At 44.5% G+C, this 71,839-nt stretch overlaps 1 protein-coding gene across 1 annotated transcript; it reads left to right on the top strand.

Annotated features, from left to right (window-relative positions):
- Window positions 1-14,418: 14,418 nt before the first annotated feature.
- Window positions 14,419-44,704, top strand: LOC128822379 (serine/threonine-protein kinase PAK 3-like). The gene is given in 13 exon segments (XM_054004076.1): window positions 14,419-14,431; window positions 28,926-29,243; window positions 29,246-29,350; window positions 30,272-30,309; window positions 31,653-31,784; window positions 34,362-34,493; window positions 34,772-35,107; window positions 38,057-38,169; window positions 38,798-38,915; window positions 39,766-39,865; window positions 40,314-40,510; window positions 43,067-43,204; window positions 44,561-44,704. Coding segments are annotated over 13 exon segments (1,827 nt in total). The 3' UTR covers window positions 44,648-44,704.
- The last annotated feature ends 27,135 nt before the right edge of the window (window positions 44,705-71,839 follow it).

The raw sequence follows: 71,839 nt of genomic DNA, 5'->3' as shown, positions 1-71,839 counted from the left end.
AGGGAGTAGGAGCCTGACCAGAGGGGAATAGGACCCTAGGCCAGGGGGTCTGGCCAAGGGGAAATTCCTCCTAGCATGGCGACGGGCCGGGGAGGGCAAAAGGCCGCCGGCTAGGAGAAGTCCCTCTATCCATTAGGGGTAGGAGGGAGGGTTTAGAACCTGTCAGTTAGGGATATTATTTTGTTTTAGTTTATATAAGTTGTCTGGTCTATGTGTGATTTACTTTTAACTGGAATTTTGTGGTCGATATTATCAAGTTCGTTTATTTTGTCTGTTGTTACCGATAGTGTTATTTATTGGATTATTATATTGTGTTGTTTTATTTGTTTTAACACAAAAATACCAATTTGGTATTTTGCAGTATTGTTTGTGGTATTCTGTGTAATCTTTTTGCTTTAAGTGATTGAGGTGTACATTGCTTGGAGTAGAGAGTTTTTTGGCGTTTTGTCAGCTTATATCTTTGGGTTAGGATTTCTGTTCGTGTCAGAGGGTATCTTGTGAGGTTGTGTTGAAGAGCCGACATTTTGTTGTTCTAGTACACAGATTTTAAGTCATTGATAGTGTGTGCCTGTGAGTGTGGGTGGATCAGAGGAGCCATTTTAGTTGCTTTTGAGGTACTCCCCTCGAGAAGGGGAGTGGTTGTTTTACAGGGTGCGTGTGTGTGAGTGTGGGTGGCTCAGAGGAGCCATTTTAGTTGCTTTTGGGGTACTCCCCTTGAGAAGGGGAGTGGTTTGGGAGTGAGTGATAGACATCTGAAAAGACTTCCGGCTGATCAGCCATTTTGGTTTGTTTTGAGTCTTGGTTCCCACGGTATCTAATTTTCCCACGGGTCATTATTTTCGTTCCCACGGTATTCAATTTTCCCACGGGGTCTCCTATTGATTTATGTTTAAATTCTAGTTGTTCTTTTTATTGTAAATCCTTTTGGATTGTCATTCTCCTTTAAAGTTTACACAGTGACTTATTGCGAAGTTGTCTATTTAGTTAAATTGATACAAGTTGTTTATAGTTATGGGTCAGTGTGCAAGTAAGCGTACCCATAAGGGAAAAGCTAAGAAAATGAAATTGAAAGACATACCACAAGACAGTCCATTGGGGGAAATGTTAGAGAATTGGGACCATGATAAAAATTTAAAGGAATTGGATAAGATAAAAATGATACATTATTGTATTGAAATATGGCCACAAAAGAACATTCAAGAAGGACCTGTTAATTGGCCTTGGTATGGGTCAAGAGGAAAATGGTTATGTCTAGCTTTAAATAAATGTGTTAATTCAAGAGAAGTACTAGATGAGGAAGAAATCAAATATGCAGCCTGTTGGCTGGAAAATGAAATTTGGGATAAAAAGGTTCGAATGTATAGGGTGGGTAAAGAAATAAAAGAGGGAAAAGAAGAATTTAAGCAAAAATGGGATCCATTGGATTATCTTCCTCCTCCAGTACCCCCTCCTATCCAACCCGAACCCATTCCGGCCCCTCCAGCATCCCTCCCTGTTCAGCCTATTTCCCCTCCTACCTCTTCAGGGCCCCTCCCTGCTCAACCTGTCCCCCACTCTACTCCATCAGCATCCCTTCCTGCCCAACCCGCACCTTGTCATACTCTTCTGACTTCACCGACAGTCCCCACTCCAGCAGTTTCTCCCATGCCTCTCTCCATCCCTGCCGCCCTCCCTCTGCCTCCCACACAAAATCTTACACAAACTCAACAGAGTAGCTCGGAGGGGGGTAGCAACTCACAACTGTGAGTGCGAAAGAGTTGTAAGACCAAAAGAGAGGATTGCAATCTCAGGTAGTCATCATTATAATACTAGATCACAAGTTGAGAGGAGCTTCCAAAAGGGGGAAGCAGGAGAAAGGTTATTACGTTTGAGAGAGGTTCCGATGGGAGGTGTCCAGGGGGGAATCGGTTTTGTAAATGCACCTTTGACGGGCTCAGAGGTGAGAAGTTTTAAGAAAGAACTTAAACCCCTATTGGAAGATCCTATAGGAGTTGCTGATCAAGTTGATCATTTTTTAGGTTCAAGTACATATACTTGGGAGGAAATGAATTCTATTTTAGGTATTCTCTTTTCTTCAGAGGAAATGCATTTCATTCAGGTTGCAGGCATAAAAGCATGGGAGAAAGAGAATAGGGCCGGGCCGCGGGGTGAAGAGAAGATGCCTCTCACTCCACCTGATTGGAATCCAAATATGGAAGAGGGCCGTAGAAATATGAATTGTTATAGGTCTTTGGTTATTAAAGGCATCCGGGGAGCGGTCCCCCGGACTAGTAATGCAAAGTTGGCCTTTGATAGCCAGCAGGAGAAAGATGAAACCCCAAATGCCTGGTTAGATAGGCTAAGGCGAAATTTCCAATTATATTCCAGTGTGGATCCAGAGAGCACAGAAGGGAAAGTGTTGGTAAAGGTGCAATTTGTAACTAGAGCATGGCCAGATATTAGAAGGAAGTTAGAGAAGATAGAAGAATGGCAGGAAAAAGGCATGAATGAATTGTTAAGGGAGGCACAGAGAGTTTATTTGAGGAGGGAGGAAGAAAAGATGAAATCGAAGGCTAGAATTATGGTTGCAATAGCTAGGGAGAGTCAGGACAGAGAAAGGGAAGAGCCAAAGGGAAGGGAAAAATCAAGGAAGGAGGAGATTCGAGGGCAGGATGCAGACTCCTGGGAGGGGAAATGTTTTTATTGTGGTGAAAAAGGTCATTTTAGGAAGGAGTGTAAGAAATGGAGAAAAGACAGGAGGCTGTACAAAGAAACGGAGATTGGAGAAAATGATGATTAGGGGTGTCAGGGGCTCTATCCCCTGGGGAAGATGGGTGAGCATAAGTTGGAGCCCTTGATAAATTTGGAAATAGGTCCCCAGGGGGAAGAATTTGAATTTTTAGTTGACACTGGGGCTGATAGGTCATGTGTTTCACGGTTCCCAAAAGGTTGTAAATTGAGTCAAAGAGTGTGTAAAGTGAGAGGTGCTAGTAATGAGCCTTTTGAAGTATCGGTAATAGAGCAAGTTGTGGTTCAAGGAAATTCAAGAGAAGGATATGTAGATTTGTTATATATGCCTAAATTGGAATGTAATTTATTAGGTAGAGACCTACAGGTGCAATTAGGGGTAGGGGTAATCCCTAAAGAGGGAAAGATGGTAGCAGAGATGCTGGTTCTCAAGTTGGAGGATGAAAGTGAAATCAATAGCGGAGTCTGGGCAGAGGGGGGAGGCCACAGCCTACTCGATATACCCCCTATAGAAGTAAAAATGAAACCAGGAACTTCACCAATTCGAGTAAAGCAATATCCTATTTCGGCCGAAGGGAAACAAGGACTAGCTCCAGTTATAAAAGAATTGATTAAAGATGGAATACTAGAACCATGCATGTCTCCCCATAACACGCCGATATTACCGGTAAAGAAATCAGATGGTACTTACCGATTAGTCCAAGATCTAAGGGAGGTGAACAAACAGACAATTTCACGGTACCCTGTAGTAACCGATCCGTATACACTTCTAAGTAAGGTACCACCGAAACATGCATGGTTCAGTGTGATAGATTTGAAAGATGCCTTCTGGGCTTGTCCTCTAGCTGAAGAAAGTAGAAGTTGGTTTGCCTTTGAGTGGCAGGATGAGGAAACAGGAAGGAAACAACAACTCCAATGGACCCGGCTACCCCAAGGTTTTACAGAATCCCCAAATTTGTTTGGCCAGGCTTTGGAAGAATTGTTAAGGCAGTTTCAACCGGTGGGAGATACCCAAATTCTGCAATATGTTGATGATTTGTTGGTGTCAGGGGAACAGAGGGAACAGGTTCAAGCAACAACAGTGAAATTATTAAACTTTTTTGGGGAAAAGGGTTTAAAAGTGTCAAAAAAGAAACTCCAATTTGTAGAACAGGAAGTGAAATATTTAGGTCATCTGATTGGGAAAGGATACAAGAAATTAGAAGCTGAGCGAATTCAAGGGATCCTCTCCCTACCTGCACCGAAAACAAAAAGGGATGTAAGGAAATTGTTGGGGTTAATTGGATATTGTAAATTGTGGATTGATGGGCATACTAAACTGGTCAAGTTCCTATATGATAAATTAGTTGAAGAAGAACCTCTAGATTGGAATGAGCAAGATGAGCAGAAGTTACAGGAGTTGAAAGAAAAGTTAGTGACAGCACCAGTTTTAAGTTTACCTGATTTAGACAGACCCTTTGAGTTGTTTATAAATGTAGAAGAAGGTATTGCATATGGAGTATTGGTCCAAAAGTGGTGCGGAGATAGAAAACCAGTAGCTTATGTGTCTAAGCTATTAGACCCGGTAGTGAGAGGATGGCCTACATGTTTACAATCAGTGGCTGCTACTGTAGCTTTGGTAGAGGAGGGATACAAACTAACATTTGGGAGCAAAATCAAAGTGTATACACCTCATGATTTGAAAACTATATTGAGTAAGAGAGCAAGTCAGTGGATTACAGACAGCAGGCTGTTAAAATATGAATTGATGCTCACCAATATTGAGAATTTAGAATTAGCCACAACGAATGTTCAAAATCCAGCCCAATTTTTGTATGGAGAGCCACAAGAAAATTTAGAACATTGTTGTATAGAAGTCATAGATTTGCAGACCAAAGTAAGGGAAGATTTGCAAGAGCAGCCGTTACCAGAAGGAGAAGTGTTGTTTGTGGATGGTTCTTCCAGGGTAAAGGAGGGGAAGAGAATGTTAGGATATGCAGTAATAGATGGTAAGAGTATGGAAATTATAGAAAAAGGGAGGCTTCCAGCAAAATGGTCTGCACAGTGTTGTGAGGTTTATGCTTTACTAAAAGGGCTGCAGTGGTTAAAGTACAAGAAAGGAACTGTTTACACTGACTCCAAATATGCCTATGGTGTAGTACATACGTTTGGTAAGATCTGGGGAGAAAGGGGGTTTATAAACTCTAAAGGCAAGACCCTAGTCCATGAAAAGCTAATCAAGGAAACATTGAAAGCTCTCAAAGACCCTTTGGAAATTGCAGTGGTACATATAAAAGGTCACCAGAAAGGAACTTCTAAAGAGGTGCAGGGCAACAATTTAGCAGACAGAGCAGCTAAAGAGGCTGCCTTAGAAAAAGAAGAGAAAATCCTGCAGTTAGTCAATCTGGGGGACAGAGATAATAAAGAAAACCCAATTTTTAGTGAGCAAGAACAAAAAGAGTTGCTAAAACATGGGGGAATAAAAGATGAAAAAGGGAAGTGGATAATGCCAGATGGGAGACAGGTGTTAAACAAAGCGCTAGCCAGGAAAATTTTGGAGAATTTGCATGCTTCAACCCACTGGGGAACACAGGCCTTGTGCGATCATTTTCTGCGAACTTATGTATGCATTGGTATATTTGAAGTAGCTAAGATAATCACAAGAGATTGTATGATTTGTCAGAGAGTAAATAGAAAAGTAATGAGAAAAGCCCCACTGGGTGGAAGAGAATTGGCCCAGAGACCTTTCCAAAATGTCCAAGTCGATTTTACTGAACTTCCCCCAGTCCAAAAGTTTAAGTATTTATTAGTGATAATAGATCATCTGACTCATTGGGTTGAAGCATTTCCAACTACAAGAGCTACAGCAGGAGTGGTTAGTAAGATCTTACTGGAACAAGTCATACCGAGATATGGTATTGTAAATATTATTGATTCAGACAGAGGGCCACATTTCACAGCCAAGGTCCTACATCAGATAACAGAGGCTTTAGGAATAGTATGGAGACTTCATACCCCGTGGAGACCTCAAAGCTCAGGAAGAGTGGAGAGAATGAACCAAACCTTAACAAATTGGTGGAGGAAACAAAAATGAACTGGTTAAAATGTCTTCCATTAGCACTAATGAGAATAAGGACAAAACCAAGAGCCGATATTGGCATTTCTCCTTATGAAATGATGTTCGGGTTGCCATTCCTAACTGTCTCAGACGACACAGGGACTTACGAAGAGGGAGAACAGAGCACAAAGAAGTATGTACAAGTGTGGTAGATAGGGACAGGCGAACGGAAGATCTCGGGATGTGACGGAAAGCAAGACCCTTCCCCCCTTCTTCCTGCTATAGTTAATCAATTACCCCTAAAGCATGCAGCCCCTCCTAACTCAGTAGTTTTCCACTCCTTACTAACCCCAACCAGACCCACCATCCCCTTCTGACGTAGTGAAGCCCCCTTGACTATTTAACCCCATGAGATAAGATAATAAACGCCATTTGACCATCCACCACATTGGTGTCTGTGCATGTCTGTGGCCCGAGTGACCTGGGGGAGGCCGGGTTGCCGTGCTGTGTCTTGAACCAGGTCGCCAGCCTTCTCATCAGAAGGCGACATATGGTGCCGAAACCCTCGGGTAGCGGGAATCTCCTGGACAAGAGACAGCGGCCAGAACGGCCAAGCCGATTCTAGGCGGGGGAGACGTCCCCGGACCAGCGAACCACATGGAGGCCATCGCGAAGGTCGTAAGTTCGATTTATAAGCAGTGGGGAATTAAGTGTAAGCCCAAGGATTTTTACCTCACTATTGCGAGACTCCTCGAGCTCGGGACGATTGAACGTCCCGTGGATATACTACACCCGGAGGTGTGGGGGAAATGTACAGCCGCGTTAGCCGAGGATACAAAGACCTCAGGCAGCGGAAAAAGCCTCAAGGCTTGAGGAAAAGTCGAGCGGGCTCTGCGCGAAGCGTTAGAGGAACAAGAAACATGGAGCGCGGCGAGCGCATGTTTATTAGCTACACCCAAACTGGGGGTAGGAGCGGCAACGCAAACCGCCCCCGACAGCGAGGTACCCGGGAGCGGGGACCCGGGGGGATCGGGCGCGTTCCCCCCCTCCCCGAGCCCGAGCCCAACCCCCCCCGCGGGACTTCCCGAATAACCCGCGGACCCCCCGTACGTCCCTTCACCGCGGATCGGCGACTCAGCGCCGGGGGCGCGACAGCGCGCGCAGTCCGTTTGGGAGGAACTGGCTAGGGAAGCCAGAGACGCTGAGGGACGAGCGGCGCCGCCGCCGCCGCCATACCCCGCCGAACATGGCACCAGCGACCGAGAGGATGGGCGGGGCGCGCATGCTCCCTGCGGGAAGACCCCCAATACCCGGATTCTCGCTAGTGCGCAGCCGCGAGGAAAGGAGGAGGAGGGGGGCGGCGGAGAGTGCATGCCCAATCAGGAGCCATGCTCAACGCCGCTACCATCTAAGGGAGAGACCTCCCCCTGTGGGCGGCAGGGCAAGCCCAGGGGGTGGGAACGGCACCACCCCCGAAGGGAGGGGGAGGGACGGGGCTGGAGCCGCACGAAAAGGCACCGGGACCCGGAAACGCGCTGGCACTCGACTTCCGGCTCTGAGTCGAGCTCCATCAGCTCCGACAGCTCGGGAGAGCTGACGGACGCTAATGGGGATTCAGAAACGGAAAAAGCGGAGCTAACGCGGTTTGAAACAAAACCAAATAAAGCCTTGAGCCACATCGAAAGGCAATCACAATGCGAACCAGCCCAGTTTACCGACTGGGCTAGAATAAAGATAGCTTGTGCAAAATGGGCTCCTTCCGGGGCAGTAAAAGCCTTCCCGGTGAGGATCACCGGACCCGAGGGAAACCAACAACGAGTATATAATCCGGTAAACCCCAAAGACGTACAGGCAATTGTCAAAGCAATCTCAGAGAAAGGGATCAACTCGGCTATGGTCTCCACCCTCGTGGACGGCCTTTTTGGTAATGACGACTTGCTCCCCTTTGATATCAAACAGATAAGTCGCATGATACTCGGTGGTGCGGGAATGATCGTGTTTAAACAGGAATGGGAAGACAATTGTACGAGGGCTCTAACCCAGGCTTCTGGGGTGGGGCAGCCACTGCATGGTTCGAGCCTATCCAGGCTGCTGGGGAAGCATGACGAGATGGTTACACCTCAGCAGCAAGCCGCACTGATGCGGGCTGAGGAAGTCAGGGCCACCACTCGAGCTGCTAGGGAGGCTATTCGGGCTGCCTCTCTGGTCGTGGCCAAGCCGTCACCGTGGTCCACTATAAGACAGGCAGAGAGCGAAAGCTTCACACAGTTCGTAGACCGCCTGCAGGCAGCAGTAGACTCCTCTACCCTGCCTGCAGAGGCAAAGGGTCCCGTGGTGGCAGACTGCTTGCGCCAGCAATGTAACTCCGTCACCAAAGACATTCTGCGCTCCCTGCCAGCCGGGGCCAGCCTAGCCAACATGATCAGGCACGTCGTAAGAGAAGAACACCTAACACCCATCCAGGCAGCCGTTCACACCCTAACCAGTGCCATGGCGTGCTTCAAGTGCGGTCAGGCAGGCCACATCGCCATGAGCTGTCCCCAGCCGGCACCGCAGTCCGCGGCTGTGCCCCCATCTCAGGCACGCCCGAGAGGGCCCTGCTGGAGCTGTGGGAAGAAGGGGCACTTCGCTAAGGACTGCAGGTCCCGGCCTCAGGGAAACGGGAAAGGGAGGGGGCACACTGGCCGCACTCAGCCTCCTCCCGCTGCGAATGCGAAGCGGCTCATTTATGTCAACCCCCAGTGGGGAGGGGGGCCCTCATACCCCATGCCCCCACAGGAGGCAGCCAGCCTTGCACCCCCACCAGCGACACAATCGCAGAGCTTTGCAGCGCCGCCAGTGGCACCGTCGTGTCCACCGCTGCCACAAGCCACGCTTGTGCCACAGGGCCAGCAGGGGACGCCCCAGAGCGGGACCCCTGGGTGGCCTTGGCCATGAAAATAGGGAAGGAACCCCTGAAGATGTGGGGGACATGCCGCCTTTACAGCAGTCAGGATCCCCACATCATAGGGCTTCAGTTCTGGGCGGACACGGGATCCGACTGCACGGTTTTCCCCCAAGCGCTTTGGCCTCAGCATTGGCAATGCAAAGAGGTCCCCCCAGTGAACGGAGTGGGAGGGCCATCCCGGGTGTGGAAAAGCACCCAGCTGGTGGCCATAACACTCCACACGAAAAAGGGGCCGGAACGGACAGTGGCAATCTACCCCTACATTCTACAAAGCTCTCCACCCCTGATAGGAAGGGATGTCCTCGCCATGTTAGGAGCCAGAATTACAAATTTATCCTGAGGGCCACTGCCGTACACCCACCACTGCCAATCAGACTGACCTGGAAATCGTCAGACCCCATATGGGTCGAGCAGTGGCCCCTGTCAAAGCCTCGAATGGCAGCCTTGCTGGAATTGGTCAGCCGCGAGCTGCAGAAGGGTCACATAGAACCCTCTACCAGCCCGTGGAACACCCCCGTATTTGTAATCCCCAAAAGGTCCGGAGAGGGTCATCGCCTCATCCACGACCTGAGGGAGGTGAACAGGGCAATCCAACCCATGGGTCCAGTCCAGACACTGCTGCCCACGAACTCAGCCATCCCCAAAGGGCAGCCATGCGCAGTGCTGGACATCAAGGACTGCTTCTTTTCAATACCCCTGCACGCTGAGGACAAGGAACGGTTCGCCTTTTCCATCGTGTTCCCGAACGGCGAGCGACCTAACCTCCGCTTCCAATGGAAGGTGTTACCGCAAGGTCTCGTGGACAGCCCGACCATATGCCAAATCACCGTGGACAGAGCACTGGCGCCAGTCCGACAGTCCTACCCCGCTGCGACCATCGTTCAATACATGGACGACATCCTCGTTGCTGCACCGTCGACGAGCCAGGTGGATCACCTGGTGACCGCGATCACGGAAACTCTCCAGGCCAATGGCTTTGAGATTGCGAACACGAAGATCAAGAGAGGACCCTGCGTGACCTTCCTGGGAGTGGGGATCATGGACTCCTACGTGACGCCTCCCAAGGTGAAGGTCCGCCGAGACATCAAGACGCTCCATGACGTGCAGCGCCTTGTGGGTTCTCTGCAGTGGCTCCGCAACGTCATCCTGGTTCCACCCGAGGTCATGGAACCCCTATATGACCTCCTGAAAGGAAAGCACCCCTGGGACCCCAAGGAACTGACGCCACAAGCAGCGAGCTCCCTCGACTTCATCGAGCACCAGATGTCTACTGGCACGCTTGCCAGGTGGGACCCAGATGCGCCACTCGATCTGTACGTCCACTTCACACAAAAGGGAGGAGTGGGAGCACTAGCCCAAGGACCTTCCGAAAAGTCCCGGCCGATCCAATGGGTGGTTCTCGGAAGACCAACTCGTGCGTTTTCCCCGGGAGTTGAATGCATCGCCAACCTCATCATGAAAGGTAGGAGACTCGCTCTGAGACACCTGGGAACCGAGCCGACAAGAATCCACCTCCCCTTTCGCAAGCGGCCAACCACGGAGTCGACCTCAATATCGGAGCACCTGGCCCTTGCCCTCACCGGCTTCGGAGGAGAAATCTCCTACGCCACCAGGCCACCTTGGACTCAGCTGCTGACCATTGTCGATATAGACATGCTGCCAAAGGTCATGGACCGACCGCAGCTGGGACCGACGGTCTTCACAGACGCTTCCTCCACGACTTCTACTGCAGCGGCAGTGTGGCAGGAAGGAGAGCAATGGCATTGCGTCAAAACAAGTGACCCCACACTGTCAGTGCAACAACTGGAAGCAGCAGCAGTGGTCTTGGCATGCAGACTCTTCCAAGACGAACACCTCAACATCGTAACAGACTCTATATTCGTGGCAAAGCTTTGCCTGGCCATGTCAGGACCAGGCGTGTCAACGTCAGCAGCGGCCTCAATGCTGGAGGAGGCGCTCTCCTCGCGACGGGGCACCGTGTCTGTCATCCATGTCAACAGCCACAACCCAGTCAAGGGCTTCTTCCAGACCGGCAACGACAAGGCGGACGCCGCAGCAAAGGGAGTGTGGACGCTGCAGGAAGCTCGGCAGCTGCACGAGTCGCTCCACATCGGAGCCAAAGCACTGGCGAAGAGATGCGGGATCTCGACCGTGGACGCAAAACATGTAGTGGCCACTTGCCCTCACTGCCAGAAGTCACCCCTGTGGACCAGCGGGGTCAACCCAAGAGGTCTCAAGGCCTCGGAAATCTGGCAGTCGGACTTCACCTTATGTCAACTGCTAAAGCCCCGAGCATGGATTGCAGTGACAGTGGACACTTACAGCGGAGCGATCGTAGCCACACAGCACCCCAAAGCTAACTCTAAGGCCACGATGCAGCACTGGCTGACAGCAATGGCATGGCTTGGTATCCCCAAGCAGATCAAAACTGACAATGGTTCCAATTTCATTTCCAAACCAGTGCAAGAATTCGCCTCGAAATGGGGCATCACCTTAGTACAAGGTATCCCATATAACAGTACCGGGCAAGCCATAGTTGAGCGAGCAAACCAGACCCTGAAAGCTAAGCTAGAAGTATTGGCAAAGGCAGAGGGCTTTACCAATTCCGTTCCCCCAGGAGACCAAGCGCGTATACTGGCAACAGCTTTGCTAGCACTGAATCAGTTCCCTAGAGGAGATGAGGCAGACAGTCCGGTCCGAAAGCACTGGGCCACTCGAGCCCTAGAGGAGGGCCCACAGGTTGTAATCAAAAACGAACTGGGTGAATGGGAACGGGGCTGGAGACTGGTACTCACGGGACGGGGGTATGCGGCGGTTAAAAAAGAGGGCAAGATCAAGTGGTGCCCACTTAAGTCAATCAAGCCAGACCTTCAGAATGAGACTAACGAGAACTGCGAGTTTCTCTTTACAGGACATGCTCGTGGGTCATCCCCGTAACGCGTACATCCCGGTTCCAGAGAAAAGCGACGAACCACCAAAACGCCAGACAGCACCCAAGAATCCTACACCGTTCTAATTGTTCCTAGGGTCCTGTACCACTCAGACGAGGAGGTGTACCACATCTTCGAGGAGCTCAAAGAAAGAGAGACAGGGAAACCTAACAGAGCTGGTTCGAGTCCTGGTTCAATCAATCACCATGGCTCACCACTCTAATTTCCACCCTAGTAGGTCCGCTAGCGATACTGCTTTTAACCTTCACATTCGGACCTTGCCTGCTAAACAGGCTGGTCTCATTTGTTCAAGCTCGCCTAGAACGGACCAACATCCTGTTCATAGGCCGACAACAAATGCTGTGAACCAAAAACCGAGGACACTGCCAGTCGCAGAGGTTCTCTAAACTTCCCTTGCGAAGATTACTCAGGTTTACCAAAAACCCCTTTTCCCTTATCACCTTACAACTTTATACCTCACCTTAGTGCCTATGTTTATAACTACCTCACTCATTAGTAAAAAAGGGGGGGGGAGATGTGGTAGATAGGGACAGGCGAACGGAAGATCTCGGGATGTGACGGAAAGCAAGACCCTTCCCCCCTTCTTCCTGCTATAGTTAATCAATTACCCCTAAAGCATGCAGCCCCTCCTAACTCAGTAGTTTTCCACTCCTTATTAACCCCAACCAGACCCACCATCCCCTTCTGACGTAGTGAAGCCCCCTTGACTATTTAACCCCATGAGATAAGATAATAAACGCCATTTGACCATCCACCACATTGGTGTCTGTGCATGTCTGTGGCCCGAGTGACCTGGGGGAGGCCGGGTTGCCGTGCTGTGTCTTGAACCAGGTCGCCAGCCTTCTCATCAGAAGGCGACAACAAGTGATCGCGAATACCTTAGAGGAATTAAGGAAAAATGGAGATCTTCCCCAAAGTACCCCAATTGACTTTAAAATTCATTCGTTTCAGCCAGGAGACTGGGTTTTAATAAAGGTGTGGAAAGAACAGCCATTATCTCCCATGTGGGAGGGTCCCTTCCAGGTTCTCTTAACTACTGAAACTGCAGTAAGGACGCAAGAAAGAGGATGGACACATGTCACAAGAGTCAAAGGTCTGGTACAAGCTCCCACCGAGTGGACAGTGATCAATACATCTGACACAAAACTGACTTTAAAGAGAAAACCTCAAGAGAAGTGAAATAAGAAGGAGAGCAGGGTTTTAATCTATTATAAACTGTTCAGATGTTATTTATTAATTGTTACCTATTATTTAAATAATTATTCTAACTTGTTATTAGTGTTAAAAGTTAAAATTGTTTGTATTGAAGTATTTATTATAACTCGCGTCAAATTTCTGGTATTTTTTTATTGCAGATCCCAAAGAATAGAGCATCCTCCCACTCATTTAGTAATCAGGCCCTAAAAAGAAACACTCAAGTCAATACAAGGAGGGAAGTAAGTCACTGCAGGAGGAGGTAACGGTAAGATCATATTACAAGGGGCAAGACCGGGTCAGGATACACTCTTGCCACAAGGCAGATACACCATAGGCCTTCCCAAAGTGGGGTGAAAATATGGAGGTTGGGAGAGTGCCCTGTACCGGACCCTTGTTGCTGTTAGCACTGCTAACAATGATAAACATCCAGGGAAGTCAGACAGACCCCTGTGATAGATGTTACTATCCACTTTATGCAGGAGACTCTTGGAGTGCCGTCCTAAGAATTCATACAAATCCGAGTCCCAACTGTATTGACTTTTTACAATTAACAACATGTGTAGAGGACGGTACAACCTATTGGCTCTCCGAAAACATAGGAAATCATAAACAAAAACTGTTGGGAGAATGCCCTACAAGGGAAAAATGGATATGTTTGGAGAAAAAGCCGGAGAAAAAGGAGAAAGCAAAAGAGGTTCACGAGCCTGACTTTATAAAAGAAAAGGAAGTGAAAGGGGTAATAAGAAAAGGAGCAGGACTCAAGATTCTAGGTGGGAAAAATCTGTTTTTAGACCTAGTTGAAAAGATCAGCCATGAATTTAATATAACTAATTGTTAGATTTGCAGAGACACTAGAACAGCAGAAATCTGGCCGTGGGAAGGAATTGCACTGAGTCCAAAAGAGATCTTAAGGTTAATGAAGAATAAGATGAGAATCCAAAGGTCATCACCTGTGCAAGATAAAAGGAATGACGAAGAAGTATGGAATTTAAAATCTGAGGTAATCGGGGAAGAATGTCTGTGGAGGAAGGGATCTTCTAAGTTCATTTCATATGTGGGTGAGTTATCCTGTAAACGATATCTAGTTACCAACGATACCCACCAATGGTGGATTCCTGGGGCTCCTCACCTCTATTGGTCTAGAAAACAATAACAGGGATGTTCTTATATTCAAAAGGAAAAGTTATATGAATGTATTACCACAGATCCCAACCCTTTCCATGATGATCCCCAAATGTACAAGTTTTGGAGTAAAAATGGGGTCACTTCTGTAGAACATCATAAATTCTGGAGAGCTCCAAATGAGTTATTTTGGCTTTGTGGTAGAATGGCATATGTAATGTTGCCTAAAGATTGGACAGGAAGTTGTACACTAGGTATTATAAAACCTTCTTTCTTTTTACTGCCCAGAGACGAAAGTCAACATCTAGGAATTCCCTTATATGATGAATTAAAATGTAAAAGAAGAGACTTAATTGGTGGTTCTCAAAAGTGGGGGGAAGAAGAGTGGCCTCCAGAAAGAATAATCGAGACATATGGCCCTGCCACTTGGGCCCAAGATGGGTCGTGGGGGTACCGAACTCCCATTTATATGTTACATAGAATTATTAGATTACAGGCAGTGTTGGAAATCATAACCAATGAAACGGCCATGGTCTTAGATCTAATCTCTACCCAAAACCGCCAAATGAGAACGGCTATCTACCAAAATCGATTAGCATTAGATTATTTATTGGCAGAAGAAGGTGGGGTCTGTGGTAAATTTAATTCATCAGAGTGTTGTATTGAAATTGATGATTATGGAGATCTTATCAAAAACATTACAACCAGGATTAGGAAATTGGCACATGTCCCAGTCCAGAGATGGAGCCCTCTAACAAAATTAAATTGGTGGGATAACCTCTTAGGGGGAGAATGGTGGAAGAAGGTTTTATTGATTGTAGGAGGTGCCTTAATAAGTCTTATTCTACTTCCTTGTTTAATACCTTGTTTAATTCGGTTGATAACTAACTGTAATAAAAAGGTCTTTGTTCATTAAAACGAACATTGAAAGAAAATAAGAATTTAAACTGAATAGAGAATTTCAGACTGTGAGAAGAGAAAGAGGAAAAAAAAAAAGGGGGGGGGTGGTTTGATAAACAACAAGTATTCTGCTTAAGAATTGTGCAAATGCAGCTAGCACAGAAGACTGTGTAACTAACTATATACAAGCTAACTTTTAGGCCAAGGACAACCGGCAAAGAAGATAAGGAGCCTTCATCCCTATGACCACCAAGGGCAGAGAGAAAAAGGACCCCCTAGCAACCAATTGCACCGGTGCAGAGTACATCGAGAGAAAATACGTCAACTGAAAAAAAGGGGGGACTATAAAAACAAAAAGGTCAAAGGGGGAAGGCGCGCGGTGGCAGAGTGGAGACTCCCCGGCCGCCCAGCGCTGTTTTTTTTGCTTAATACCGCTTGCTTAATAAATTCTTGTTAATTGATTTATCTATAATTAGCCTCCCCAATTGAATTTGTCCATAACAAATTTGGTGCCGTGACTCGGATAAGGGCAAATGGGCAGGAATTCCTAATCAGGGAGGCGCCCCGCTGCTTTTTCAGCGGCCCTGGTGCAGGCTTTGCCTTCTCGGGCCCTTACCGACGAACCTAAATTTGGTATTAAGCAAAAGGGATACTGGTAACCCCATAATCTTTGTGCACGAAGCCCGGGCGAAGACGCAGGACAGTGTGAGTATAAAAGTGGGATCCACTCGGTTGGGGTTGGGATCCCAGGACATAACCTATGAGACGTCCCTTTAGGACGAGGCAAGTGTGGACCTCTAAGTAGTGCGGTTTCCAGACCCCGAGAGGGGCTGGGCCACGAACAGGGGACCGCGAGTGTGTGTGTGTGTGAAGGTGTCCTGGAAGATGGGACAGAGGAAAAGCAAGCCCTCTGATTCCATGGGGACGGGGACCCCAGTAAAGTTTCCCCAGATACCACCTGACAGTCCGTTAGGTTTAATAATAAAATCTTGGGATGAATACCCTTCAAGAAAAGGGAAGGATAGGGCAAAAATGATACATTATTGTATGGAAGTATGGGGAGGGAAACAAATCCGTGGTGATAATTTATTTTGGCCAGTGTTTGGAAGCTTCGAGGACTGGATTTGCCAGGCATTAAACATTTATGTAAATTCTAAAGAACCTTTTGATATGGAAGAGAGCAAGTACGCTGCTCTCTGGATAGTGGGGGAAACAAGAGCAAAACTTTTTGCCTTAAGCACCCAGAGAGAAAAAGAAAAAAAGAAAAATAAAATGGTTAGGACGGCTCCGGAGATCTTTTCAGCTGTACTCTGGAGTAAATCCTGACACTCCAGAAGGACAGATGTTGTTAAAGACCCAGTTCGTGGCCAGAGCCTGGCCTGATATTAGGAGAAAATTGGAAAAGATTGAGGATTGGCATGGTAGAGGCCTGGATGAATTGTTGCGGGAAGCTCAGAAAGTGTATGTGCGGAGAGAGGAGGAAGGACATAGGAAACAAGCAAGAGTGATGATGGCTGTGGTACGTGAAGGGCAGAGGGGAACACTTAGTCAGTTCCAGGGAAGTAAGCCGAAGGGCCAGAAGGTAGAAAAAGGGAGAAGAGAAAAGGAGAGTGGACAAGGAAGCTGCTTTTATTGTGGTAAGAGAGGGCATTTTCGGCGGGAATGCAGAAAAAGGTTGGCAGATGAAAAGCAATTCAAGGAAGACTGAGGAAGTCAGGGGCTCTATTTGCTGGGGACCCAGGAAAAAACAGAGCCCCTGGTAAAACTAAAAATTGGTCCCCAGCAGCAAGAATATGAGTTTCTTGTAGACTCAGGAGCTGAGAGATCAACGGTTCAAACCCTTCCCTCAGGGTGTAAATTATCAAGAGAAACAATACAGGTAGCTGGGGCAAAAGGGGAAGCCTTTAAAGTGCCTGTAATCAAAGACGTGATTTTTGAAACCAGCTCCAAAATAGGTATAGGATCACTGTTGTTAGTTCCAGAGGCTGACTATAACTTACTGGGACGAGATTTGATGATTGAATTAGGAATTGGAATTGACATAAATGACAAGAAGCTAAATATTAAATTATGTCCTCTTCGGGTAGAGGACGAACAGAAAATTAACCCTGAAGTGTGGTATACCCCAGAAAAAGCAGGCCGATTGGACATAAAACCTTTTGAGATAACATTAAGAAATCCTGAAGTCCCAGTTTGAGTTAAGCAGTACCCAATTCCAAATGAAGGAAGGAAAGGGGTCAAACCTGAAATTGAAAGATTAAAAGCACAAGGGTTATTAGAACCCTGCATGTCTCCTTTTAATACTCCTATCCTTCCTGTTAAAAAACCCGATGGGAAATACCGTTTGGTACATGACGTACGAGAAATTAACAAAAAGACTGTAGAAAGATTCCCTGTAGTAACTAACCCTCATACTTTATTAAGTAAATTAGGCCCCGAAAATCAGTGGTATAGTGTTATAGATTTAAAGGATGCATTTTGGGCATGTCCCCTTAAAGAAAGTTGTAGGGACTATTTTGCCTTTGAATGGGAAGACCCAGACACCCACAGGGTACTCCCACAAGGGTTTACAGAGTCCCCTAATTTATTTGGCCAGGCACTGGAGCAGCTGCTTACAGATTTTCAGTTGAGAGAAGGGGCTGTCCTGATTCAGAATGTAGATGACTTGTTAGTAGCTGGGAAAGAAGAGGAAATTGTCAGGGAAGAGAGTATAAGATTACTCAATTTTCTAAGCCTGAAAGGACTCAAAGTGTCAAAATCCAAATTACAATTTGTGGAAAAAGAGGTGAAATATCTCGGACATAGACTGAGACAAGGAACGAAGAAACTAGACCCAGAAAGGGTCAAGGGAATCTTGGCTATGCCAGGGCCAAGGACAAAGCGGGAGGTTAGACAGCTGTTAGGATTGTTTGGGTACTGTAGACAATGGATAGAGGGATTTAGCGGGAAAGTAAAATTCCTATATGAGAAACTAACAAAAGAAGGCTTGCTTAAGTGGACTCGGGAAGATGAGGAAAGACTACAGGACCTCAAGGCAGAATTAGTAAATGCACCGGTTCTCAGTCTTCCTGATTTAAAAAGGCCCTTTTATCTTTTTGTAAACATTAAGGATGGTACAGCATATGGAGTATTAGCTCAAGATTGGGCAGGGAGTAAAAAACCAGTGGCCTATTTATCAAAACTGTTAGACCCAGTATCTAGAGGTTGGCCCACTTGTTTACAAACAATAGTTGCAGCAGCAATGTTAGTAGAGGAAACAATAAAAATAACTTTTGGAGGGGAATTACATGTACTATCTCCCCACAACATTAGAGGAGTGTTACAGCAAAAAGCAGAGAAATGGATTACAGATGCTAGGCTCCTAAAATATGAAGGAATTCTGATTTCCTCACCGAAATTAAGCTTAGAAACCACTTCCCTCCAAAACCCTACTCAATTTCTGTATGGAGAACCTAGCGAAAACCTGACACATGATTGCCTAAAAGTTATTGAAGAACAGACAAAAATAAGGCCTGATTTGGAGGAAGAAGAATTAGAAGACGGTGAGAGATTGTTTGTGGATGGGTCGTCTCGAGTAATAGAAGGAAAAAGAAAATCAGGTTATGCTGTAATTGATGGGAAAACTTTGGAGGTAATAGAATCAGGGCCATTAAGCTCAGGGTGGTCGGCACAGGCTTGTGAGTTATATGCAGTATTACGGGCCTTAGAGCTGTTAAAAGGAAAGGCTGGAACTATTTATACAGACTCAAAATATGCTTATGGGGTAATACATACATTTGGAAAGATATGGGAAGAAAGGGGCTTGATTACTTCACAGGGAAAGGGATTAATTCATGAGGATTTAATTAGGAGAATACTGCAAGCTTTAAGGTTGCCTGAAGGTATCGCTGTAGTTTATGTAAAAGACCACCAGAGCGGGATATGTAACCAAGTAAGGGGAAACAATGTCGCTGATCAAGAGGCAAAGAATGCGGCTCTTAGAGTGTTAAAGGAAACTGTAATTACCAAAAGGGGTAGGGAAGACTGCCCCGATTGTGGAGTTGATTTAGAGAGTGAACCTTGTCACGATTGTCGGAAAAAATTTGGGATGTGTGGAATAAATTGTGTTTGCAAGAATCCCAACAAGAAGTATTGTATACTACACGGACCAATCCAGATATTGGTGTTCACTGAAAAGGAGCAGGAAAAACTAAAAGAAATGGGGATTATAGAAAAGGGAAATAGAAAAGAATTACCAGATGGCCGTGAGGTACTCCCAAAATCAGTGGCTCGAAAAATCCTGGAAGCAATTCACACAAAAACACACTGGGGTACCCAAGCATTAATAGATCAATTTGCAATTAAATATACTTGTATGGGGATGCACACTTTAGCTAAACAAATAACACAACAATGCCTAACCTGTCAACGGGTCAACAAGAGGCAATGGAGACAAAGGGAAATGGGGGGACGGGAATTGGCACATAGACCGTTTTCCCACATTCAAATAGATTTTACTGATTTGCCAAAAGTAGGAAGGTATAAACACTTATTGGTGATAATAGATCACTTGACTCACTTTGTAGAGGCATTCCCTACCTCCAGGGCAACTACACAAACAGTAGTAAAAACACTATTAGAAGAGATAATCCCCCGTTATGGACTAGTAGAAGTAATAGACTCAGACAGAGGGCCACACTTTACCTCCAAAATAATTAAAGAAGTAGTTACAGCTCTAGGAACGAAGTGGCAATATCATACTCCCTGGCATCCACAAAGCTCAGGTAAAGTGGAAAGGGTAAATGGGGAAATTAAGAAACAACTAACTAAATTGATGTATGAAACACAGTTATCCTGGGTAAAATGTCTACCTTTAGCCTTGTTAAATATACGAACTCAGCCCAGAACAGATATTGGAATTTCTCCATTTGAAATGCTGTATGGGATGCCTTATGACATGAATTCTCCGATAGACCACCCTGAAATAAGTAATCAACAACTTAACCAATATGTCATGCAACTTATAAAGGCTCGGGAAGGGCTTAGAAGAGCTGGGTTACTAGTGCAACGACCTCCTTTAGACCTAGCAATCCATAATATAAAACCAGGTGATAAGGTGTTAATAAAAACCTGGAAAGAAACCTCACTAATCCCAAACTGGGAAGGCCCCTATGTTGTTTTACTTACTACAGAAACTGCAGTCAGAACCGCCGAGAAGGGATGGACACATGCGAGCCGAATAAAGGGACCGATTACTGCTGCTGCTGCCGAAGACCCCTGGAGAAGAACCAGCCAACCCGGAGATCTTAAGGTCACATTTAAACGAACTTAATGGACTCAGTAAAAATTGTACAAACCAGCTGGTATAGTGAGATATTGGATTATGGATATCCTATAACTGATGATTTTAGAGTCTATTGTACAAATAAGGATTGTGATTGTTACCCTTTTGTATGCTATATTTGTAAAATCTGCCAGGAACGGTGGTGGGTCCATAGTTATAGAGGTACCCCTCCTAGGGGTATTTGTAAAGGGTGTTATCAATTAGAAAGAGAACTGACAAAGTCAGTCCTAAAGATTGGAGAAGAGAACGGGACCCTACCAAGGGAATCCCAAGAGTGGTGGGAGGTGTTTACTAAGGGGGCTAGGCCTGAAAATTGTTGTTACCACTCTAATGAACCAATTCCCCTAATTGTTCAAATTATAAAAGGGAATTGCCGGAAGACTTTACCTGGAATTCAGTGTAATTCACCGCAAGTGAAGGATAAGAATTGGGAATCATTCAAAAAGAGGCAGCAAAAACAGAGTGAGGGTCCTCCTGAAGAATATCCTTGCTGCCGAGAAGATGGTACACCTCGCGGCTCGAAGCAACCGGGTCGGCGAGCGAGGCAGAGGGATAAGAAGCAGTGGAGGAAAGAGCCCTCAAACTGGGACAATTCAAAGGTATTTCAAGAACTGCCTCAAGGGTACTGATCTCCCAAGGGTAAAGGTGAGCCCGGCAATAACATGTCAAACCAAACAGTGGGAAGGGGGAAATAATGATAATCAAGTTCTGGGGCGGTTTGGACTCCACCCTTGCTGGCAAATTCTGTACATATTAGTTATATGTTGTACCTGGCCTGTACAAGGGGACTATGCACACCAGCCATTTAATTGGACTCTGACCAAAATAGACCAAGGGAAAGTTGTTAAGCAAAATGCCACCACTGTAGCTCCTACTTTTTTAGTTACTAATGAGGACTTGGTGAACTCTGTGTGGGGATGGAGTAAACCTGACTTCCACGCTATCTATTGGTGTCCTAGCTCCAATCCTGGGAGGGGATATTGTAATTACCCTGGGGAATATCTGTGTGGATATTGGGGCTGTGAAACCATAGCAACTGCCTGGGCTGTCACCCATCCAGATAAATTTTTACAGGTCTCATGGTATCCTAAAGGATGCAAAGTTCCATGGTATGGCACTCAAGGAGAAATTCTGTATATGGGGAATTGTAGGTCCTTGAAAAATACAGGTGCTCAACCCCCTGGACCCAGGATGGCTGGTAGGAAAAACTTGGGGAGTAAGGTGTTGGGAACCAGGTAAGGATCGTGGAGGGTACATTCAAATAAAAAAGGAAATCCTACCACATGATCCTCTACCCATAGGCCCTAACTCTGTAATTGCTGAGGAGAAGTTAACCGAGACAGCTATAGGGACCAGTGACACCACAATGCCTGGAAACGGGACCCTCATACTCCCGACCCCGGATCCCCAGCAAAGTACCCTTTGGAAACTTATGCAGGCAGCGTACCAAGTCCTCAATGTAACACGACCTAACATTACTGAACAATGCTGGCTGTGCTTTGATATTAAACCTCCTTTCTATGAGGCAGTAGGGCTCAATGAGAAACCCAAGCGAGTTAATGGGAGCAATCCGCCACAATGTAACTGGAAAGACCCCCAAACCCAAGGGATAACGTTAGCAGCAGTAACTGGAAAGGGACGATGCATAGGGAGAGTACCGTGGCAAAAGAAACATTTGTGTAAAACAGTCAGTAAAGCACAGCATAAGGGTAACCTGGCAAAATGGTTGATTCCAGCCAAAAATACTAAATGGATATGCTCCAGAGGGGGGCTTACACCCTGTATTGCTCTTGACCTATTCAACGAAGTCTCTGAGTTTTGCATACAAGTGGTAATAGTCCCTAAAATCATTTATCATCCTGAGGAATATGTGTTTAATGCTCAAGTCACTTCTGAACATCACTTATCAAAAAGGGAACCCTTCACAGCCTTGACAGTGGCTACCCTAATGATTGTAGGTGGAACAGGTGTTGGCACCGGGGTGGCATCATTAGTAAAACAGAATCAAGAATTTAATTCCTTGAGGATTGCTGTAGATGAAGACTTAGCCCGCATTGAACAGTCGATCTCAGCCCTTGAAAAGTCTGTAAGATCCCTGTCAGAGGTAGTATTACAAAATCGTAGAGGATTGGACTTAATATTCTTGCAACAAGGAGGATTATGTGCTGCCCTTAGGGAGGAATGCTGTGTGTATGCAAACCACACGGGAATTGTGAGAGATACAATGACTAAACTAAGGGAAGGCCTCGAACGGAGAAAGAGGGAGAGAGAGTCACAGCAAAGCTGGTATGAGACTTGGTTCAACAGCTCCCCTTGGCTTACCACACTACTATCAACCCTTGCAGGTCCTGTGATATTGTTGTTACTAGGTTTAACTTTCGGACCTTGCATTTTTAATAAAATCATAGACATTGTAAAAGGAAGACTAGAAGCAGCTCATCTAATGCTTATTAGGGAGAGGTACGAAGCATTGCCCAGGGACTCAGAAGTAGATGAAACCCTGGTCTTAAGCCACCAAGAGTTAAAGCGTTTTAATGAACAAATTGGTAAAGAGAAAGAGGAGGGATTGTAATAAAAAGGTCTTTGTTCATTAAAACGAACATTGAAAGAAAATAAGAATTTAAACTGAATAGAGAATTTCAGACTGTGAGAAGAGAAAGAGGAAAAAAAAAAAAGGGGGGGGTGGTTTGATAAACAACAAGTATTCTGCTTAAGAATTGTGCAAATGCAGCTAGCACAGAAGACTGTGTAACTAACTATATACAAGCTAACTTTTAGGCCAAGGACAACCGGCAAAGAAGATAAGGAGCCTTCATCCCTATGACCACCAAGGGCAGAGAGAAAAAGGACCCCCTAGCAACCAATTGCACCGGTGCAGAGTACATCGAGAGAAAATACGTCAACTGAAAAAAAGGGGGGACTATAAAAACAAAAAGGTCAAAGGGGGAAGGCGCGCGGTGGCAGAGTGGAGACTCCCCGGCCGCCCAGCGCTGTTTTTTTTTGCTTAATACCGCTTGCTTAATAAATTCTTGTTAATTGATTTATCTATAATTAGCCTCCCCAATTGAAATTGTCCATAACACTAACATTGTGCAGAATTCCCTAGAAAGCTTAAGCAGAGAGAAGATCGAGAAGATCATGATCATACAAGAAAATAAACTGGGAGAGAACTCTGAAACTGCCAAGAAGACCTATGAAAAGTACCAGAAATTAAGAAAAAATTATCAAGTTTATGATACTCCTGTTTAAATTAAAGGTTTGATGCGGGCTAAAGCCCGATCAAAGATTTGGAGGGGGGAGTTGTTACAAATAAACTTGTTTTAATAGGTGGGAGTGGTGATGGGTAAATTGTGTCGGGTGGGTTGTAGGTAATTGTTAATTAATGTAACCAATTGTCAATGTAATGAATTGTTAAATTGTTAATGTAGTAAGTGGTTGTGAGTTACTGTTAGTTACGAAGTTTAATATGTACCACTAGTTAAGTGTTTGTGCACAGTTGCCAATCGGGGGGGGGGGGAGGCCAGGTGCATCGGAGAACGACATCATCAGTCCAACCTGCTATTGGAGAAACAGATCAACCAATGGTGCCTCGAAGTTCAGGAATGATTGGCCAGAAATGCACCATCTTATAAACCAATCAAGGACCAGAAAAGGAGCCAATCAACGAGAGGATCAAGAACGCACCAATCGACAGCCTCCAGAGACTTTAACAACCCTGGGTGCTGGCCACCCCGGGTCTTTCCGCAGACTTTGTTGCCAAGGAAACACCCTGTGCCTGTGCACAGTTACTGTTGCACATTGTTACTTTCTGGCTTGCCGCTGAGGTCCTGGGCTTATCCTGGGACCTCGTCCCCAGCTGTCTGTGATTTTAATAAACAGGCCCAAATTTTTTTAACATATTCTGGCTTTGAATTTGCCTGTTCGTAACAGCGGGAGGCAGTGACAGCTTGTCAGCTCCCGTCTGCAGGAGCCGGTGCCTCACACAGCTCTGGGAGGAAGCGCCTGCAGTCCTGCAGTTCTGCACTGAGCCAGAGCAAAGGTGGGAAATGCAAAGTGTTTTGCAGGAATACTCAGGGCCAGCAGGCCAGCCTGCTTTGTGCTGTCTGGCGCACCGCAAGCGCTGTGCAACGCAGCTCTGAGCTGCTGGGAGAGAGGGAATTGGGGACGTGCCTGAGGGTTTTGCTTGAGTAGTCAACTGATTGGGAAGAGAGCAGAATAATTGCAGTTGGCAATCTGTGTTTTCTTCATTAATTTCTGAAAGAAAGTCACAATGTGTTGTGGGTATTGTCAAAGAAAAGCCTTATAAAAAAATCAGGCTTTGCTCTGCTAAAAATGACCAGCTGGCCTGTTATGTCTTCTACATACAGCTAGCTAACTTCCCATGTGAAAAATCATAAAAATGACTGCAGTTATTACAGTTTGCATCTGGAATAAACAAGAAATCTGTCCTATGAGAGTCCACAAAGGAAAAAATGTAAACACCTGAGTAAAAGAGAGAGTCTTAGCACTTCCACACAAAAACACCTTCTCAGCAATGAATTGTGTGGCAAGAAAACAAGCAGGCAATTGGAGTTGAACATCAGGTCTGTGAAAATGGTATAAAAATGAGTTATGTGAATAAAGAGTGGGCTTTCCCTGCACGAAGAAACTGAGTCCCATCTACTTGATTGACACAGCAATGTGGCTTCACTCAGCAAGAGCAGTCGCAGGGTGTATTGATGAAAGGCTTGTGTTTGATTCCCAGAATGGGAAGGAGAGTGTGCAAGTGGCTGTTTTAGCCTTGAGAATAAAGAGAGCGGTCCTGCTAAGAAGGTAGCTGGAATGCATTCAAAGGGAAGGAAGTGTTTTTAGGAGGCTTTTGACCAGCAATGGAGAATTTGAGGAATGGAATATTTCCCAAACGCCTGAGTCAGGAACTGGAGTCGTGTCCAAGGCCCTGCCATATTTGATCCATTTTTGAGCAGGTGGACAAGACAATGAAGAAAAGTGTATTGTTTAATGGATGGTGTTATGGACAAATTCAACTGGGGAGGCCAGTTATAGATAAATCAATTAAGAAGATGTCATGGTTGGACACTGGCGCAATGCCAGCGTCCCCATGAAAATGCACCTTCCTTAAATAAATGCTGTGAGATGTTATCAGGAACAGAGCAGGCCCAAGCTTAATAACAAAGAAAAAAACTTTATTAAACTACTACTAATACAGAAAACACATAAACTAAATCCAGGATGAAGACCTTTTAAACCACCCCTCCTCCTCCCAATTCCAAAAACACCCAGCCATGAAACATCACCCGGGATTCTTGATCAAATTACCACCCTTCAGGTAATCTATACTTAAACTATCAAGGGAGAGAGAAGTCTCTCTTGCGCCACAGACCCCCCAGGAAACACAGCTGCCCCCCTGTGTTTCCCTGTCACACATGGCAACCGCCCGGAAAAAAAAAATCTGCCAGTGTGACACTCTCCATTCCATGTCACAGTGCTCTCACCACCGTGCATGGACAGACTGCTCATAGGGCTCCTTTAAGGATGCTTTGCCACAGACCCAAAGATACAACAGTTCAGCTTCTCATCTTGGGACTACAGTCCCCCCCATTTTCCCCTGGGGCCGAGGGGTCCAAAAACAGGACTCATCTTCTTCCCGAAGACAGAGGGCATCACCATTCCCTCTTCAGCTTTCTTCGTTTCTCGCCATTCTTGTGCTGTTCGAAGCTGAAACAGGTCTCCCTGGGTCACCACTGCATCCCCCTAAAATGCAGTCTCTATTGCAGGAGATTTTGGTTCAGTCTATGGCTAACAAGAAAAGTCCAGCCAAAAGCTACTTCATCATCTCCTCCCACTTAAATATTTCTTCTTCTAACATCTCAAGTCCCGGACTATCTCTCTTCCACTACAAATCAAGGAGGAGTAATACTTTTAAAAAGCCCTCATTTCCTGGAAAGGGTTAAACGTTCAGACTCCTTGGACGGCTGATATCTCGGTCCAGCGTTCCGTCTCCCATGCTGGGCATCATCCCCCCCCTTTCTCCTTCTCCTCTGCCGGCAAATTTCCAGGTGCCGCCAGGCTCTCTGTCACTTTCCCTCTTGGGGGGGGAGGGCAAAGGCATCTCCACTTTTCTCCACCCTTCCGTCCACAGGAGCTGGCTCGGTTCCAGACCCTCAGCCCCTCGGCCTACCTGGACAAGGCCGCGTGGCTTCCCCTCCCCCACCCAGCCCATGGCTGGGCAGGGGAGAGCCTGCACTCTCTGACCACCGGAACCAAAAGAGACAGTTCCCCTGGGAGTTCTTGCTTTTAACCCCCTGTGTTCTCAGAGGCGTGTCCATACTTTCAGTGGTCACTCCAGGTGCCAATATCCAAACCTGACCACTGATTGGTTTGACCCAACTTCCTGGAAAAAATTCACTTCCATGTCAAACCACGAAAGAAGAATTTATTAAGCAAGTGGTAATGAGCAAAAGACAGTGCTGGGTGGACCGAGAGTCTCTGCTCTACCACGGCGTGCCCTCCCCCCTTGCCCTTTTTTGTTTTTATAGTCCATTTTTTTTTTCTTCTTTCCAGTTGACGTATTTTCTCTCAATGCACTCTGCGCCTGTGCAATTGGTTGCTAGGGGGTCTTTTTTTTCTGCCCTTGGTGGTCGTAGGGATGAAGGCTCCTCATCTTCCTTGCAGATTGTCCTTGGCCTAAAAGTTAACTTGCATATAATTAGTTACACAGTCTTCTATGCTACTTGCATCTGCACAATTCTTAAGCAGGATACTTGCTGTTCCCTCGGGCCCCCCCCTCCTTCTCCTCCCACACCTTGAAATTCCCTACTCAGTTCAAATTCTTATCTCCTTCAATGCTCGTTTTGATGAAGACCTTTTTATTTATTACAGGTGGGAACATGATCCTTGAAGGAGAAGCAATGTATTGGTCAATGGGTGGGCAGTTAAGGTTTGAAAGGGGAACAATGCATAAGGGAGCTGTTGTTGGCATGGGGTCGGTATCGGGAGCCACCGCGGCTTCATCTCACGCGCCGGCCATGTGTGAGCTGATGCTGTAACTGGGAAAATTCCGCTCCTGCGCTGGAGATACAAGGCCTGGTTCTGGGCTGGAGGGGTGAGAAGGACGAGATGCACACCCTTTTGATCCAGGGGAGATCCTGGAAGTGCACTGCCTACCTGCCCCCCCCACACCAAGCACCACGCTCCATCTCCCTCTCCTGCTCAGCGGATTTTTGGGAATCCAGGGGTTGGTATGTATTATTTGCCACTGGAACTAATGGAATAAATTTGCTTTGCAAGCCCAGTTGTGTCTTAGATTATTTTGTGCATGAGTCTCCTCCTGAACCTGTGGCAATGACCACCAGGGACCTACAGGATACTCCTACTCTGCTGTCAATCAATTCTGAGAAATGATTTAAATACGTCAAAGAATTTGGAGTAATGTTTAGCCTGTGAGTTTCAGCAAAGTATTGACTCTGTCTTAGTTCCATGGATACAAACTAGTAAGTGAGATTGCTGGGTGTGCAGGTGTTAGGGAAGTGATTCCCTATGCACCGAGTACTGAAATAAACAAATGCCTCCTTTCTAAGCCTGAGCTGGCAGCAGGGATCAGGCCCTGCTTGGTAACTTTCATTTTGGCAACTTCTGTGAGCAGGTAAGAAAGGTCAAAATGAAACCTTTTCCAGCTATTCCCCTCTGCTTCATCTTTTTAGGCGCCAGAACTCTGTGCCACAGGTGGCCTGGCTGTGTGCAGAGCAATGCAGCCCCCACAAACCCCTTGATTTCCCCACAAGCTGCCATGCCTTGTTCCCAGGTGTGCCCAGCTCTGCCAGGAGAAAGAGCCCGCAGCGCAGTGGGCACCGTGCCCTGCCCAGCCAGGGCTCTCTGGCACAGAGCAGCAGCAGCAGCTCCAGTGCCTTTCAACCCACTCCTGCCTTGGCTTCTCCTGGGACACAGAAGCCTCTGGAAATCAGCATCGCCAGTCGCATTCCAGCTTGGAGCAGCTCCTGCGGGCAGGCAGATGCTGCCAGTTTGACTGCTTCCAAAGGGGAATAAAGGCAGAGATGTACATGCTCAGGAGCCCTGGGCATATCCAGGAAACGTGTAAATATGTGGGAGATTTGTGAGGAATTATTTCAGCTGTTATGCCAACAGTGCCTTCTCTCCTGGTTCTGTGTGTTCTAGATGAGTAATGTAACAGTTGGCTCTCCCAATTAAGAGGTAGATAGTATGTGGATGTTACAATGTATAGTGATGTTATTGTAATATATCCTCCCATAGCCTTATTTGCCCTCCCCCTTGTAACAGCCTTGGTAGTCAGGGCTTTTGGGGAGGGCCGGCTTGTGACCAGGAGGCGCGGTGTAACAACACCTGACCTCCAATCAAGATGTAAGAAAGTAATCTCCACCAGTGGACAGCAGAGAAAGAGCTGACTGATAAAACTTTGGAGGGGCTAAGGGTATAAAAGGCAGAGCATCTGTTTTGTAGATGAGCTGCTCGTAATGGTCATAGAGACTCCCAGTGCTGCAATTTTTCCTTATTCAGTCCTCTGTTAAGGTTTATTAAACCTTTAACATTTTAAAAGTGAGGGTCATTTCTCAGATGTGCAGTGCTTTGGGCTATTCTCTTGGTCAGCTTTCCTTTGCTTGGGTCCCATCTCGGTGCTTCGTTGGGGTACAGGCTGTAGGTACTTGGTGCGCTCTTGGAGTTACTCTTGGATCCCTTGAACAGCAGGGTTTGGCCCACAAAGGGAATTTGTGCTACTTTGTGACAGAGGAGAACTCCCCAGGCTATTTAGCCTTTGCTGTACAGATGGTTGGTTATTGCTTTGCATCAATTCACAGGCCAATATAGAGGGTTTGCATTGTGATGTCAGGGCATGGTTGCCATGCGGTCATGGTGACATCAGAAGGTTGCTGTGGTGCACAAAAGGCCTCAGCGTCAGAGCAGCCCTAGGCCTTGCTCAGTGCAGGATGCTCAGTGCATCCTCCTGGTTAAGGCACGTGTCAGTGGGCAGCTGCACACTGACAAGAGCCTTGTTTTTTCTCGTGTTGGAGTGAATCTGCGCAGCAGTGCTACAATGATTGAGCAATTTGCTGCTGCATTTGTCACTGTTTACGGCGTTTCTTATTCCGCCTATTACCTGACTAACCTGGCACGTAAGTAGAGGTTTTCCCTGGGTGTAACCAAACCTGGCTTTTGTATGTCTTCCTGCTCTTAGTGACTGAGTTATTTTGAAACAGAAGGAGCATTAGGGTGCCACTGGTTTGGGAAAGCTCCTGTCAAGAGGTTCAACTAAAAAGGGGGTGTCTGTAGGCACAGGGGCAGCATTTGCAAGGGAACCTGCAGGGGTTCTGTTCCCTCCACGGGAGAGTCTGAGGCAGCAGAGTCTGTCATTTCCTCAGATTGCTGGGACAAGCAAGATAGCTTTGAAAATGTAAACTGGAGAACTCCTTGGAAGGCCTTCTAAAAACTCTGCAGTTGTTCCCAGAATTCAGGGAAAGCTTCTTTCTTTCTACATTTTGTCATGAAAGGATTTGAGTGCCTAACTTGACCCTTGACTGAGTGCTAAAATAGTGATTCCCTTTGCAATGAAATGCTAACTCCAAAGCAGTGAGTATCTGCTCCTGAACCCTGGAGCTGCTGCTGTGCTGCGTCACAATAGAGCTGCCACAGCTCAGTGGAATTTTGGGGAAGCTTTTCTGGGCAACTGTTTCCAGCAAGTTAATGAGAATTAGTGCATACAACTGATTAAAAAAAAAAAAAAAAAAAAGGTACTGGAAGGAGAGGATTTTAAAAGATGTGTTATGCGTTTGGTAGAACAGGAGCATTGAGTGTGAAAGAACAATTTACATTTTCTTGATCATGTTTATATTAATTTACTGGCTAAACAGGCCAAAGTGTAAGCACGACCAAGAATATGGTCCTGATCTCTTGCTGGTTGTGTGAATGAAATGTGTCTCCTGGAGGGATGTTATGAAGCAGAAAATACTCTCTGTTTGCGATTCTTGTTCTGTGGGATTCACCAGCCCAGGCAGTTTTCTGACAGCATCTGCTTCATTTTCTCTTGCCCACTACAGGTCACGTGAAGCATGTATTCAGTGGTGCTGATGCTAAGGTGAGTGAGCAAGGAACATTTCATGTTGGTGGTGTTTAAGTATTGTAGAGAATGCTGTGAGCTTAGCCAGAACAAGTAGACTGTACAGGGCCAGCCATGCAGGCCAAAAGAAAAACCAATTTCATTCCTTCAACAACAAACACTTAGGCAAATCTGGGTATTTCCTAATTTCCATCTCAGAGCCTTGAAGACTTAAAACTAAGATTTGCAGAGAGAATATTGCTTGTTAAAACCAAACACGGAAGAATACTTAATAAACAGCAATTTCCTATAAAGTTCAATTAGTGCATTTTAATAAAGCCATAGTGACTTACACTTTCATTCCACTCAAACATCAGGACACTTCCTAAGAAGATGTGGTTGTACAACAAGAAGGACAATTTAAAATTGTGAATACAGTATTTGAAGTCAAAGGGGCAAGTTTGTGGTGGGGGAGCTGCGTGGGCCCAAAGGACCCAGGGGTGCCGGTCAAGAGCAGCTGAAGGTGGGCCAGCGCGTGGCCAGGGAGCCAAGAAGGCCAAGGGCGTCCTGGCCTGTGTCAGCAAGAGTGGGGCAGCAGGAGCAGGGCAGGGAGCGTCCCCCTGGGCTGGGCAGCGCTGCAGGCACAGCTGGGAGTGCTGTGCCCAGTTGTGGGCCCCTGTGAAGCAGAAAGTCCTTGAGGGGCTGGAGCGTGTGCAGAGGAGGACACGGGAGCTGGGGAAGGCTGTGGAGCGCAAGGCCAAGGAGGAGGTGCTGAGGGAGCTTTAGCCTGGACAACGGGAGGCTCGTCAGGGCCCTTCAGGCACACTTCCATAGATCCATAGAGGACAGCGCTCACCCCAAGGCCTGCTTCCCTGCCAAACATCCCCGCTCTGCATGCAAGGGCTTTAGCCATCTGAGGAGGTGACACTTCCAATTTGTGGTTTCTTGGCTTGCTAGGAGGAGAAGCCCTGCTGATTTTCTCTCTTCCCAGCAAGCAAAGATGCTTCTGCACAAGCTTTCCTGCCCTTTTCCTGCACCGAATGGGATTCTGATCCACTTTTAGTTTTTCATGTCTGCCGCAGCAATAGCAAAGGCCTTGCTGGCTATTTCCTACTTTTCCATTTCACAGCTTTCAAGAGCTAAAAGCTCCCTTGTGCAGAGGCACTGTGCCTTGCAGATAGCAGCCATGGAGGACTATCAAATTCCTAGGCAAACAGAGTTCTGTTGAATTAGCCCATTTTAATCTGGCCGGAGTGCCTTAGAATGCCATTGCTAAGAACGCTGATGATTTCTCCTTCCAAGAGGTGGTTGTAGATGCCAGGAGAAAGGAGGTTCTAAACGATAGGTAACGGCCTGTCCCTCATGTTTCTCTCTTGCCACAGATGACAGAAGCAGCAGCAGTCTCTGCCCCGGCTCCCTCTGCTCCTGGAGAAGAAGCCAAAGAGGAGCAAAATGAGCAAGACGACCACAAGCCTGCAGCTGTGGTCACAGCAGAGCCTGATGCTTCCGAGAGAGTAAGTGCCAGTTGTGGGTGGTGCTGTCTTTAGTGCAAGGCAGAGCTGCAAGTTTCTGAGCAGCCAGCACTTGCTGTTGCTGGCTGAGGATGCTGAGTGCTGGAATCCCGCAGGACACGGCCATTTCCTGCAGGCAGGGACAGCTAGAAATTGGCCTTTGGCCTGTCACCTTGAGGCACCCAAGAGCTGGGGCCTGTAGCTCAGCTTCTGCCTGCTTGGCTCAGTGAAGCTCTGTCTCTGGGCTTCTGCAGGGCCGTGGCCAAGGGCACAGGTGCTCGTGCTGGAGGTCACAGGGCTTTCTTTGGTTGTTTTCCCTTTTTGGAAAAGTGTGTTTGGCTTGTGGAAGTGTTCTGCAGTTTTCTGCAGCAGTCCTTCACTTGTACAGTCTCTTATGACCCGGTGGTCTTTTGGCTTTTGATAAGCTGCAAGGAGATGATTGCATTGTCCATGAAGCTGGGGTAGGCCATTCTTGTGAGGTGTGGCCAAAGAAAGCAAGTGCCTCGTTGGGAAGGCTTCTTGTCAGGCAAAAACAGAAATGGCAAGTTTCTGTGGAGAATTTTGGGATGAAGCCTGCAGCTTTGGGAATGGCATTAGTGGCTCAGGTGGGGGTGAAGCTGCAAGTCCTTGACTGCTGTCTTGTGTTGCTGAGAAGAGGAAGGACATCTTGGAATTGTGGCTGCTGTATTTGAAGTCAAAGGGGCAACTTTGTGGTGGTGGGGGAGCGGCGTGGGCCCAAAGGACCCAGGGGTGCCGGTCAAGAGCAGCTGAAGGTGGGCCAGCGCGTGGCCAGGGAGCCAAGAAGGCCAAGGGTGTCCTGGCCTGTGTCAGCAAGAGTGGGGCAGCAGGAGCAGGGCAGTGAGCATCCCCCTGGGCTGGGCAGCGCTGCGGCCACAGCTGGGAGTGCTGTGCCCAGTTGTGGGCCCCTGTGAGCAGAAAGTCCTTGAGGGGCTGGAGCGTGTGCAGAGGAGGACACGGGAGCTGGGGAAGGCTGTGGAGTGCAAGGCCAAGGAGGAGGTGCTGAGGGAGCTTTAGCCTGGACAACGGGAGGCTCGTCAGGGCCCTTCAGGCACACTTCCATAAATCCCTGCATAATAGTGTTCAATACAAATGCTTTTTTTTCTGGAAATATCTTCTCACAGCATTCAAGTGCTTTTGACACTTGTTTTGGTCACTCTTTCATCTTTTGGTTTCTTCCTTTGTTAGTTGGACATGTCCTGTTCAGTTTCTCATTTTTTAGGAAGGGAAAGCTATTTTCCTCCATGTTTCCCGTCCTTTTCCAGCTCTTGTCGATATTCTGCTAGCTTTTTCTTTTGTAAGGTGACATTTCTGGAGGATGCAGTATTTTTGCATGAGATCACTTTGTTTGGGACAGCGAGCTTGGTGCAGAAGGAGCTGTTCTGGTGCCAGGCCAGTCAATAGGGCCTTGCACTTCGCGTTCATATTGACAGTACCTCTGCCTTTTTGCAGCCCAGGGAATCAGTAAATGTGGTGTTTGGGAATTGAGCAGGAAATCATTGCTCTTGCGTTCCAGCTGGTCCTCAGAGATCAGAGGAGCTGGAAGGAGCTGGGCTTTATTTCTGCTTATAGCCCCTTTAGCACTCTCAGTGTTGTCAAGTCCAAGAGAAGCACTTGGCCGAGCACAAATGCTGCAAGAATGCCATTCCCAGTGCAATGCTCTGGATCTGGTTGCATTCCATAAGGACCTAAATGCTCCAGATTCCCCGGGAGTGTGGTTTATTGAAGCAATAGGAGAGCAATCTCAGGAGTGCTGCTGATCAGGGCAATGGCTACCAAGTGTGTGTAGCAACAGAAACGATAGGAAAGAGAGATTATAAGAGTGAGTTCTATCTATCTATCTATCTATCTATCTATCTATCTATCTATCTATCTATCTAATCTATCTATCATTTGCATAATTGAATCTTCTTGGCTCTGGTCCAAAGTAGTTGGAGGTGCAAAGTTCACTTAAAGCATCCCTTTCAGGAGAGGATTAGAGACACGTTCTGTTGACCGATTCTGAGCAGGCAGAGCTGTTTTCCCCTCCAGATATGGTGGGGTTTTTTTTCCCCTCAGAGCTGTTTTCCACCTCCAGCCTCTTCTTCCTGAAGCCCCCAGTTAATTTTTTAATTTTCTGCCTGTCCCAGAGAGGTGGAAGTATTCCATGTTTTAGGTGGTGAAGAGAACATGAACTCCAGAAGTGTCTCTCATAAAGGGTGAGCTCACCCAGGAAGCCACCTGCAGAGGCAGGATGGAGCTGTGGGACTGGGCTGGGTGTCAGTCACTACTGAAAGACAAACAGGACATGGCAGGAGCAGAGGGAGGCCCTCACCAGACCCCTGAGAAATGCCACACCTTCCCTGTCAGCTGCCTGAGAGGCTGTTGGAGCTTCAGCCCCAGATGGCCCCTGATTGTAGTGCCAGGGTCACTTTGGAATCTGTGCCTCCCCACGGGCAGAGAATGACCCAGGAGAGCAGCAGCACAGTGCTCTGGGAACGTGTGAGCCCATCAGTCCTTGAGTCTTAGCCCACAAATGTCCTATGGAAAGTTGAAACCCATCTTCTCTTGCTTTCTGTGCAGATCCTTCCAGAGAAAGAGCAGGAGCAGATTGTGTTATCAGAGATGCCATGCCGGACTCAGGGAGAGCTGAGAGCCCGAGAGCAGGAAGAGCAGCTCAGGCAGCAGGTGGAAGAGCCACAGGAGAATGGCCAGGTAAGCCTGACTCGCCAGGTGTCAGAGGGAAAGGGCAGGAAGAGGGGCATAAAACAGAGCTCTTGGGAGTGAGGAGGCCAGGAGTCCCAGAGGCACTGAAAGCACAGAGCCTTGGAATCTGCAGGGATCAGCACTGGGACAAGAGGGTTCCATTGGAAGCAGGTGTGGGTAGGGAAGGAGAAAGAAGTGGCTGAATAAATGTGATTTTGAGGCTGCAAGAGGAAAAAGCTGAGCCTTATGGCAGCTCCCAGTCACTTGCTCTGCATTTGTGTGTACAGAATATCAAGGCAGAGCCACAAGCAGAGCTGCCCGAAGCTCAGAGTGCCATCACAGAAGTGAAGAAGAGGAACCAGGAAGAGACGAGAAGAATTCAAAAGGAGATGAATCTCCATCAGCAGAGGGGTGATCAACAAAACCAGGTGACTGAAAGAGTGGCAGTCACTCCACTTGTGAAAGATCCTCTCTCTTGTATTTTACAGAACTTGAAGGAACAGCTGGACACAGACTTTCAGAAAGCTCACGCTAAGATCATGGCAAGGGAGAAGAGGCAGGAGGAAGAAATGAAAATCATCAGAGAAAAACTTAATCCCCTCCCTCAGGCTCTACAAAAGCAAGTGAGTGAAAGAGGGATAGCCACGGCAGTCACCAAACTGGTGGTTTCTGCCCTTCTGGCCTTCCCAGTGCAGAGCAGCAGGGAGCGGGGTGATGCCTCTGAGTGCCATCCTGCTCTAGTGTGTATCACAGTCACTCAGAAGGACATTTCCTGGTGTGCTGAATCTCAACTGCTGCCCTGGACAGTGGGACTTGTCCTTTGGCCTTTTGGCCAGCAGTCATCCAAATTGATTCCTGCTGGCCTGTTCCTGCTCTCCTTGTTTCTTGAGGTGTTTTTACAGGGGAATATGGTGACCCAGATGGAGGATTGAAACAAGCTGTCTGTATCCCTTGTAAATCTGTTCTTTCCTCACAGTCAGTGACTCCTGACTGACAGGGACAAGCTGTAGTCTCTGACTGCTTTGTTCTGTTTGACTCGAGGTGCAAGTGTTGACATCTCACCGGGCAGCCGGCAAAGACTTCCGGCAAATGAGTGGCACTGAAGAGCCCCGAGGCTGGCGTGAGGCACAGGAAGTGTCCCCACCAAAGGTGCTACAGGTTGGGCATGACCTGAAGATGGTGCAGGAAAAGAGGACACAGTGGGGGGAGGCCGAACACTTGAACAAGGAGCTGCAAGTGTATCTGAAGCCCTTGGAGGGGGAAAGGAATCCTTGAGTGGAAGTAGAATGGTCATTGTGGCAGTGATCCTTCAGAAAATCCATGAAAATGGACCATGAATCTGGCCATCCACTCGAGTAGAACTAGCCTTTGGTTTTGACCCATCCAGTCTGAGAAGTGGACATCAGAAAAAACCCACTTAAGAGCCCTGCATGTTGCTGACAGCACCTTCCTAAGGGCTTGCATTTGAAATGGAATCTCAGGCTAATCTCTGCCAGCCACCTTTCTGACATAAACTCATTTCTTGTCCCAGATCTATAAGGGCTTTGTCACCAAACCTGCTGCTGCAGCAGCATGGTCTAAAGGAGCCTTTGCTCCCCAACCTGAGAAGTGGAGCCGGGGCGGTTTGTTCATCTCCAGTGCTGACCCAGCTGCTGCTCAGCAACAGGAGATCAAGGATGACTCCCTGGAGCTACGGAGTACGTCTGCTGTATTTCTTGTCTGAGGGACAGTCTATTGTGTGCAGGTGCCAGCATAGCTGTACCAAATGTTTTTCCTGAGTTTGGTGTCCCAGGGACATTTAGAGACATTTCCCCACAGGAACTGCTGTAGAAAAGCAGTCTCTGTGCTGGCCACCTGTGCCGCAGAGCTGTCTGCCTGGTTGTTGTTGTTACCCAGCCGAACACAAAGGGTTCAAAGCTCCAGGCTCTGGGTCTGCCATTTGAATCTCCTGGAAGCTGGGATCTCTGCTTTAAAGTGAGCATCTTGCATTTTGTTTCCCTCAGGGAAAATAGTGAACATGGAAAATCCCGTGATGAAATACACGGAACTGGAATATATTGGCAGAGGGTGAGTCCAACCACAGTCACTTCTACATAACCATGGGCCAGGTGTTTTTCTGGTGGAATATCTATGCAGTGTGAAGTCAGAACAGCTGCAAACAGACATCTATCCCCATGTTCAGACACTGGGGATAGATTGTCCCATCTCTCAGTGCTGCTCCGAATTCGTGAGTGTGCCCAGAAGGCATTGGCAGAGACACCTCCATGCTGCCAAGTTCTTGCCTGCAGCAAGGAACAGGACCTGGTAGATCTCCTTGTCTCTCAAGTGTGGGACAGTTCTGTGTTAATTTCCTGAGCATTTTTGTATATCTCCAAATCATACAGCCACACTAATAAAAGGGGAAGAAACGTGCTTGCCTGAAAGAGCAACCTACTCCCTGATAGCTGTCAGATAACAGTTCTCAGGAACATTTCTTTCCAAAAGATTGCTGAAGGAAATACTCCATGGTCAGGATAAAAACTGCACAGTTTAGAACCTGAAACCCAAGATGAAAGAAGGAGCTCTCCTTAGGAGCTGAGGCAGTAAACAGCAACACTTCAGGGACAGGCCCAGTGCCCATGCACTTAAAAGGAAAATGCATCATCTGCCTTTGGGCAGAGCCCGCCTGCATCCGGCAGGTTTTAGGCATTTGCAGCTGAGATCTCCTCTGTGGACTGGCTTTCACTGCAAGATCTAAATGTCTTCTCCTTTCTTTGCTGCTTTTTTGTTTCTAGGACTTTTGGAGATGTTTGCAGAGCACTTGACAATGCCACGGGAGAGCAGGTAAATGTCAACATCTCCCGCAGGTCCTCTGGTGTGAGCAGCTGTGGCTGGAGTTTGAGTAGAGCTGTGCTGAAAAGGCACAAGAAGCACAGACTGCTACCAGCCTGCAAAATACATTTGGGACAGTCTTTGTCCTTCTCAGCTGCCAGAAGGAAGGCAAGGAGGGCAGCAGTTCCTTTCACAGAAGGATGTGCTCATTCGCTCTCCATTGCTAAAACAAAGGTGGTGCCTTTGAGCATCTCACTGCTCTTTGGGGCTACGGCTTCAGAGTCCTGAATTCTCATTTCTGCGTACCAGCAAATGCATCTGAAAGTTACTGGTAGTTCCTTAGCCACCTGCAGTGCTGCACTGGAGAACTGCACGTAGGGAGAGATCTGCACGGCGTCCCTAAAAGCCCTAAGTCCTGCCCATAGCCCGAGATGTATCCACAGAGTATTAAGGCATGGATAACTTCTTCTGAATCCCAGACAAAGCAGCAGGGAGTGTGCTCAGAGCTTTGTGGGTGATAGTTGAGACACCACAGTTACCAAGTGGACAAGGCAAAACCTCAGTGGCCACGTGTCCTGTAAGTGGCCTCCAAGGGAGCAGAGAAATGGGCTGTTGCAATGTCAGTTCCTAATTACTGCAATGCCCAGTCACAAGGCAGTTTGGCACAGCTCGGCTGTGGCATTGCAAAAGCACTCGCTCCATGTGCCTTGCGGTCTTGTGCTGCCAACTTCTCAAGTTACTGATTTTCAATGTCATTTTAGGTGGCCATAAAGAAAATAAATCTCCAAGAACTGAGGAAGAAGGAACTAAGAGTCAATGAACTCATGCTCATGAAGCCAAATATGAATTCCAATCTGGTCAACTATTTAGACAGGTGAGTTGTTGTGAATGTTTGTTTACATATTGCAAACATGCATGGTAAAATTCCACTTTCTTCACTGGCAGAAAATAGAGCTGTAATTATTGGTTAATTATTATTGCTCTGCTCATCTCCAGTGGATGGGAAGAGAGTGCATCTTGTCTGCATGAGTCTTCCCCGGTACACAGAGTTCTAAAATGATTCAAAAACCTGCATCACTCATATCTTACTGAATCAATAGCCTGTAAATTCACAGCCACCACATTGTTTTGGGGCTTGATTTTTTTCAAGAGTCCTCTTACGTCCAGATAAACTAACATGGATTTCCCTTGGATTGTGTCCCCTCTTTTCCATTGCTTTGCGTGCCAGGAAGACTAGGTGTTTATTTCCAGAAACACGCAGTTTGACAGGTTTTTGATCTGTTCCTAACCTGCAGTTTTTACTTGCTGGCTATTGAAGACATCTCCTTTTTTCACAGCTGTGCCTTTCTTCTTGAGACAGATTGCAAACAATGCACAGCCTAGAGGGAATGTCTATTCCTTTTATTCTATCCTTGTCACAAAGGGACTTGGAAACAATAGTCAATCAAGAAAACAACCTAGCCATGCATGTCTATCTCCATGCTCTTGTTTCCTTCTTTCAGCTACCTTGTGGATGGGCAGCGCTGGCTGGTCATGGAGTACATGGACGGAGGCACTCTGAGCGATGTCATCAGCGAGACCTACCTGTCTGAAGACGAGATGGCAGCCATCAGTCGGGAGGTCAGCAATCCCACCTGTGCTGCCCAGGGCTTGGGCAGGATTGTCTGGGAAACAGGGCTCCGACCTGGAGTGATTTCATGTGCCAAGCTTTGTTTCTGTGTTGCTGGTATGCTATGGGCAAGTAAAAGCCTCTCAAGTGAAATGCCTGCCAGTGCCCCTGCACTCACAGTACTCAGTTCTTGTACTCATATCTCCTACTGTTGTATTCTCGCTCTGTCTCTTGTATTTGTATTTGCTGTTCTCCACCTTGCTTCCCTAAACTTTCATCTCGAGCCTGTCTGCACTGCATTCCTTGCCTGTAGAAGCAAATGTGCTTGTGGCAGCATTTGAAATGATCAGCAAAGAAAAAAGAGAGACTCATTTCTCTCAGTCCTCAACTGAAAAGGACACTAGTGCAGCCAAAATGCTCTTTGCTTCAGGAAGGTGACTGTTGTGATTCTTCCAAGTCTGTGCTGAGGCCAGCAACAAAACCTTTGTCATGCAGCCTCCCACCCCAAAGTGATCCACTTCACACCAAAGGGAGGGACTTTTTCTTTCTTGGCAAAACCCCTCACTTGTCCTCTGCATGGAGAAAGCACATCCACAGCAGCAGCAGCCATGCTGGCTGGTTTGCAGGGGACAGTCTACAACAACAGCAGCTGCTGTTGCTCTTTCAAAAGCTGACATGCCTTTCCTTAGAAAGGTCCTGCTCTGCAAGTGGTGGAGCAGCAAGCTCTTCCTCGCAATGGCACTCTGTTCTGCCATTACTCACCATTCCCCTGCAGAGGGAATCTTTTAGAGCTGTTTCCTTTCTTGTATAATGAAATCACATCATTAATTTTTGCCCTCCTGTTTCTGTTTTCTCTCTCAGTGCCTGCAAGGCCTGGATTTTCTTCACTCGAACCATGTGATCCACCGAGATGTGAAGAGCAGCAACATCCTTCTCAGAACCGACGGCTCTGTCAAGCTGGGTCAGTGTATTCTTGGTCAGGTGCAGCATTCCAGGGACGTGGGCTGTGGGGCTGCTTTGAGTGATTTCCAGGTTCGAAAAATTGGTGTTGGTGGCAGTGCAGGGCCCCCCACTGTGAGCTGATGACACAGTTGCAACGTGCACAGAGGTATAAGGAACCACGAGAAGTCAAGAGTGGCGTTGCTCTGTGTGTGTCCCTTCCAGAGGGAGGGAGCTACAATGTAAAGCTTCAGGGGAATGCAGGCCACTGCTGTGAGCAGCCTTAAAAAAAACCTGGGATATTTTGGAAGTAGCCAATTCCATTCTTCCTTGGCTAAAGCCCCAAGGAAACCAAGCGTGGACAGTTCTCCAGGAGACTCATCAGCACATTCTTAGACTGAGAGTGGGGAATTCTTTTGCTTGATTTCCTAACTTGAGCTGGCTTTCATGGTTTGTTGTTTTCTCCACAGCTGACTCTGGCCCCTTTGCTCAGCTCACCCCTGAGCAGAGTCGATGGAGCTCAGTGGCCAGCACTTCTGGGTGGATGGCGCCTGAAGTGGTGACAGGTCAACCATGTGGCCCCAAAGTGGACATATGGTCTTTTGGAATCATGGGCATCGAAATGGCGGAAGGAGAAGTTCCTTACTGGAATGAAACTCCTGTTTCGGTAAGGTGCAAATACTCACTGATCCTGCTTGTCTTTCTCACCTGTCCCATGGTCAGTGTGCCATTGGACAAAATCCCATTGCCATCTGCTGGCACCACTTCCACCAAGGTCCCCTTCTGAAAATGTCCCTGCAGCACATCAGCATCTGCTGTTGATTTGGTTGCATCAGAAGGGAAGTGGCAGTTCAGAAACCTAACCAGTTCAGAAACCTGCCATTTTGGCCTCCAGGCATGCCTGACATTTCTCATTTGCTTTTTGATCCCAGCTTCTGTTGCTGAAGGACAAGAAATTTTCAGTGGAGAGTTTAGACATGTGATAAATAGCCTGAGAAATGGAGGTTAGACCTTCCCAGTTTCAATTTTATAGAAAAAGAAAAAGAAAAAAAGAAATAGAAAAAAAAAAAGAAAGAAAAAGAAAAAGAAAAAGAAAAAGAAAAAGAAAAAGAAAAAGAAAAAGAAAAAGAAAAAGAAAAAGAAAAAGAAAAAGAAAAAGAAAAAGAAAAAGAAAAAGAAAGAGAAACAACCACCAAAGCTATGCCCAAGTAGTTTTGTGTAGGAGCGACGGTGGGTAGGACAGTCAGGGTGGACAGAAACGAGAGATCTTTGAAGCCAGGTCTTGGAACTTTTGGTTTATTGCAAAGGGCGTGGCTGCAGGGGCCCTGTTTGGAGCTGCCAGCCACAGCTCGGAGCAGGCCCAAAAGAGGAGCCCAAAAGAGAGACCTGAAAGAGCGAGGAAGTTCTCGTTACAACCCAATAAATCTTCTTCTATGCTGAATATTCTAATTGTCACTAACCACTCTAGTACAAGGTACAGATCCTATAGCATTTACTTACAGCCTATAGGAATCATTACATTACCATACTGTGTTACATTTTAAACCCTAAAAACTACTCTTTGCACCCCTTCTGCCAAGCTAGTAGGGCCTGCTCTGACCTTTGGACCTGTCTGCAAGCAGAGGGTATTGTTTAATCAAAAGGGGATTACCTTCAGCCAGCCATACCATTGTTTTCCAGTTGCTCAGTAACTAAGGCTAGTAACTATCTCAAAGCTTACTTTCATTTCAATCTCGCTTATAGTTTCCATATTCTAAAAATCTTTTGACAGGCAATCATATTTAGAAGGTTTTCCTGTTTCATCTTCCCCAACAGTTTTGCTTTCTTGTTCTTTTTTTAACCACAGCACATCCATTTTCTCCAAACTATACCATCTTTTCCCAATCCTGTGGGTCTTCAAAACTTTCAGGCTTTCAAATCATCTGTACATTGTTCAGTCTTGCGTGTGGGTGGCCTGGATAAGTTTAGGATGTGTTTTTCTCCGACTGCAGTTAGAATTGTACACTAAACTCTTGGCTGTTTCTGGGTACTTTAACAAGTTGATGAGCTTGCAGCCAGGTGCCCGGGGCTGGGATCCAACGTGGGCGGTTGACGCCGGTGCTGTGTTCCTTTACCACAGGAGCAGGGCCACCCCTGGCTTGCACAGCTCTAAGGACAGTGAGGACTCCAGCTCCCCACCATGTCCAGTGGCTGAGCACAGCTGCAGAGAAACAGGATAAAACCCTCTTTCTAACATCTGATGGTGTGGGAAAAGGAAAGAAAGCTGCCATAATTATTTATACTCAAGGGGAGTGTGTTTGCTGTTTCAGGCTTGGAAATTTTCCTCTGGCTTGAAGAGGATAATAACAAAGTCTTTTTGGTCACCATCTATTTCAGTGCCACCAGCACAGAGCTGTTAGTATTGTGATGGGCATTTTTATGGAGACCAGGCCACAGCCTGGTGCCATGGAGAGCCAGCCAAAACCTCCCATTTCTTACCCGACACTTTCTGCGATGGGGACACAATTAATGCATTGATTGAGTATCCAAATGAGCAGAGGGTGACCATAGGGATGGCACTTCTTCTGATTTGACCTTGAAAAGTTTTCCTTTTGCCACATAAAGAAGCTGAAACTTGCAGCTGAGAGACAGAGCTGCAGGTGGCTCCTGTGTGCCCAAGCAGGCATTTTCATCCCAGTACATTTGTGCAGGCATCTTAAACTGTCTGTGTTGAATATGAGATTGCAAATGTTTGTTTCCTTACCCGAGGAATACCTGGCAGATTTCCTTTCTTGCCTTCCACGTACCGCTGTTTTCTAGAAGAGGACAAGAAGCTCGATGAGTTTTGGTTTATGACCACTGTGCTTAAAGGGACCAACAAGCACTGCAGAGATGACTTTCATGTACTAATCCTTGGAAATAGCAAAGTTAGTGTAGCAGAGTCCTTCTTCTCAAAAGATGTCAAGCTGGTGCAAATCCTCTGAAAAGGAAACATGCTTTGCTGATGTAGTTCCCACTAACTAGGTCAGTCAATGAAATCAGCTGCCAAGGCAAGATCTGCTGAATGTTGGAAAAGCTGTGGCTGCATCGGGGTTTGGGTTTTTGGTTGGTTAAGGAAAGTCATCTCTGGGTCTCTGCCAGGGCAGAAACTGCCCTGCACAATGGAGCTTAAACAATGGGATCTGAGAGAGCAGTTACAGATGGGAAAGAAGCAGCTGGAGCCTTATGTTTCCTTTTCCTGCAGGCTCAACTCCTGATAGCCACAGGAGGGAGACCAAAGCTGCGGCAGCCCAACCGATTCTCGCCTTGCCTGCGTGGCTTCCTGAGCTGCTGCCTGCTAAGAAACGAGGCACAGCGCTGGTCAGCCAAGGAGCTCCTGCAGGTAAAATGCAAAGGGGCTGCAGGTGAAAGAGTGTCTGAGGGATGGGCTCCTCCTCCAGTGAGGTCCAAGGCATCAGATGAGCCCCCGTTCCTCCTCACCTCCACTCTTGGTGCTGTTCAAATGAAAACAGTGAAGAATCCTAGACTGGGCTGGGCTGGCAGGGCCCTGTGAAGATCATCTGGTCCAAGTGTCCTGCAATGAGCAGGGACATCTTCAAAGAGATCAGATTGCTCAGAGCCCTTTCCCACCTGACCTGGAATACCTGCAGGTATGGGGCACCTACAAGCTCTTGGGACAATCTGTGCTGGTGTTGCACCATGCTCTGAGTAAACAAGTTCTTCCTTAGACCTACACTTGATCCCCATTTTGTTTAAAAATATTTGCCCACATTCTATTGTAATTGGCCATGTTAAAAAAGATGTCCCCCATTTTCTTCAAAGCCACTCTGAAGTCTTGGAAAGTGGCAATAAGGTCTCCCTGGGGCCTGTTCTTCACAAAGCTGAATAACTCCACCTCTCTCCGCATTTCCTGAGAAGACAGGTGCTCTGTTTTCTGGCTGTTTCTGTCACCCTGTTTTGTAATTTGGTGGGGTGTTCCATTTTATCGAATGGCAAAAGAACTGAAGTAGAGCAATGCAGGGTACACAGCCATGAAATGGTGGTGGAGGAACCCAAGGAAGCCAGTCCTGGCAGAGCAGTCTGGAGAGATTTGGCTGTGGGCAGGAGGGGCTGTGGGGGGCTCACTGTGAGCCTCTGAGGGGCCCTGGTTTCTGCCCCCCACCCCACCCTTAGAGGTTTCTGGCACGCAGACAGGGGCAGCTGAGAGGGACTTGTCCCAGCCCCATCTGCTGCCTGGCACGCTCAGGCAGAGGGGAACTGGCCCAGGCTTACTGCCAGGCTGTGTGGCAGAGAGGGAACTGCAGCAGCCAGCGCCACTCGGCTGGCCCTGCTGGGAAGGAAGGTGCCATCCAGCACAGGAGGGGCAGGGCATGGAAAGGTAGACACTGCTCTGTCTCCCTGTGGAAATTAGCATGGTGCCTGTCTCTCAAAGACAGGGACCTATGTGGGTCATTGGAGTTTCCTGAAAGGAAGAAACCCCAGGGACAGAAAGCACCATTTCTAGAGCACTGGCAGGGCAAAAATCCCAGCTAGATGAAGACAACACAATAAAGAGATGAATGGGATTCTGGGCCAGGTTTGCCTGTGATGGCAAGGTCCTGCACATAAAAGATGGAGGTGCAGATGGTCCCATTGGTCCTCTTTCTGCATCTTTCTAGGAGCCAGAGGAATCCTCTGAAATACTGAGCTTGGAAAGTCACGGTTCATTGGTTTTTGTTGTTTTTTTTTCTTTGGGCAGCATCCATTTGTAACACTTGCTGAGCCTGCGTCCTGCCTGGTGCCACTGATTGTTTCAGTGAAGAAGAGGAAGGAGACAAGAATGTGATAATCACATCAGGACCATTACCATTGACTTAGAGTAGGATTGTAGGTTAGGGTTAGGGTTAGGGTTATGATTAGGGTTAGGGTTAGGGTTAGGGTTAGGGTTAGGGTTATGATTAGGGTTATGATTAGGGTTATGATTAGGGTTAGGTTTAGGGTTAGGATTAGGGTTAGGGTTAGGGTTATGATTAGGGTTAGGTTTAGGGTTACGATTAGAGTTAGGGTTAGGGTTAGGGTTAGGGTTAGGGTTAGGGTTAGGGTTAGGATTAGGGTTATGATTAGGGTTATGATTAGGGTTATGATTAGGGTTAGGGTTATGATTAGGGTTAGGGTTAGGGTTAGGGTTAGGGTTAGGGTTAGGGTTATGATTAGGGTTATGATTAGGGTTAGGGTTAGGGTTATGATTAGGGTTAGGTTTAGGGTTACGATTAGAGTTAGGGTTAGGGTTAGGGTAAAGTTAGGGTAGGATTGTCTAATCGGACTTGGAACAGTAGGATTGGAAATGAATAAAGTTTCTGAAACCACACCTCACCTTGAAGTCCCTTCTTCCTCACTCTGTGAATAACCTCGAGATTTCCATATGAATTGTCAGTTGTTTCCAAAAGGTGGAAAGTGACACTTATGGAGTCTTTGGCACAGTGTGAAAGTGGGGAAGGCTCTTCTTCATTCATCTTCTCCAGACCACGCTGCCTTTGGAATACGGCCCACTGGTCTGTTTTTGCCCAGCTGTGGTACTTCTATTTGAGGCAGAAAGGGCAATGGCATCTGCAGGAAAAACCAAAGGGGGAGTGGGGAAGCCAAACCATCCTGTGCTGATGCAGGCCTTCAGCTGTGACTCCAGAGCACTTGGGCGCTTGCCACTTGGATTTGTATCCCTAAGTGCAATGTCTCTGGCTGGAGGAGAGCCTTGCTCAGCTGAGAAAGCAGCAAGATCAGAGAGGGTGCTCTGAAAGGTCTCCTGCGGTTCAGAGCTGTCAGCGACTGTGAGGTGAGAGCGGGCCCGGCCTTGCCCGGGCTGGAGCCGCAGCAGAGCCCCGGCAGAGCCCGGAGCAGCCTGAGCCTCGGCAGAGGCAGGCTGCCAGGAGGCCCTTGTAGCTGCAGGAGGCAGCAGCCCGGCCCTGCGTGCCTCTTCCTGGTGTCATGAATGAGGTGCCATATGTCAAGTTCAATAAACTGCAAGATTTAAACTTTAGCAGCAATTTTAATTGAGGTATAAAAAAATATAAAATAATAATAAAATCAAATATAATGAAGTAGTTTCAAAGAGAAATTTGGCAGTGGTTCTGATAAAGCATAAGCAAAACCAACCGGGGGACAGGGAGGACCTCTCACCCTGCCGCACGTACAAAAGGCAAAAGAATCCAAGCACAACTTTTATACTGTATGCTAATACATATTCATCAATAGTTCCTGTAAATCTCCTCCCAGTTTTGATTCTTGAAGTCTAAGTCACCATATTACACAGCGCATGTTCCCGTTGTTGCTGGGGGGTCTTCTGGACTCTTCAGGGGTCTTCTTGGATGAAGGCCGATGGTCTTCCTGGCTGTCCTCTGAATAACCTGGCAGGTTGCGCATGCACATGGAGCTTGGTGTTACATAAGTAAGCATTATGTTCGTGTTTTGGGTTCTCTATCTGGAATTATATCAACTGCTTTGTCTTCAAGGCTGTTCTTGCCTAAGAAGAAGTTGCCTAGACTTTTATTTGTCTCAATGTCGATTCCACTCTTGGAGGTTTTCCCAACTTTGTCCTTCCCAAGGCCGTTTGTGCTAAAATATCTCAATACTCTATCCTGGATCTTATGAACATCTGCGAACATCTGTTTTGTGATGCTAATGACATATCCCTTTCCCCTATTACTTTTTAACAAATATTTTCTAAAATATCAATATAGTTACAATTATTAGCACAAATCATCTTCATTTATCACATCTCCATCTGGCTGTGTTTGAAGGTAGACGGTCAAAGCAAACTCCCTTGGTTCCTCCCTGAGCCCTGCCCAAGAGGAGGATGAAACCAGATGTGCCTGCACTAGAAGTTATGGTAGCTTGTTTATTCAACAGTATAAAATCTGGGCCCTCTCACAGCAAAGTTGGCAGCCTGGCCTGAGGGTGGGCGAACCACATAGGAATTCCCCGTTACTGGGAGTGCTTCTCCAATCCTTTGGTGTGACAGGGCATCCCCAGCTGACGTGTGTGTCAGGACAATGGTCAAGTATTAGGGTAACTGGTGATGTGTCTTTCTTCATCCCTACAGGCAATCTTTTGTAGCAATAATCGGGTGCATTGCTTAGCTTATCCTTCTGTACTTCTTTGCTGCTTTGCCCTACAGGAAATGACACTTCTTCCTTAAGTTGGTGTGGGTGTCTTTGGTGCTGACCCTGCCAGCAAGCCATTCCCTTCAGAATTGGACTCGGTGGATCCCTTCCAACACAGAACGCTCTGTGATTCTGTGATCACTTCTACAAAGTTTGCTCAGAATGACTTTCAGCTAAAACACTTGAAACTATTTGCTGAAATCAGAGTTGGTAGATAGTTCTTGATGGTAAACAATGGAGGGAGAGAACAGCTTCATGTGGTTTTTTTGGGGTGTTGCTCCAATTTTGTGGGTTCCTCCCTCCATTTTGGGATATCGCACCTCCGTTTTGGGGGTCTCCACCCAACGATTTTGGCTTCCACTCCTTCCACTTTGGGGCCCCCCTTTAATTGTGTGCACCCTATCCCCATGTTCCACACATGCCCAGCGTCCCCAGTGTGCACTGAATGGCCAGCAAGGGACTGGGGAATGCTGGGACCCACAGTGATGTCAGCCATCCCTCCTGGTTACACACAGGACTCCTCGGCCCTTTTTGGGCTGCCCTGGAGTGCCAAGGCCACGGTGAGGAAATGTCTTTGCTGCCATGCTGTGCAGGATCTTGCTTGGCTCATTATGGCCTCATGTCCCCTGTGAAAAGAAGTGACAGCACCAGCACCAATCTGTGTTATCTCTAACTGGAAACAGCTATTCTGAAACAGTCTACAACAGCATTTCAGTTTACATAACACATTATGTTTCTTACTCCATCATGTCACATGATTAATTTGGGTGAACTAAGTTTTTTCCTAACCTATTTCTGTGTTTGAAAAAAAAAGACCTTGATATTAAGGACATATGAGTTTCCCTCATAGCATCAGGTATTACTCCTTTCCTATTAATGAAGTCTTTGAAGATATCCAGTTCATGCCACAAAACATCTTGATCTTCCTTGTTGCTGTCAGGGATTAATGAATATATAAATCCAGCAAAGTTATCACACTTGTTGCACAGTGCCTTTAAAGTACATTAACTGATGGCAACAGTTCTAATTGTTAATATTTATTGTACCTTGATTACGTAAGTCATTACAAGGTAAAGAGTTCCTCTGGCATTTTATTAACTGAAACTGCTTGCAAGTTAAGCATGCATACACTCACTGGTCTCATATGGTCTCAGTCTCTGCAGATTTCCAAATTACATCGCTCACATTAGTTCTTGCTGGATGACCAGGGCACTGTAGTATGGAGCCAACACACTTCCATACTCTTCCAAGGCATTTAAAGCAGAAAATATTGCACCTATCCTTTCAGATGCTGTCTGCTAAGCCTCACAGTTGGCCAGTTCTCACAATTTTTAAACTAAGCCTCACAGTTGGCCAGTTCTCACAATTTTTAAATTAATCTCCCACTTCTAGTCTAATCTAGATAACACTTTATCTTTTGTTCTCATCTTAGATGCATGCTTCACACACTAGCTTTCTTTCTGGATCAGAAATTCACCCATTCCTTATCTTCTCCCTGCTCATTGTGAACAATTTTTGGTTTGGTTGAATTGAATTTTTCCTGCTATCTTTTCCTTCTGGGCATCAGCTGTAGTTAACTTTTTTTGCATTTGTACCAGTCCCAAGAAAACCTGGTGCAGTGGTTTCTGACTTTCCCTGATAACAAAGCAAAGAATGTGAATTGCAGATGGCAAAACCCCCACATTTAAAAGACAAACTATGCTGTGCAGCAGAAAGTACAATTCCACTTGAAGCATCCCTGGTGTGAGGGGTATGTGGTGCCTAGAAAGTTGTGAAGAGAACAAGGAAGGAGGGCAAGGAGTGAGAGTTCTGTACTGCTGTGAGTAGCAAAATAGATTTGATATTTCTCAAAAGAAATTTTAAAAAAGTTTGTATATTTTCTGTTTAAGACTGGGGGCTTTAACTGTCAATCCGTTGGGTATTTCTCTTCTTATGCAAGTTAAATAAATCTTTCGTTTTTCAATATAATTTATAATGAACAATATAAATTTTTCCATAATGCCCTGATTTCTAAATTCAAATAAGCATATACAAGACAGTCAATGCCAACGTTAATAACAATGCTGTAGCACTACTAGCTGCACTTAATCTCCAACATTGATATACCCAAAATCAGACATCTCTGAAAGATGAGCAGGAGACACCTGATTTCCAGAGATGCCGGACTTTTCAGAGTTTTCACCAAATCAACAGGACACCTAAGTTCTTGTGATCTCTGAAAGTCAAGTCTACCTCAAATCAGATGTTGAACAATAGAAAAAGAAAAGCACTGTAAACCTCTCCAAATTTACCTAGAAGTGGTTTTGCAGTAGAAAACAGCTGAAGTCACTGCATAAAAAGATGCCAAATGACCAAAATCAACTGACCAAAAAAATGGAAGAACTTCCTTCTAGATAACATTCAGCCCTAGCATTTTCAATTAACCTCTTTCAAAACCCACTAACAAAACAGTAAGTTAATTTGCAAGCAGAAGTTTTAATTTAGTAACATTCCTTTGAGCAAGGTAGCCAGGGTGTGCAATGCAGAACTTTCTCAGCATCCAGAGCCCAACTGTCCAGAATACCATCTCTTTCAATTTCCTAAATACTACATCCAGCCCTTTTCACACACTTGCTAAAAAGTTCCCTGTTGCTCCATGAGGTTCTGGTTAATAGACATGTCAGGGTTATCCGAGTGACACTGTCACCCAGCACAGATGGGTTCTCTTGGGGATATTGGCAGAGTGAGGATAGCACTAAACCATAGGTACAATTCAAACTTTGTTTTCTTCACAGGATGTTATGATTGATACAGAAGAGAATTTATTATTAAATGGCACAGGATTTCTACAAGCAGAGTCAACATAGTACAATCTGTAACTAGCACGGTAGGGAATTTATAATACAATTTAACTTATAATTTCTCATCACCTGAATCTCTGCAGCTCAGGTCAGATCCCAATCCATGGTTTGCTGTATCAGTATTACAATGACAATCTCGAGGGGCTGGGGAGCCAGAAGTTGCAGGGGCTGCCTGGGAAGTCAGAGCAGGGCCTGGCAGCCAGGACCACCCAGCCATGGCAGCCAGATCAGCCCAGGGTATCAGACACTTCCCTGGGACAACAAAGGGCAGGCTGGGACACGGGACCAGGGTGGAGCTGGCTTGGCCACCAGGCACTCACATAACGTGACTCTGCACACGTATACCAAGCTACTAAGATGCAGGTATGCTCAGATCTGAATCTGTGCCTAGCCTATATAAAGCATGCCCAGGTAATATAAGGGCTAAATAGAAGTAATTTCCTATGTAAACCTACTTTTTCTTTTTTTTTTCTTTTCTTTTTTTTTTTAGGGAAATGAAATTAAAAATATAATTTATTTTCTATAATGCAACTTACAAACCACATATTTTTTGATGTTGCTGTAAGATAGATGGGAGAGTTAGGTATTCTAATTGCTGCCACTGCTTAGGTATTCAGACTGAAGATCTTTATGTACACTATGATCAAAAGCAATGCCTGATGGTGTCAAAGGAGAGATTATACCGTGTTTCAGTTGGCTTCAGATAAAGACCATCTTTGTTTACTGACCTTCATTGTAAAAAGATTTTTAAGATTTTAAGTAACAGACATATAATGTGAGTTCAAATTAATGTTATATAGAACATCACTGTGTACAGCAAACTGCATCTGCTGCCAACAGAGTAATGGTTTAGCTAGGAAATTGCTAGGTTAAATTCTCATCAAAATCTTGTGTCTGAAGTCAGTGTATTACCCTCTTCACATTAGTTTGTTTAGATCCACTTCTCATCACAGATCTATGATTTAAAGCTCCATCTAGAAATATAAGTCTTGTGCAGCCTTTGCTGTGGAATTCTTAGCAAGTAGAGCTGTTTGAAAACTCTTACAACAGTATATTCAAAATATTTTTTTTTAATCGAGGAATAAAAATACATTAGAGAGAATATTAGTTTTTAGATAGAATATTAATGCCTCTTTTGAGAAGCTTCTTAATAATTTTTCACCTTTATAAATGCTCAACCACCTTGTAAAACTGTTCTGAAAAGTGTACTTTTTTGTGATGATGATGATTAATAGAAATGAGAACAATTTGCCCCTTTTTCCAAAAATATCCTAAACTGCTCTCCTATGCAGACAGGTTCCTATTCCTGGATCTTACATAAGGATCCACATTTTGGATACAGAAAGTTAGAAGTTCATTTCCTCATTTCTTGTATATACATGTAAACAAAGATATTGAATAGTCCCACTATTTTTTTGCCAAAGTATGTTATTTGAAGCTGTATTTCTGTTAACAAAATACCACTTTGGTCAAAAAAAGTGGGGGCACATGTCAAGATAAATGGTCTTTTTGTAGACTGTGACTAGGAAGTAACCTCAAAACCTTTTGCTGCAAGCTACTGATGACTGCGATAGGTAAATCTGTTCTGTGCTCCAGAAAATTTCTGCAACATAGGTTTTATTTTCATCAAAATATTTCAGTGAAACAGTATTCTAGTAGGAAATTGCATTCTGGATAAATTAATCTCCCTAGGGAGCACATCAGTTCCCGTTTCAGCAAAGACACAAGCACATGAATGACGGGGATGAAATCCTTCTGCCTTCAGTCTACTCCTAAGCTCACAAGACATGGGATCCCTGCAGTTTTCATGCTGCCTTGATAACATGTTGTAGACACAGAAAGATCTGCTAGCACAGGATCATTCAACTCTCCCTCCTGTCCTCTGTCATTTGCTCACCCTGGAAACTAGAGTTTCTCAATTTAGGAGTGAGGAGTAGTGGAGAAAGCTGTGGGAAGACCTGGGGCATATCTGACCCTGTTGGGAATCACGCTCTTCCCAGCCTTCGTCCTGGAGTCGTTGCTGAACTCTCTGGATGCCTTGAGGGCACTGAAGGGTTGCGGCTCAGTTCAGTTCAGCAGTGATGTGGGAAATGGATTTGTAGAGACAAAGACCAAGTTCTGCACTGTGGCAAGTGAGCACCTGAGAGAGGTTGTTTTACAAGGACAGAACTGATCAAAAGGCTTTTTCCTTGATGTCTCAAAAATCAACAAAAACTGAAGTAAGGGAAGTGGAAAAGACAGAGAAGTAAGGAATGATGTGTCAGTAGATGATAGGAGAGGTTCCAGAAATGGGGCAGAGGCAATCACCCGCATCAGCAGCCAAAGGTCTGGGGAACTATCAATGGATCAGTGTATCCAGGAGTGTGCAGTAGAGCAAGAAATGCCCATTTTCACTGCAGTTAATTTATTAAACAAATATCTCTCAATAGAATTTGACATCAGTCTTACTTCCCTAAATGTGTATAAATACATAACTTACTTCATGGCAACATTAATGATCACAGCAGCCAACAGCTGTCTGCTTACAAATTTACTATAATGCTTAAACCCCTACATACTGGAATTCCTTTTTTTTTTTTTTCAAATAATCAAGGAACTGAAAAGAGAACTAAATCTTGTGCTCTTTCATTAACTTGGTCTTGAAGAATTGGCTCACCAGTGATCCTTGCATCATATTTCAACAGCTAAGAAGTCTTACAGCACTTAAAATCTTTAAAAAATCCCAAACAAACAAAAACCAGAAAGACTAATTATTTTGCAGCCAAACCTGACAAAATCTAACACAGTACAGAATTGATAATACTGTTTCACTAACTTCCTTTGCAGTTCTTTTTCTGGTAGAACTGGCATCTTTTGTGGAACATAAGAGTGTTTACAAGAGAGAAAATGTTCTGCAAACTGAAAAGAAGTCAGCAGAAGTGCCTCTAGGGAGGGTAAAATAAGAATACCTAATTGTATTTAAACGTGCAGATGTATTTTTGCATAAAACTGTGCTGCTTCTTAATTCCTCTTATAAAAAATACATGGGTATTTGGACATACGTTAATACGAGGAAATCATTCTTATTCCAGGGGTTATTTGTTTTGAGTCAACATTAGCCAGAAGGTATTTCTGAGGCCAATCATGAAAACGGAATTTTTAAATCCTTACAGATTGTTATTTTTAATATGAAAAACCACAGCTAGTGATTTTTATTAAGAGAATACGTATAAAGAATAAAACCTCCATGTCTAAGAGCCTGGGTAAGCACAATGCTTTGCTTATTCATATTCTGAGTGCAGACTGCAACTCAGTATTTAGCAGGGCTGCAGCAGGCAGTGCATGCCTGACCACACTCTCCTCTTTTTTCACCCTTCTAATAGCATTGGACAGTCAAAAAAGCAGTGAAAGAAGAAGGGCATGTATTAAGGAATTTGTTATGCAGGATGCACTCAGGCTTGACGCCAGTCTCAGCCATGTAGATGAGACTTAACCCAACAGTTAGTTATCTCTGTGCCCTGCTGTATTTACAGGATTGCAAACTGAGAGCAGAATTGAACCTGAGGAATCATTTTTCAGAATCATGGGGCTTTTTGTCTATAGAAAGGCAAGATGATGCTGTTAAGAGGCAAAAACTGTTAAGAGATCTGGGTTCATAATTAAAGATTTCTGATGTGACTCTTTCAAATTAGTTATGAACTCTCATTTTTTACTCTTGATACCAAGGATGATAAGAGGAATGCTCATCTTATTCAGCTGAAGTGTTTAATTTTCCATAATAACTGTGATGTGCTTTGCGGTGGCAGTACTGAATGTCACAAAAACAGCTATGAGGACCTAGCATTATGTACTTTGATTGAAGATACACAGTCAGATAGCTGAACTGAAAACTGAAAAAAAATTTAAAAATAACCTTAGAACAGATCAATTGTTCCGCTCCAGTGTGATCTCTCAGTGCAGAATTATGCTGAAGTTAGTCTTGTAAAAGCTTTGGTAGAGGTGGCTTAAGAGCTGTTTTTCAGTCAGCTGCATCAGACAGTGAGTGTTTATCTTCTATTTATTTAATTGCTCACTTCAGTTCACAACTGAGGATGTTTGTTCAAACGGAGGAGTAGTTTGTTCTTCTTCCAAGTACTCTCCTTCTGACCGATGATGTTTCCAAAGCAGCAGCCTTCAATCCCGAGCCCTGCGTCAAGCCCAAGAGGATTGGGTTTAGTTTCTACCTCGTGTCCTCAGCGTGGAGTCAAAGGACAGCAGGAAAAGACGATCCAAAACCAAGGGCAAGTAACACTTTACAGAGTGAGGAGGCCGAGGGCCGAGATGACCCTCACCACAGCTACGTTTAATACCATGAATTAAAGCACGTAATTTATGACCGGACAGGGCACCAGTGCCACGTTTTGGCCACAGCCATACACATACCTCGGTACTAGGCAGGCTTGGCCCTACCGTCGGGAAAAGAGCCAATTTCCTTCCCTTCGGGCCGACGGGGCTGTGGGTGACTCCACGCAGGCCCCGCCCGCCGCCAGCGCCGCCCCTCGGGCCGAGCAGCTGCGGCCCCCGATCCGTGTGGGGCCGTGTGGGGCCGTGTCGGGGCCATGTCGCGACACAGGCGGGTTCTGCGGCGGCAGCCCGGCGGGGCTGCGGGGGACTGGGCTGCCGGCGCCGCGGGGCGCGCCCGGGCCGAGGCCCTCAGGGAGGTCGGCGTGGACGAGGTGGTGGAAATGGCGGTGCAGCTCGCCCTGGAGCGGTTCCGGAGCGGGGACGAGGCGGGTGCGCGGCACAGCCCGGCCCGGGGGCAGCCTGCGGCTGTTGGGAGGGCGCTGGCAGCGGGTCAGGGAGGGGATCCTGCCCCTCTGCCCGGCCCTAGTGAGGCACGGCTGGGGTGCTGTGTCCGGCTCTGGGCTCCCCAGCACAGAGACAGGGAGCCACTGCAGGGGTCCGGCAGAGACCACCGAGATGAGATGAGAGGTCTGGAGCATCTCTTATCAGGAGAGGTGTGGGAGTTGGTCCTGTTAAGCCTAGAGGAGACCGAGAGGGGATCTCACTAATGCATACGAAGATCTTCAAGATGAGTCCCAGGAAGGCGGTGCAGACTTTTTGGTGGCAGGACAAGGAGCCATGGCCATAACTTAAAACACAAGAAGTTCCACCTGAACATGAGGGAGAACTTCTTTCCTTTGAGAGTGGCAGAGCACTGAAACTGCTGCCCAGGGAAAGTGCTGAGTTTGCCCCTCTGGAGACATCCCAAACCCTAGATGTGTTCCTCTGTCAGCTGCTCCAGGTGACCCTGCAGGGGGTTGCACTGGCTGGTCTCCCTTCCAATCCTAGCAATTCTGTGGTTCTGTAACACTGAGTTGTCAAGATTAGTGCCTGTTGCATTGTTACTGTTTTCTCATTATTATTTATCATTCTTCTAGAGATGGAATTTCCTTCTAGCTTCACTAGTACTGAAAGAGCATTTGTTCACCGGCTCTGTCAGTCTCTTGGACTGGTATCTAAAAGCAAAGGGTGAGTCAGGGTACAATTTTCAGTTTTTTGGTGCAGACCAATAGAATTTCAAGACTAATGATAACCTGACTGATGTTTTCAACATACTCAACTGTGTTGCAAGGAATAGTATTAGAGAAAAAAGTGTAAAAGAGAAATGAGCATCTGTGTTCATTGCTGTATGCATGCTTGGAAAAGCTTGTGACATGCCTTTTGGGACAGCTTGCTTTTATACTTTGTGGATTTAATGGCTCCATTAAAAAAGCTTCTCACTGTGATTTCTGGTTTTTTTTTTCCCAAAGATTTTGCATAGCATCTCCTACCTTGACAGATCAAAGTCAACCTAGAGTAGGTTCCTTTTTCCTAAAGTATGTTTTCTTCTCCCGCCGACAGAAAAGGAGCCAATCGCTACCTGACTGTAAGGAAGAAGGATGTATCAGAGGCACACGCAGGCATGACTTGTGGCTTGGCTCTCCGTACGAAACATGCTGTTCGGAGTCTGATTCAGCGCTTTCCCGTCACAAATAAGGAAGGCACGGAACTCCTGCCAAGGACAGAGCGAGGAAATGCCTGTGCTGTTGAATCTGGTACGTTGGGCGTGTGTTCTGCTTTGGACTTGTCCATCGCCACCACTTGGAAAAACCACCTGCAGCCCAAAGACAAAAGAAACCTCTTTCTGTTCTGTCCCCTCTCGTGTCCTAACAGACACCTTCTTGCAAACGCATTAATTTTCCTTACTTTTAAGGTCTTTTGGAACTGGTGCTGTGAGGAACTTGGGAAGTCATATCATGCACATGGTGATGTCCACCTTGTGTTGTGTTACTTTAGAATCTTTGAGGCAGTTCCAGCCAAACCTTTTTGGAAGCACATTTTGAAATGTGGCTCCATAAAAGTTCTGTGAGGTGGGATTGAAGAGTCAGTGTTCCCCTGCTGCTGTAAGAACACCCATATGAGAAAATGAAGTTGTCTGTTCTGCTTGTAGAAATTAATGTCCTTGATAAATGAAGAATTTTAATTTTTATTTCTTCATCTCTACAAAATAGATTTGGTCCTTAAGAGACTACTGTCCAGACTTCTTGATTTCTTGAATATGGAAGAGTTCACTGAAAGACAAACTTCTGATAAAATGTTGGTTTTTTTTTTTAAAAAAAAAGCAAGGTTTTAATCTAGATTATTGCTTTAGCAGCTACAAGTGGAAGAGTTACAGTGTGTTTCTGTGTGCAGAGATGGGTGTAGTGAACAGAAAACACTTGTACCAATATGCCTTGTTTAATGGCATGGTTCTGATAGGTGGTGTCTGTTCTTGAAGTGCTTCCTTTGCTGTTATTTCCAATTGTTTCAGTTGTTTAATAGGATTGTTTAATGAACAGAGGCAACCTATAATGCAAGGACTGAAATGCAATGTCTTAGGAATGTAAGGGATAAGTTAATGAGCAGTCTAATATTTGCCTTTCTCCGCATCTCAAGAATGTATTTTTAGTTCTCCCGATCTCTTAGTCTGTGTTTGTCTTGGTACAACAGAGGTTGAAATTTAGTATATGAATCTGTTACTGACATTACATATGTATAATTGACTTTACAGCAAGCTTTTCATTCTTCTGGAAGATAATTCTCAAGGAATTAGAGAGTAGCACTTGCAATGATGGATGTGAAGTAGCTGCCTCAGAAGATGTGGCCGTTTGTTGGCTACTTATGCACTGCTTTGTAACACATCACACTGCTGTGTGGGGGCCAGGACTCTTGATACAGCATGCTTGCATTAGTATGATTTCAGGCAAAGGCGTGGAATAGCTTCAAGGCTTACCCCTGGAAGTGTGTATTTCTAGGGAGAACTGCAGGTGTGAAATGTGGGCGCAGATACAAGGGCCACCAAAATCCACCGGGCTGTGTTCTCTGGTTTAGTTTCTGTTTCTCCTTTTGCTCTTTGTGGGCTTCTTTGACTTGGAGCAATGCTCTGGAAGAGTCTGGTTTTGTTCAAAATAGCTATGAAAGTAATAACTGTTTTGAAAGATATTTATTTCAAGCACTGCAGGAGGACATGTTGCTATAAATATGACTTCTAAATGTGTGATGGGTTTGTCACTTTACCCACAGGGATGCATCAAAAGTCAGCAATGTTAATTTTTCAGTACAGTTTTTGAGCAGTGTTTTTCTGTGACGTTCCTCTGTACCTGCATAAATAAACTTTTACCTTGTCTTCACAGAAAACAAAGAAGTAAACAAGATAACTTTTCGACTTAATGATGGTATCCCCCAGGTCCCAGTGAAAAGAGGGGAATCAGAGTTTGATTCCTTCAGGCAGTCACTACCAGTTCTTGAGAAACAGGAAGAAATTGTCCAAATAATAAAGGACAATAAAATTGTTTTGATCATAGGAGAGACTGGATCAGGAAAAACTACACAAGTATGTTTCTTCAATTAAATAAAAACTAGAACAGTATTTATGACAATTGTGTAATATTTGTGATATGGGATATTTTGATGCTATTTTAAGGCTTTTCTTTTCCTGTATGATTGAAAATCTTGTTCCAATTCACTTTCTTGCTTTTGAAACACTAAGCCAGTAGATAGGTACTAAAAGCAAAAATGATTCCTCACAATTTTTTCTGGTAGATACAATTTTTTCCTTAAAACAATACAAAATATTGAAGGGAAAGTAGCTGTGATGTTTGTATAGGCCTTTTTCTTCTAAGGTAGTTCTGTTCTTAGTACCCAGAGTATTTTTTGTGTTAAAATGAGAGATAATCTACAGGACTTTTTTTTTCAGATTTCTCTGAAGCAGGAGGGAGACACTGCGAGTTTTTTCTTAAAAAAAACCTAAAGAGGTTATACTTAGAAATTTATTTTCCACTGCTTCAGGTATGCTTGCCATGATAATCCTAATGAAAAGTCTTTTGCAATGTGTAATACTGAGATGCAGTTAAATTGTTTCCCTGTGCTAACTAAGCTGTGACTTTCTCAAAAAGTAAATTTGAACCACTTCTTTACAGATTCCTCAATTTATCCTTGATGACTGCTACAAGAATGGAACTGCCTGTTGTGTGTTCTGTACTCAGCCCAGACGTTTAGCAGCTGTTGCTGTGGCTGAAAGAGTGGCAGCAGAAAGAAGAGAGAAGATTGGCCAGACAATTGGTTACCAGATCCGGTTAGAAAGCAGGTACTAATGGTATTTCTGAGTGCCAGTTGATCTTGTGTTGATCTTGTGCATCTTGTGCACAGGTAAACTGCAGTGTGTTTGGGTTGCAGCCTCCCAGGTGGGATATGTTACTGCAGGTAAGGAATACATAAGAGGGAAAAGGATGGCTTTCTTGCTGTGTTTTGCAGTTTCATGTAGTAGGTTGTCTTATAGAACTGAATCTCAGGTATTTTCTGTTGACTTCTTCTGCGGAGTGTATGCAAGGAAATCTTTGTCTGATTTTCAGATCAAGTCTACACTTTCTTTTTTTTTTTTATTTTTTCCCCCCTCTCTACTTGTAACAAGTGTGGATCCAAAAGTTCTGCAAGCTTTGAAGGTAGGTGTGAAGACCAGCATGCTGTAAGAAATGTTATGTAGTGTGAGTTGATAGGAGTCATAAAAGGGAAAACAACAAAATTGGAAAGTGACTGATGGAGATGAGCATTATTTATTAGTCTAGTTTGGGCTAAATTTACTCTTCTTCAGCTTCTGTGTTTAAAACATGAAGTGAAGTAAAAGTAGAGATTTCAGTATCACTTGATGAATTTGTCTGTAAAGCAGAGCATGAATGGATTGTGTGGGGTTTTTACATCTTTGCACCGTGTAGCCAAATGACATTTCAGGGAAGGGCCAGCAGTTGGGATATGAGTGACCAGAAGATGGCAAAAGGTTGTGTTGCTTGAGTGAACAAAGATAACACACAGCTGATGAAAATGAATGCGCTTGAACAACAAAGCCGCAGTAAGAATTCAAATGTGTGTACGAAAGCTCACAAGGATATAAAGAGATTAGAAGAGCTGGTGAAGATGTATCACAAATAAGCTGGATAATTAATATATGGAAGTACTATGCTGGCAGAAGAAGAGCAAAGTCAGGTGAAAATGGAAGAATTGCTGGAAGCAGTGCAGGAAATCCATCTTGAGAGGAATCACTACAATTGCTGCAGAGAAACACTAAAAGGGAGAAATAACAATATTTTGAGGTGTGGACAAAAAAAAAAATCTGGAATGGAGATGTTTAGAGGTGTTTATAGTAAGACAGAAGTATAATTTCTAAGGTTTTCTTTTAGGATGGCAGTACCAGAGGGCGTAGTGACAATTGCTGTTTCTATTGGGACAGCTTCCCCAGGTATAGAATTGTAACATTTCAGTAGTTTGAGCTTCTGAAGGAGCAGAGGATGAAGCAGATGACTTTGTGATTTAGTCAGCTGTACTGTATTGTGTCCTCAAGGCAAGGCTTTGGGAGCTGTGGGGAGGCTTCTGTGAGGAGGTGCCAGAAGCCTCTCCCGTGTGTGACAGAGCCGGTGCCAGCCAAGACAGACCTGCCTGTGGCCGAGGCTGAGCCCATCTGTGATGGTGGCAGTGCCTCTGGGACAGTGGGGAACAGGGGAGGAAAACCTGCACAACAGAGGCAGCAGTTCAAGAAGAGCAGTGAGAGCATGCAGAATTTCTTCATGCTTCTCTTTTACTTCCTTATTTATTAAAATCTGAATCTTATTTTTTCAATTAATCTGTTGTCCAAAGTTTTGGGGCGCAAGCACTACAAATTGTTAGGAAATGTGTGGGAAAAGGCATAGGTTAAAAACAAGTGGTGTGCAGGAGTCTTTTGGGGAGAGAACTGTAATTCCTCTTGTGGTCAGCAGCTGCTTTAATTTTTGATCCCTGGAAAGCTAGCTGCCTTTAAATGGTGCAAAGCCCCTGAGCTGTCTGTGTGATGTGTTCCATAGGGTTTCTCCAAAGACACTGGTAACATTCTGCACTAATGACATGCTCCTTGGCACGCTGATGGCAGGAGACAGCACCCTCTCCACCGTGACCCATGTTATTGTGGTGAGCATCCTGTGGTCTTTCATGTGGGGTGGGGCAATATGTATTGCCTTGGAAAATGAGGTCCTCATTTGTTTTATTTAGATTTGCTGAGCTCTTCAGGTGTTTTTGTTTGGTAGAAGATGAATCAGCTTTAGAGACTTTCTGAGTCCTTAGAGTAGCATGATTGTTTTGTGGAGTTTGGTGTTTTTCTGCGTGTGTGTGGTTTTTCCTGTAAAAATAGTTTATTTTCATGCCAATGATTAATTGTGGAATCAGGAGGAGTGGAGAAAGACAGAAGTGTAAATTTTTCGGAACTTCCCCTGTCAGCAGCAAATCCTTAGGGAGGCTTACATGGATGTGGTTCAATGTGATTGTCTCAGAATTCCTGTTATCATTTGTTTTAGCATTACCAGGTTTTCAGTCCATTTGTTTGCCCAGAGTTTTCTAGATAATGTGGAGTCTAATGGCTAACAAATTATTCAGATGTGTTCATTTATGAGTATGCTAATATTCCTATTGTGGAATTTAATAAGGAAGGGGAATTAGAATGCTTATGGCAAGATTGAAGTCCTGAAGATTAAAAGGTAAGTTTAGGTGCCTGCCTGTTTATCAAAGTTAAAAAGGCATGAGAATGATCTATACATTCTTGATGTCAGCCTACAAGCCTTGTATTTTGAGTCCTTGTTTCCTTCATTCATAATAGAAATCAAAACAGAAGAATGACAAAGATGATGAATCAGTTAGGTGCCTTAATTTATAGGCTTTGTGTGGCTTTGACTTGTCTAAGCAATCTGTTTTTCTGATTATGTGGTGTCATCCATTTCTTTAAATGCTCATCAGTGGTGAAGTGAGAATTTATGAAAATAAGATTTGTAGGATTTGTGGTTTGTGGCGTTTTCTTGAAATTTGGCTTTAAATACAAAATCAGAGAGGTCTCAGATATTCACTTTAGCCTCTAAAGTTAAGGTGCGTACAGCTTCAGCATGGCAATGCACTCAGCGCTGATAAAAACTTTTTGAAGTGTTTTTTTTTTTTCCCTTATGGATAGTTTTTAAATAAAACCCTATTACTTAAACTAGACTTACACATTTTAAGGCCTCTGTAATGTGCCACCAAATCATGTATTTTATTTTTTTAGAAAAGTTTGTTTTTGTCAGAAGTTGTGATCCTGAATCTATGATGGCTTTTTATCTCTTTTTTTTTCCTTTTGTTGCAGGATGAAGTACATGAGAGGGATAGGTTCAGCGACTTCTTGCTAATAAAACTGAGAGATGTGCTGCAAAACCAGCATCATTTAAAACTAATTCTTTCTGGTGCTGCTGTAGATACAAATCTCTTTATTAGGTATTTTGGAAGCTGCCCAGTAATACATAGTAAGTCTTGATCTTAACTCTTAAATCTGAGTATACCTGCCCTGAGACTCAGAGATCTTAGTAAACTGTAGCAAACTATTCTGAGTAAAGGCAGGTGCTGAATACACTGAGAGTTCCAGGAATCCTTGTTCTTTGTGTATTCAGGTTTCTTGTTTCTTGACTATTTGCACCTCGTTCAGAGTGAAGTGTTTTAGTCACTGGGAGTTCTGTACATGCAGGTACATCCTGCCCCCCTCCACTGTTAACTGAAGAAGTAGGAAGAGGTTATTGAAGTGCTGTCTTCATGCTGATACAGGACTTAGGAGCTACATGAGTGTGATACATATGAATACATTCCAGTAGAATCTCACTCTTCAGGCTTGGTGAAGGTTGTTACTGGTTACTGGATGAAACACAGCTAACTGTAGCTGTTCAGTTCAGAAATACAGGCTCAGGCAGATCGGGTTTCACATGAAAAAAGAATGACATGATTCTTTGATTTAAAGAAAATTAGTAGCCCTTCATCTAGGTGAATATTCCGAAAAGGCATCCAGTTTCTCTTCGTTTGTGTTCAGACTCAGTTACCTGCAGTTAGATTACATTCAAATGCAAAGAAAAGTTACCATTATTGCTGTTTTAACTTCATGTGACTGATCTTTAGTAGAGGCAAAATATAAATGTGTGGGAGATGGGGGTGTTTTGTGGGTTTGCGTTTTTTTCCCCACGCTCCTGGCTTGAAGGTTGTTCTGCATGGGTGACCTGCTCTGGCACCTTGCAATCCTCTTACTTTTTCAACAATAATGTCCAAGTTTAATGTAAGCTGTTAAGCTTACATTACTTTACTTAATGTAAAGTAGCTTTTAAGAGAAATGCTTTATTTGACAATCAGGTAGACTCTCTGCATGTCAGCCTTTTTAAAAAAAATCTCAACAGTTTTAGGAAGTGGGATTGCTTACTGGTTTATTTTAACAAATGTTTGTGAGAGGAAACCTCTTTTTCCTAATTTTTTTTTTTTACAGATGGAAGTGTTTAGTTCCCAGTTTTGAATTTCTGCCTAGTAAAATAAGACTTGCAACTTGTTGGAGACAGGAATCTGGAAATTATACATGCTTTCATGTTTTCTGAATTTTTTTTGCAAGCAAGAGCCTCAGTTGTGATTGTTGTGTGGCTTTCCAGTTTACTCTTTTTGCAGCTTCCTGTTCTTTCAGATCGGTCAATTTGTGTTGGAAATTCTGATGGCAATCTCTCCAGTTTACCACAGTGCTTGTGCTGGTTATGTAACAGGCCAATAACAATTGAAAAGATGGTTTCCCCCCTTTTTTTTTTGTTTTTTTTTTCCTTTTTTTGAGAATTTAAGAACTAAAAGAAGAGTCTTTGTCTGTTAATGTAATGTAAAAGGTTTGATTCTCCTTCAGCATTATGGCGGACAAAATTCTGACCACAGAAACCAACATTTTGTAGCTGTGGATTGCTGTAGTACACAGAGCTTGTGCTCAGTGTTGGAAGGCTTCCTCTGTGACAGCTTCTAAAAGTGTGTGAATTGTGGATTGTTCCTTCTGAAGGAAAATCCAGAGTGATCCTGAGTCAGCTTAAGGGACAAGAAATCAAAATGCAGAGATTTGAATTCTTCATGCAAAAAGCATCCTTTAATGTCCACAGATAAGGTCTAGAAAACAGTCATGTTGAAAAAGAAATCAGGATAAATTATGAGAAGGTAAAGGCCACTGGGATGTCTCATCTGTCAAGAAGTATTCAGTAAAGAAAGCTCAGCTTTGCTGAATAAGTTGAGGACATGGAGATAAGGCTCCCTTCTCACATACTTCTGATGAAAAGAAAGTAGTTCAGTACAAAGATGTACTGTCTCCGTGTGGAACCTTGCAAAAAGCTGTATTAATTGCTTATTAATTAATGAAATTTTAAATCCAGGTGGCAGACTTACATGGCGAGTTCTTGTTTGTAACCCTAAAAAAAAACGGCTGTTCTCTTTTTCTCATTAAAAACAAATTAATAACTGTCAGTCTTATGAACATCTCTTGCTGTAACACTTGATAAAATTGAAGAGGTTGAGGAGAAACAAGGTGGCATTTTACTTTGGAAATGTTTTGTTTTGTATAATTCTGAGAAAAATAAACTCCAGTGAAGATAGTTTTTGAAAAAATGAATGCTGTAAGTGAAGCTAGTGAATATATAATCTTTTATGGATTTTTTTCTATTTTAGTCAAAGGCAGGCCTTTTGAAGTTAAAGAGTTGTTTCTGGAGGACATTTTACAAAGCACTGGGTATACAAACAAAGAGATGGTGAAGTACAAAGAAGAGAAGCAGCAAGGTCGGTGGACTTGTTAATTGTAAGGGTTGGCAATGAGAATCATTGGTTGATTGAACAAACAATTAACAGGATACTTTTCTGTTAAAATTCCAAAGTCAGGAGATTAAATGAGATGTGATTAGATGACAGCAAGTATTTTTAAGCTCTCAGTATTTACATCACTGAAATAGTTTATGCAATTAATGAAAAAAATCACTTTGATTTAGTGGTTGCATTCTTTTTTCTTTCAGTTGATAAATGTCATCTGTTTTCTAATTATTATGCTGTAGAGTTATAGAGAACTGGGGGCTGTGCCCACATGAATACTAAAGAAGCATAGGATGCTCTGTACCTTTGGGTGCAAACTAAAGTGCAGCTATTAAAGCAGGCAGGATTTTGTACAGTCTTGCACTAAATGGACAAGTTGTTCCCTTCAGTAATATTTTTCACTGCTTTCTTCAGGCATGGATGTATTTTTTGTGTTAACACTCTTGAGCTAAACATCATTGGTTTTCAGTTGATTAAGTAGATACTGCTTCAGAAGTTTTCCTGGCACCCGAAAGTAATGATCCCAGTGATTATTTAAAGAAATTAAAAAAAAAAAAAAAAGCAAACCCCAAAGCTATAACATACAGTCCTAACTGGATATTTATCACAGTGCTCATCTCTGATCACTGGGGGCAGAAAGGTTCACTTAAGACACTGGTGTTTTCTAATGTTTCTTCCACTTGTGTAGAAAAATAAGTTGTTACGTGCAGGGACTGTCTCGCTTGTCTTCAGCATTCCATTTCTGGAAAAAGATCTGGGCTGAGATTGTGTGGAAGGTGATTACTTAAGGAAGACCCTTTGAATGCAGTAGTTTGAAATAATGGAGGCTTGGGGGGTTCAACACCAAAGTGGTGGGTTTTACCTCGTTCTTATAGCCCTTGTTTGCAGTGTGCACTTCGGGTACCCTTAAACATGTCATTTATGTTGGACTGGTAGTAGCATTCTAGATTAAATAAGAGAGGTTGAATAGGTAAAACTTGGACCTGCTGGAACTGTCTTTTTTAGTAGAAAACAATGGATAATAAAGATGACTCAAACTTTCTTGGGGAATATTTTGCATTCTAGAAGAGAAACAGAAGTACACTCTTGCTGAGTGGTGTTCAGCTCAAGGCAACAGTAACAAAAGGACATCTCGGAGACAAAAATCGGTTCCAAGGGCAAATGAGGAGTACAAATGGTTGGGTGATGGTGGTGACACAGTATTTAATCAACTGGTAATTTTTTTCTTTAGTTGGAAGAGACATTTGTATTTGTGTTGTATTACTAGCCATTTAAAATCTATTTTCTATAGGTAGTTCTGTAGAGTCTTTGGGGATATTAACCTATTTTAAAGATTACTTGATTGGGGTGAACTGCTGTAGCTGAAGCGTGCTCTTCAGTTAGGGTGGTTGTACACAGCTTTTCCTCAGATCAAATGGCTCGACTGCCATTGCGTTAGTACTTGCATATGACAAAATCAATGCATTGATACCTGAGTGCTGGATTTCTGGTTGCTGCTGGGAAAAATTACCATTCAAATTCTTTGTGGGTAATGTATGAGAATGAAGACAACTCTTGGAAGAGACTAATCTTTCAGTATTGTTTTTTATCTTCAGACTGAAAAAGATGTGAATTGCCTTGAACCGTGGATAGTAAAAGAAATGGATTCCTGTCTTTCTGACATCTGGTTGCATAAAGATACTGATTTGTTTGCTCAGGTGTTAAATCTTATTTTAACTGAAAATGTCAGTGGTAAGTTTCATGTGCTATTACATAAGAAAAAAGCAACCTCAACTTTACTTTGATTTTTATGGCTACTTTTCTCTCCAGTTTCAAATGTTGTTACCTTTACATTCTGATGCCTACTGAAAAAATGGATAGGGCTAGCAGAATTAATGAGTTGTTTAGTTAGTTGATGATGTTGTTTTCAAGTATTGACAGAAGTGTGTTTCTAAAAGAGTGTGGAATTGACATGAAGTGACTGCAGAGATAAAGTGAGGAAACAAATTCTCTTTGGGCTGGAATTTGAAAGCAATATTTGTACTATATTTAGATGAAGAAATAAGATTTCTATGGGGTTTGCTGGATTTTTTTGTTTTACTTCTCAGTTGATTATAGGCACAGTGAAACTGGTGCGACTGCTCTGATGATTTCTTCAGGGAGAGGCTTTTTGAGTCAAGTAGAACAGTTGATCAGCATGGGAGCAAGTATCCACTGCAAATCATCTAATGGCTGGTAAAAACAGAGAAACCAAAAGATAGATTTATTTGTCAATACAGGAGAAAGAAAGAAAATTCTTTAACATCTAAATTAATTTGCTAACTTATGACACTGCTGTAAGAACTGTAGATTTTGACAGCCTAAACAGTCTCTAACTCCTGTTAATCACATTGTTTTCTGTAAATTCTAAATTGAATTCTTAATTACATGGTCTTGATTATGAGCTATAAACTTTGTTTCAGGAGGTCTTATTTAAGACACTGCTTAGCAGAACAACTGTAATCTACTGAATTGGACCAAAATGTTTGGCAGTTTGTATTTTCATGGAGTTACCTATATCAGAAGATCTTTCTGTTATGTTTCTAAATATGTTGTAGCATGTAAAAACATTTGTGAATCTGTAGAAACTCAAGTTCTGTGGTCATGGAGTATGTCTTCATCTAAGCAGGGAAGTACAGTTTGTAACTGTAGTATGGAATGATAAGAATTAGGATTCCAGGGGTCTGATATCTGGTACTAACATTTGAAAAACTTGGGAAGAAATGCAGTTTAAAGGTGTAAAACAGTGAAGTGCATTGTGAGGAGGACAGCTTCTGAAAGACCTGAAATAGCCAAATGTTAAGCCTGGGGTGTGACTTTTGGAGATGACATCAAGGGTACTGCAAACAGTCAGGTCTGATCTCTGCACGTTGTTGTGGGCTTTTTAAAGGAATGGCACCTCCTTCCTCCTCATTTCCTTGTGCATGTTTGCCGGTGCTCCTGTGTGCAAGGACATTCTTCTGTGGTAAAGAACTGTAGTTACCTAAAAGTCAGATAGCTGTTAACACCTATTTCAAATGGGAAGTTGAAGATCCAGCAATAACTGAGAGATAACTGAGAGAAATGGGTACAAAAGTCTGGTATCAATTGCCTCACCTGATGTGCTCTTCATCTTCATCTTTTGAAGTGAAAAATCTAATAGAACTACTTGTGCAACTCTTTCAGGATGGCTGTGGACTGGGCTAGGCACTTTGGACAGACAGATCTGTTGGAATCCTACAGGTAAGCTGTAGCTATTTTGCAGAAGGAGTTGTATATGATAGTGATGGGGAATTTGAGGTTTGTGTTCTTTGAATCAGAACAGGTTTTAGCTTTTCATGCTGTAAAATCTGGACTGAATAGCAATACCTATTTTTTTAAGAATAAGAATTTCAAAACCAAACAAGTTTGTACTCAGTATCGTATTGTTTATGTTTGCACAACTTGCTAATTGTATGCTATGTGCCATTTTCTTTTCACATGCTTACTTTGCAAACAAATCTGTCATGTGTTTTTATCTGTATATTTTTTATACGCAATAGGCATGTTAAAGAAAATTGACAGAAGTAATGTGTACACTAGGCCATTCAAGAATGCTTTTCTGATTAACTTACAGTTATCATAGTTGAGGTAGTGTTTTGTAAAGATTATATTTATTATAATTTCTCTTAGTGCAGTTTCTGCTAGTGGGAAATTTTTGGAGAATACGTATCTCTTAAATATTTTTCCTTGAACAGATAAATGAGAAGTATCTTTACACTTTCATTTGCTTATGGTTCTGTTTCAATGAAGTTGAAGAAACCTAAAGTTAGCACTAATAAATGAAGGGGCATCCTTTGTTGGGTTAACATTGAAATCAGTGAACAGCAATAGTATGGTGGTTCCCTTCTGCTACACTTCAGCATTAGAATTCAAGACCAATAGTCGTGTTGGTCCTGATCTAAGTTTGAGCTGATGGCTCAATGCAAACCCGAAGGGGCAGCCTTGACTCTGGTGTATTTTTCTGTTACAGCGCTTCATTTGCATTTGGAAATCTGGATGAAAGTTCCCTGGTCCAAAATAGTGGTAGTGACCTTAGTGCAGAGGACAGAGAACTACTGGCAGCTTATCATCACAGTTTTGATGATGAAAAAGTGGATCTGGATCTGATAATGCACTTACTTCACAGCATCTGTCATAGTTGTGATGCAGGTAGGTAAATACCCAACCAGCTGTTGTGGCTTCGGCTTCTGATGAATCGTGCTCTTCTTTCAGCAATCCCTAAACGTTAAAACCTTCTGAGTGCTAGTCGACATGTATTTGAATTTTCTGTTTAACTTTGCAAACCCACTTCCTTTTTTAGGAGCAGTTTTAATATTTCTTCCTGGGTATGATGAGATAGTGAGCCTCAGGGACCGCATTCTTTTGGATGACAAGAGATTTGCTGCTAATGCTCACAGGTAAAACCTTTAGTTGCTGTGGCTTTTCATTGCTTCTTTTAAGGAGCCTTAAAATGTTCCTTTTGTCTTGCATTAGATACCAAGTTTTCATGCTTCATTCAAGTGTGCAGACTTTGGATCAGAAGAAAGTGCTTGAAACTCCACCTTTTGGCATCCGCAAAATTGCAAGTATTAGAGGACTTTGTCCGATGCTACAATGATCTGTTTTGCCTTTGCTTTTACAGTGACTCTAGTTCCGGTGGTTTTGGTTTTTTTGCTTTGCAGATTCTTTCTACTAATATTGCAGAAACCAGCATAACAGTCAATGATGTGGTGTTTGTCATTGACTCAGGCAAGGTGAAAGAGGTAGGATTGCCTTAAATTTTCCTAGTGCAATTCTAAAACACACAGTGCATAAACTTTGGGGAACTTGGTTTTTTTTTCCTTTTTACTTTACATGAAAATGAAAAAAAGCTTTTACTAGCTGAGAGCTACTGCCTGTCAGTCAACAGTCCTCGCTGAAAAGTTTCAACATCCATTTGTTTGAAGACAAATACTGTAAATAGCTAGCTGTCTAAAAAAACCTTGTAAAAGCTAATCTAGGTTGATGTATTAATGGATCTTTCTCTTTTGCAATTTAGTATTTCTGCTGGATTTTTAAAACAAGTCCTCAGTTTAGACCACCACCTTCCTGAGACTTAGAGAGCACTGGGAGTTCCTTTTGTCCTACTATTGTATCAAGTCCAAAAATAATCCATGAAGTTTTTAAGCAGTTTTTTTTGCTGTGTTCAGTGCCCATTCCTAATTACTTGTTCAAGAAAAGTGAGAACACACAATGAGGCAATTTAAGACCTAGTGTACAGCTTTGAAAATGAAATTGGATTTCATAGGTGATATGCACACCAAATTTCTGAGGTTCTCATAAAGTGGTTTTTTTGTAATTGTACATCAGTCTTAAGAAAACAAGTAGGTAATTTCCAAGTGAGATAAAAAGGAAAACTTTATTTGGTATAATAATGTAGTTTTACCTGCTTTGTGATATCTCAGAACACAGATTTGACATAGCTTTTACTGACTTGCAATTACCTATTGACTAGAAAATGGTGACTTTCACAAACTGTGGAGCATTAAGGTACTACAAAGGAGATACCATCATAAATTCACTTGAAACTGAGAAGGTACCTTTGTTGCAGAAGCTACTGTATATCTATTAGTGCTTCATACTTTTTAGAAAACTTCTGTTGGTAATCTAAATAACTAGTAACTTTTATTTCATGTACCCTATTGAGTTTTCAGTTTATATTCCTTTCTTTGTTTTTCTAGAAGTCTTTTGATGAGCTGAGTCGTGTTCCAGTGCTAAAAATGGGCTGGATTTCAAAAGCCAGTGCTGTCCAGAGAAAAGGCAGGTAATAAATGCCTCATACTGGTTTCCATTTTGCAGATATCCACAATCTGTGTTTCGAATAAAGCACACAATGTAGTAACTGTTTCTAGCCTAGTCCAGTGTGTAGGGTCAGTATGTATTTCCTTGGAATAATTTCCCAAGTTGTAGAAGAGTGATGCTCAGGCATTTCCCAAAGGTCTGGGTTGTTTTCCCCCCATTAATTTGTTCTCCTTCCTCTTTCTCCCATGTAGCACCAGCAGTCACAGTGTCCAGTGGGGTGTTTTCACATCTTGTCTGTGGGCAGAGGACTGCCTGTTTCACTTTCTCCAAGCTATCCATGACTTAACAGGCCATGATTATATTCTTCCCAACACTGTGGGTGAGGGCTCAGAAGTTTATGTAGCAACAAATGCCTGTTTAATCAGTCATACTGGCATTAAGCTGCACATTTGCACATAGATGTATATCAATGAGAGAACTGGCTGTCTCTCATTCACTCACAAGTTATTTAATCTTTATTCTGCCTTTTACTCCAAGCATCACTTCTGTTTGGGGGATGTGAGAGGAAACAAAGTTTGCAACTGATTCCTTACAACAAAGGATGATTGAGATTTGGACTGGTCTTAAGTTAGCAAAAACCCCACAGCACTTTACATTAGATAAGCCTTGTTTTTCTTTCTCCAGATTTCTCCGTGTTGGGTTAAAATTACCATAAAAAATTGCCACACTCTCAAAGATAACTCACGATTGGAAAACTCTCACTTTGCATGTGACTGACAACACTGTCTTCATAGAACTGCTTCTTCTTTTCCATTCTGAGTTTCTGTGTCTGTTTGTTGGCTTTAGGTTTTGTTTTTAGAAAGAAATCCTCATTTTCACCACTTCCCATATTTTATTTTCAAGGGCTGGGCGCTGTCAGCCTGGAGTCTGCTTTTGTCTCTTCAGCAGGCTGTGATTTCAGAATATGTTGGAATTTCAGTCTCCAGAACTTCTAAGAATGCCGCTTCAGGTGCATGTTCAGTTAGAAACTGTAACTTTAAAAAATACAATGTCCTCAAACCATACTATTAATTGCAACAAATCATGGGTTTGGGGTTGTTTCCAAATCTTGGTAATCTTTTTTGTTCTGCCTTTTACCTTGCAGGAGATTTGTTTGTTCACAAAACGTCTGACTCCAATTAATTGTCCAGTTGTAGACTTTCTTATGAAAGCTCCTGATCCGCCACCTGCTGTAACTGTGAGAAATGCTGTGCATATGCTTAAGGTCAGAGAAGGAATAGGTTTAGATGGTAATTGTGTTTGATCCCAAATTTGTGGTGTAGCAGTCTGTCTTACTGACTTCAGTTTGTACTGAAGCCATTTTTAATTACCTAAGGATGTTCTGAGTTTTTGTTTATTGTCTGTTTTCATTTTGTGTGTGGGATGTGGTTTTCCATGTCAAGGGAAGAGAGTGTTTTGAAGTCTTGTCTCTGTTAATAGTTTCACTTGCTTTTTTAGTGTTTGGAAACAAGTCTAGTTAATGTCCAGTATTCACATCCTTTCTGCTTTCTCTGTAAAGTGATTTTGTCCACCGTACCCATCCCCCTCTCCTTTGTTTGTTTGTTTGTTTATAAACAGACCATAGATGCCATGGACCCTTGGGAAGATCTCACTGAGCTTGGTTATCACCTCACTGAATTGCCTGTAGAGCCACACCTCGGTAAAATGGTGTTGTATGCTGTAGTTCTGAAGTGCCTGGACCCCGTTCTGACCATTGCCTGTGCTCTTGCCTGCCAAGACCCTTTTGTGCTGCCCACGCTGGCCTCCCAAAAGCGAGCAGCCGTGCTGTGCAGGAAGCGTTTTGCTGCCGGGACGTTCAGTGACCACATGGCCCTGCTCAGGGCTTTCCAGGTAGAATTTCATTTCAGAGAGTTCTGATCACAGCACACCAGCCAAGCAATGCAAATGTACCAAGCCACTTGGATGTAGAGTGGTGGACTGTGCTTAAGTCCTCGGAGAAGACTTTCTTTTTGCCTAGTGGCTTTCCTGGGTATTGGACTCATAAATTTGTGAGGGAACCCTTTTTGTAGTATGTTTTGTTGATAT

The sequence above is a fragment of the Vidua macroura genome, chromosome Z (genome assembly GCF_024509145.1).
Source record: "Vidua macroura isolate BioBank_ID:100142 chromosome Z, ASM2450914v1, whole genome shotgun sequence".
In the NCBI taxonomy this organism is placed as follows: domain Eukaryota; kingdom Metazoa; phylum Chordata; class Aves; order Passeriformes; family Viduidae; genus Vidua; species Vidua macroura.
The sequence above is the reverse complement of the archived record's forward strand: the minus strand, read 5'-3'. Positions and strand labels throughout refer to the sequence as shown.